General features: G+C 44.5%; 3 protein-coding genes across 3 annotated transcripts in view; 1 reads left to right on the forward strand and 2 right to left on the reverse strand.

Moving 5' to 3' along the window:
- The first annotated feature begins 566 nt into the window (after positions 1-566).
- On the forward strand, positions 567-19,869 carry LOC309382336 (nucleoporin p54-like). Its single transcript, XM_081971839.1, has 12 exons — positions 567-806; positions 2,791-2,865; positions 3,600-3,740; positions 4,776-5,002; positions 5,195-5,382; positions 7,136-7,332; positions 9,353-9,407; positions 10,530-10,623; positions 13,433-13,540; positions 15,277-15,396; positions 16,490-16,600; positions 17,599-19,869. Exons 1-12 carry the CDS (start codon positions 590-592, stop codon positions 17,725-17,727), a joined length of 1,662 nt encoding a protein of 553 aa, XP_081827965.1. The 5' UTR covers positions 567-589; the 3' UTR covers positions 17,728-19,869.
- Positions 19,870-19,998: 129 nt separating this feature from the next.
- Positions 19,999-47,882, reverse strand: LOC309382334 (serine/threonine-protein phosphatase with EF-hands 2-like; the record flags this gene model as incomplete). The annotated part of the gene is given in 17 exon segments (XM_081971838.1): positions 19,999-20,309; positions 22,341-22,428; positions 23,851-24,020; positions 26,387-26,493; positions 27,495-27,517; positions 29,944-30,060; positions 32,704-32,889; positions 35,526-35,771; positions 36,777-36,926; positions 37,023-37,059; positions 37,918-38,084; positions 38,647-38,693; positions 40,498-40,606; positions 40,608-40,615; positions 44,622-44,679; positions 45,902-46,083; positions 47,798-47,882. Coding segments are annotated over 17 exon segments (1,965 nt in total). The 3' UTR covers positions 19,999-20,124.
- Positions 47,883-49,815: 1,933 nt separating this feature from the next.
- The window catches only part of LOC309382333 (N-acylethanolamine-hydrolyzing acid amidase-like), a 21,752-nt gene continuing 696 nt past the window's right edge, over positions 49,816-70,871 (reverse strand). The window contains exons 2-11 of the mRNA XM_081971837.1: positions 67,611-67,775; positions 66,482-66,608; positions 62,660-62,750; positions 59,538-59,614; positions 58,606-58,778; positions 57,007-57,069; positions 56,127-56,193; positions 55,594-55,622; positions 54,672-54,753; positions 49,816-53,262 (exon numbers count right to left, since the gene is read on the reverse strand). Of these exons, the coding sequence (XP_081827963.1) occupies positions 54,678-54,753; positions 55,594-55,622; positions 56,127-56,193; positions 57,007-57,069; positions 58,606-58,778; positions 59,538-59,614; positions 62,660-62,750; positions 66,482-66,608; positions 67,611-67,775 (868 nt within the window). The 3' untranslated portion in view covers positions 49,816-53,262; positions 54,672-54,677. The remainder of the gene's footprint in view (positions 53,263-54,671; positions 54,754-55,593; positions 55,623-56,126; positions 56,194-57,006; positions 57,070-58,605; positions 58,779-59,537; positions 59,615-62,659; positions 62,751-66,481; positions 66,609-67,610; positions 67,776-70,871) is intronic.

Here is a 70,871-nt window from a genome sequence, read left to right on the forward strand (position 1 = left end):
ATAAGATGGGGAGGATCCAGTAACATCTTTCTAATATAAGGGAACCCTATCTGATTTGTGGTAGGTTTTGTATAGCTTTTAATCTACCCAATGGTAAACCCTAATGCAGGGGTGTCCAAACTTGGGAACTTTAAGACTTGTGGACTTCAACTCCCTGCTGGCTGGGGAATTCTGGGAGTTGAAGTCCACAAGTCTTAAAGTTCCCAAGTTTGGACACCCCTGCCCTAATGCATTCAGTTTTGGTCACCATGATTAAAAAAAAGATGTTGAGACTCTTGAAAAAGTGTAGAGCAGAGCAACAAAGATGATTAGGGGACTGGAGGCTAAAGCATATGAAGAAGGGTCGCAGGCATTGGCTATGCCTAGTCTAATGAAAAGAAGGGCTGCAGCTGACATGATAGCAGTGTTCCAATATTTGAGGAGCTGTCATAGAGAGGAGGCGGTTGGGCCTACTTGGTGTCTAATTCTGCTTATTAAAATAAAATTGCCCTAAAAAATTAGGAACAGAAAAATTGCTTGTGTTTTACAATTCCTGCTATTGGTTTTCTTGTATTTCTTCTAGTACTTAAGAAATGGTTTTATTGCTTCAATGTTTGATTTCTCACTGACTTTATCTTGCTTTCTTTATGCTTCCTACTCATCAGGATTTGGTGGGCTTGAAGCAGCAAATTCCACTGCCACTGGGTTTAATTTTGGGGGTTTTGGATTAACTGCTAACCCTGCAGTGAATTTTAATGTTGGGAATTTTGGTGTCTCTACTACTTCGGCGCCACCGTTTAATTTTGGTAACAGCCTGGCCAGCGCAGGTAGAGAATATTCATGTGATGCTCGTAATTATTTTGCTTTTGGAGGGATCCAAGAATTCAGTTTACACTTGCCAGTTTTTTAAAGTTCCATCCATGAACAAGTTGCATTAAAATCTGTAAGAAGTCCTTCAAGCCTAAGTTTTGACAAAACATTTCTCTGCTTTTATTATTCATTTTAAAAATAATTTACATGTGATTTCTACCTGAAATGATTTATTTATAAAAGAAAAGCCAGAGTTTGTGAGATGGGCAGCCTATACATTTTAATAAATAACATTTATAGACCACCCCAATCTATTATGACTCTGGATGCATACAAAATATATTGGAAAAATAGTCTGCCTTGCAGTGAAATGGACATCAAGATTAACACATAATGAATAATAATAATAAAGCACAATTAACAATAGACCAGAATAACAGCAGTCAAAAGCAGAACGTTATTCATGGGTCCATCATCCACCTTAGCATAAAGCCTGATGTTACAGCCAGGATGCATTAAATAGTTCCAGAAATTTGCCAGATTTCTTCATTGTTTTGTCAGGAGTAATAACTAAAAACTCAGCAGTGCTTAGGGATTTAGGAATTATCATGAATAAGTGTTCCCATTTCTAACAGTAGCTGCATGAAAAAAATAGCAGAAATCAGGTTAACTCCATAGCTAAGACATTAAGAACGATCAACTGAGAGCTAAAGTAAAATTCACACAGAGCTGTAAGTTGATTTTTATTGCATTTTTAATGATGAAAGGGACTCACCTACATACACAAACGTGCAAATGTGTTTGTACGTGTAAGATATATAGTATCCTGGCAAATATTTTCAGTTACACTTCCAGTGTATGTCTTTGAGTCTGTGTATATGAACGTGTTTTGAAATCATGTGGATCAAGATTGGGATATGATATTTTTTTTGCCCAAATGAGATGAACCCAATGTTACTTGCAGGGATACAGAGTTGTAATTAGATGGCCAAACAATTTCATATTTTAAAGGTATTTGTTTTCTGTTTCTTGAATTCTTGGACTCTGCTACATTTATATATATATTTCCCATTTCCTATGTCTCTTCATTGGATTTCAATTATCATGAATCCACCATGCTTTTCTCAAGGTTCTGTGGAAAAACAAATCGTATACGATCAGCAGCCCCCCCCCCCAAAATCCCAGCTGACTTTGATTCAAAACATTCAACATCAAAAACTTTTTGTTTTTTTAAAAAAATCTATTTTTGCTGACTTTAATAGTAATTATCTTTACTTACTTTACTTTACTTTATTTCAAACTTTTATACCGCTCCCTCTCCCAAAAGGGACTCTCTACTTACCTCTATTTTTTTTGTATATATCTTTTGTATTAATTGTAGCTGCTCGTATATGAAATTATCTTCATTTCATAGTTCCCATCATTTCTGTGCTACGTATGCAGACATTTCAACATTCAGTGCATTGTGAATTCATATTCACTGTTAAAACAATCACCACCTTAAGTGGTAATCCTAATAACACTCTTTTGTGATTAGTTGGAATTGTTTCTTCAGTATGCATTTCCTGTGGAGCTGGTTTGCAAGGAAAAATGCAGAAAGGATATAGAACTGTGATTTGACCACTACTACAATTCATGGGGAAATGCTGGCTGGGGAATTCTGGGAGTTGAACTCCACACATGTTCAAGCAGCTTGAGAAATGCCGGCCTTCAGTAAATATGTCACCTCCTTATCTGAGTTGTGAGCAAATATATATTATTATTAGATTTTCTCCCCCCCCCCCCCAAAAAAAAAGACTTGCAAGTATATGTACTTTTTCCCAAACAATAAACTAACACTGGCTATTTTCTGCCGTCGCTGGATCTTGTGTGAGTATCAGATCACATCAGCCTCATTCATTTGTCACCATCTCTCTTCTCCAATCAGCATGCTGTCATTGAACAATTGGTTGCCTTGCGAAAAGTGATCCTCCTTTTAATTTACATAATTTGGTTTCCTAGGAGCTTTTGGGGGGTTTGGGACCACCAACACCACCGCGGGGTCCACCTTCAGTTTCTCAACTCCTACAAATACAGGTAAGCAGCTGAAAGTCACTTGTGTAGAGATGGCTTTCTGATTAAAATACATGCATATTATTAAGGGCAATTACCATAATTTTTGGAGTATAAGTCGCACTCCCCCCCCCCCCCCCGAAAGACAGTGAAACTTTAGGTGCATCTTATATACCAAATGTAGCCAAAAACCTGAGGCACGGAGGAGGCAGTCTGGAATAGCTGATTGGGGGTGTTCTGGGAGGTCAATCCCCCCGCCAATCAGCTGCTCAGGCTGCAATAATGTGCTGAAGCTGACCTGGCTGTTCTCCATTTGCTGCAAGGACGTGTCAAGAGTTTGCAGCAGCAATCGCATTTAGAAAGCACACACAAGTAACTGATTCAGCAGGATTCAAGAACTTATCTTTATGTATACCAAAAGCAGGTTTCCCAACGTGGTAGTTCAGCAGAGGAGAGAAGTTTCAGATATCAGCACAGCATGCAGCTTTAGTACAAAACAAGCCACGCCCAGGCTCCTTGCTCTCTCCTTGTTGCTCTCACAGCAAATACTGTTTGTTTCCAAATAGCTCTCAACTCTCTCACACACTGACAGGACGCTAGGCAGATGAATGCCATAGATGCTGGTAGGCAGAGGCAGACTTTTTTCCCCTTATTTTCCTCCCCAAAAACTAAGGTGCGTCTTATCCTCTGGAGTGTCTTATACTCTGAAAAATACGGCAGCTTGCTTCGTGGCTGACTTTCTTTGTCTTTCCCTCCAGGGTTGTTTGGAGCTACCCAGAACAAAGGTTTCGGTTTCGGTACCACCTTTGGAACAGCCCCAACTACAGGAACTGGGCTTGGCACCGGCTTGGGAACCGGTTTGGGCTTTGGTGGTTTCAACACTCAGCAGCAGCAACCAAGTAAGTACAGGTTATCCTTTGACTTACGAACACAATTGAGCCCCAACGTTTTCTGATGCTAAGTGAGACAATTGTTAAGTAAGATTTGCACAGATTTCCCAACCTTCCTTTCCAACCTTAAGGGAATCTCTGCACTTGTTAAGTTAGTAACACAGTTGCTAAATGAATCTGGCTTCCCCATTGACTTTGCTTGTCAGATGGAGGCAAGAGATGATCACGTCACAAGCACACACGCATACCCCGGGACATTGCAACCATGATAAATATGAACCAGTTGCCAAGTGTCCGAATTTTGATCACATGACCCTGGGGATGCTGCAACGGTCGTCAGTGTGAAAAACGGTCATAAGTCACTTTTTTTTCAATGCCGTTGTAACTTTGAATGGTCGCTAAATGAACTGCTATGTCGAGGGCTGCCTGTATTTTACAGCTGGTCCTCATACTTACAACCATTGCAGCATCCCTCTGATCACCTGATGATCACACCTGCAACCAGCACTTATTTATGATGGTTGCAATATCACCAAATCACGCCGTCGCTATTTGAAACCTTCCCAGCTGGCTCCTGACAAGCCAAGTCAATGGGGGAAAGAGGAGAGGAAGTTGGTAATCATGCTCACATGATGTCTTATTTAATGACCATGGCAAAAAAAATATCTTTAAAGTTGATTTGTGGCTTCACTGAAAGACCGCACCATTTAAACCAGGGGAATCTCCAACCTTGGCAACTTTAAGACGTGTGGACTTCAACTCCCAGAATTCCTCAGCCAGCATGGAATTCTGGGAGTTGAAGTCCACAGGTCATAAAAGGGCTATAGTTTTCCACTCCTGCTCTATAACAGGGATCTCCAACCTTGGCAACTTGAAGCTGGCTGGGGAATTCTGGGAGTTGAAGTCCACCTATCTTCAAGTGGCCCAGGTTGAGAAACACTGCTGTAGATTATGAAATACTTTTTTTTAAAGTGTTGGAGGTAATCTGGGAGGGTATTAGATTTGATCTGCCTCTTAATAGCGGATCTTCTAATCCAACTCTAGCACTTGGAGGTCTCTTCAGCCAGACTGTTCAAGCCCCTGCACAGTCCAACCAGCTAATCAATACAGCGAGCGCGCTTTCCGCCCCGAGCCTCTTGGGAGATGAGCGAGATGCCATTTTGGCCAAGTGGAATCAGCTGCAGGCATTTTGGGGCACAGGCAAAGGGTATTTCAACAACAACATTGCCCCCGTGGAATTTACGCAGGAGAACCCATTCTGCAGATTTAAGGTAGGAGGTCTTTCTCCTTGTGTCTGGATCCAAACATTTGGTTGGTTGGGTTAGCTGTTCCATCTGCTGGGACTTTAAAGATAATCTTCTCTGTGTCAGCTCAGTGTTCATTTTTAATGCCGCCTTAGCGCTGTGTTGATACAGAAAAAGAGTGAGCTTCTGCAGCTGAAAAGACAATTGTCTCTTTTACAGGCCGTGGGCTACAGCTGCATGCCCAACAACAAGGACGAAGATGGCTTGGTGGCCCTAGTCTTCAATAAAAAAGAAAACGAGATCCGTGGTCTGCAGCAGCAACTGGTGGAATCGTTGCACAAAATCCTGGGTTCAAACCAGACGCTCACAGTCAACGTAGAAGGTTTAAAGACAATGCCTGATGACCAGTAAGACAATTGGATAGTCTATATCAGGGGTGTCCAAACTTGGGAACTTTAAGACTTGTGGACTTCAACTCCCAGAATTGGCTGGGGAATTCTGGGAGTTGAAGTCCACAAGTCTTAAAGTTCCCAAGTTTGGACACCCCTGGTCTATATAAACCCCACAAGAGTGGCGCAGCACTTAGAGTGCAGTATTTCAGACTAACAATAAAGGGGAATATTTGTAGCTCAGATTGGAATGAGAGTTCCTTGTGTTTTGACCGAGGCTTCCCAAGAGCATGAAGCAAACTCCTTGTCCCGACAAAACCCCCTTTTATTAATTTACTGTGAATTCTGCTCATCCAGCAAAGTCTTTCAAGGGAGGATTTATAGTCACAGACCTTCTCTGGCTTGGAGAGCTGCCAGGCTGATATCCACAAAACTTGCCAAGGAGTGTCAGAGAGTCACGAACCAATTAAGCGAACTGATTGTCTCCTGCAAACTCCACTCCCCTTTCACTCCTCTTTTATTTCCTCTAGGAGGGGCCATTCAGCGTCCACCTGTGGCCTTACTCCCAAGTCGACTCTGTTCTTTAGCTGTTCCCTTCGTCTGGCAGCTCTGTGCATGCGCACACTGGGAACAGGCTCCAGCTAATCAGAGTTGATGATGTTACCTAGCTTGGGTAATGAAACATCTGCAAGAAAACAAGCAAGCGTGGAGAGCATTAAGGACCCCCTCATTTCAGGCTAATTGTGCCCACAGCCTATAGTTTAATTCTGAGCAGCTCAAGGTTGAGTCAGCCTTATATCCTTCTGTAAAATGAGGACCCCAATTGTTGGGGGCCATAGTCTGATTCTGCAAACCGCTTAGAGAGGGCTGTAAAGCACTATGAAGCGGTATGCTATTGTTATATTTTATCCTGCCATCTATAATAGCCTGAAGTTTCCCAGACCAAGGCTAAACTTAAGATCTGTTTTATTTAGATGGCCTCCAATAAAACTGTCTTATTCATTTGTCCCCTGCCCATCTCCTCAGTAGTTCACACAACACACTGGAGTTTAAGAGAGTGTTGTTGTTTTGCTGAATGCATCGGGTAAACTCCATTGTCATTATTTTTAAACAATGGCTTAGATTTGGGTTGCATGAATAGAATCGTACTTTGTTCAGTAAATGCTGGTTAAACTATAACTTAAGTGCAGATGTGCGGAGTGCTACTTCTGACCTATCAGTCTCCCCGGTAGAAAAAAAGAGAAATTCATCCCGAGGTTTTTCATCCTGGGGAAATTCACCTGTACCCTTTTCCCCTTCTTCGTATGGTCCAATAAGACCTAACAGAAAAGGTATTTTCCCCCTTAGGTTTTCATTATCAGTTCTTAGGATCCACTGTGAGATTTTCCTCTGAAAACAACGAGAACAGAAGAGGGAGAGATCTTACTTCCTTAAAATGTTCAGTTGGTTACCTTTGCAGTGTGCCACTTGAGTCCAAATAACTACACAATTCAGAAATCTTTCACGGGTTAATCCTCGACTTGCAACCGTAATTGAGCCTGTAATTTTGGTCATAAGTCATGGTCATTAAGCAGGCTGCCGTGTGACCCCCATTGGATTTCAAAACCCCAAATGCAGCCATGTGACCATGAAGAGGCAGTTGTCAGGACTTCAAATCTGGCTTGTGTGTCCCTTGGAGTCCATCGTAACTTTGAAGAGTTGCTAAGCGACCAGTCGTAAGTCGGGGACTCTGCCCGCCTGTCACACCTGAATCCTTTCCCTGATCTTTTAGAACAGAAATAGTGATCTATGTGGTTGAACGGTCACCCAACGGGACTTCCAGGCGGGTTCCAGCCACCACCCTGTATGCGCACTTCGAACAAGCCAACATCAAACTCCAGTTGCAGCAGCTTGGCGTGACCTTCAGCATGGCCAGGACTGAGCTCTCCCCAGCCCAGGTCAAGCAGTTGCTACAGCATCCTCCTGCAGGTAAGCCGGGCTTGGGGTGGATGATCCAGCATTCCTCTCCTACAAGCAAGAGAACGAACGGGTATTTCTGAGGAAGTGAACGTTTGAGCGACTCTTGGAGCAAATGGCTTACAAAGGGAGAGAGCTAGCTCCGTCAACAAGGCTTGAGACTTTGGAGTCTGCTTTTACCCACAATTTGGAAAGATCGCAAGTGGTCTTCTCACTAAATGTCTGTGAGGTTGTTTGGACAGTGTTGACAGTTTCCAAAGGATGCCACATTGGGACAGGAAGGAAAGCATATTTGTTGAGTCTGTCAGCCCTGAGCATGAAACCAGTGAGAGGCCTCTACTTAAGATAAACCAATTTCCTGTGTTGGTGTTACATTTAAGCAAGGGGAAACTCTTTATCATTCAGTTGTCTTTGACCCATTAAAGAGAAAGTCCTTCCCCTTTCTCTCTCTTTCCCCTTCCTTCCTTCCCTCCCCCCTTTTCTATCTTTACTTCTCATTTCATTCCTTCCATCCATTCATCCACCCTTCTTCTCCCTTTCCTTCCTTCCTTCCTTCCATCCATCCACCCTTCTCCCTTTCCCTTCCTTCCTTCCATCCATCTACCTTTCTTCTCCCTTTTTCTTCCTTCCTTCCCCTTTCTCTCTCTTTCCCCTTCCTTCCTTCCCTCCCCCCTTTTCTATCTTTACCTCTCATTTCATTCCTTCCTTCCTTCCATCCATTCATCCACCCTTCTCCCTTCCTTTCCTTCCTTCCATCCATCTACCCTTCTCCCTTTCCCTTCCTTCCTTCCATCCATCTACCTTTCTTCTCCCTTTTTCTTCCTTCCTTCCCCTTTCTCTCTCTTTCCCCTTCTTTCCTTCCCTCCCACCTTTTCTATCTTTACCTCTCATTTCATTCCTTCCTTCCATTCATTCATCCACCCTTCTCCCTTTCCTTCCTTTCCTTCCTTCCATCCATCCACCCACCCTTCTCCCTTTCCCTTCCTTCCTTCCATCCATCCTCCTCCCTTCCTTCCATCCATCCATCCATCCATCCTTCTTCTCCCTTTCCCTTCCTTCCTTCCATCCATCTACCTTTCTTCTCCCTTTTTCTTCCTTCCTTCCTTCCTTCCTTCCTTCCTTCCTTCCTTCCATCCATCCACCCACCCTTCTCCCTTTCCCTTCCTTCCTTCCATCCATCCTCCTCCCTTTCCCTTCCTTCCATCCATCCATCCATCCATCCATCCTTCTTCTCCCTTTCCCTTCCTTCCTTCCATCCATCTACCTTTCTTCTCCCTTTTTCTTCCTTCCTTCCTTTCCTTCCTTCCATCCATCCACCCACCCTTCTCCCTTTCCCTTCCTTCCTTCCATCCATCCTCCTCCCTTTCCCTTCCTTCCATCCATCCATCCATCCTTCTTCTCCCTTTCCCTTCCTTCCTTCCATCCATCTACCTTTCTTCTCCCTTTTTCTTCCTTCCTTCCTTCCTTCCTTCCTTCCTTCCTTCCTTCCTTCCTTCCTTCCTTCCTTCCTTCCTTCCTTGCATCCATGTTTTATATGGCTTCCCATATCACACAAGTGCCTCTAGGCAGCATACAAAGACTAAAACCACACACACACACACACAACCCCTGGTATTCAAAGATTTAGGGTTTGTTACATGAATGAGTCGCAGAAATGTGATTATGTTATTTATTTCCTTATTAATAAAATTCATATAGCTGCCCATCTCACCCAGAGCAGCTACATACATTTGCTTATACCCTCATCCTTCCTTAGCATTTGAAAAAAGAGCCTTTACATAACCCTGAGGATCTGATTTAAATCGGTTTACATGCTAACTTAAAAGGAAAAGCTCTTAGATCTTAATTGGCATGGTATGTTTATCATTTTATCTAGAACTTTGAGCATTTTAACTAAACTTTAAAGGTCTAATGATTAAGACATAAGGGATATTTCTGTTGAAAAGAAAGGCGAACTTTTTTTAAAAAAAAATCCTTTGTTACGCTAATAAAAGATGGAGAAGGAATCAGTTCTATTCTTCTCCCTTTACAGGTGTTGATCCTATCATTTGGGAACAGGCCAAAGTGGACAACCCCGAGCCTGAAAAGTAAGGGGGCTTGCAAGATGACTCATAAGAAGCAGACTTTTGTAGCAATTTGCGAAAAGAATAACAACATTTTCCAGAGGAGAAATGGAGAAATTGAAATAATTGGCTTAGAAAACAAAACAAAAAAAGATTCTTCCTGCAAAGTGGCTGCTTTGATGATTAGTTGTAGTTTGGAAGAACTTTTTTTTCTCTCCCATATTAAATTACCTCTTCTCATCTCCGCAGTTTTGTTCTCAATTTCCCCCCCTTCTTTCTAAGTCCGTCTCCATTTTTCTTCTTTCTGTTAATGAAAAACATCAATTTTTATAAAGTTAAAAAACAAAGGCTCCTAATTATCTCTGTAAGAAATCTTGCTTTTTGTTTTTTTTACCTCTCTGATGTACAAAAGAATTATTCCTTTACTCTGTAGATTTATAGCACTTATTCTATTTCTCCTGTGGCACCAGCGGTATTTCATTTAAATTAGTGTTTCTCAAACCTCAGTGACTTTTAAGGCGTGGACTCCAACTCCCAGAATTCCCCATGGTTGGCTGGGGAATTCTGGGAGTTTCCTATCAGTTCTACACACTTTGTGCGCGCGCATAGCACTCTAAAGACCGCCCTCAGGGTCAGCGCTGGTGAGCTTAGCTCAGCTGAGACGCAGCAATCCACTTTGCCACGCGAATCAGCTGAGCTTAAAAAACAAGTGAATATGGGGCAGGGAGTGACGGGCAGGAGGGCGGGGCCAACCAGAGGTGGTATTTGCTGGTTCTCCAAACTACTCAAAATTTCCGCTACCGTTTCGCCTGAACCGTCCCGAATCAGCTCAATACCACCTCTGGAATCCACATATCTTAAAAGTCAATGAGGTTTGAGAAACACTGGCTTCAATTATTGTTCAATCTACGGATCTGCAAGGTAATAATTGCCCCGCCTTTTAAATTGTGTTTTTATTTTTTTATTTTTCTCATTTGTATTATCTTACTTTAGAATACATAGTTTTATTAATGACCGCATTCATTTTCAACTGCTCTCCGTATATCACACCAGGGCTCCTTTGGGAAGAAGGGATAAAACTGGAAGTTGGCAACAGTTGGCCCTTCCATCTAATTTTTGCTGTATCCATGCTCTTCACTTCCGCAGGCTGATTCCAGTCCCAATGGTTGGCTTCAAGGAACTCTTGAGGAGGTTGAAAGTTCAAGACCAAATGACAAAGCAGCATCAGAGCCGACTGGACGTAAGTGTCCACTCTTTGACCCTGCCCCTCTATTCCGAAATACTTAAGGCTTGACCACGGATGGTGGAGATGGCAATGGCACCTAGACTTGTATACCTCTTTACAGTCCACCCTAAGATGGATTTCTGGAGGTGGCTGCTAGAGTGACAGCAGACTCCCCCTCCTCCCCCCCTCACTCTCTGCTCCCCACTTCTCCATCTTTTTAACTAGTCATATGGATGTATTTTCTTTGCTTTCTTTTTCTTCGTTTATTTTATTCTATTATTTTACTTTCACTTTGTTTAAACTTCCTTTTTTTATTATTGTAAGCTGCCTAAAGTAGTCCCATGGTGAAATAGGCAGCAAATAAATTTAATTATTATTATGGCAATAGCACTTAGACTTATATACCGCTTCATAGTGCTTTACAGCCCCCTCTAAGCGGTTTACAGAGTCGGCCTACGCCCCCCCCCCCAAAAAAAAAAAACAACAGTCTGGGTTCTCATTTTACCGACCTCGGAAGATTGGAAGGCTAAGTCAACCTTGAGCCGGTGCTAATTGAACTGCTGGCAGCCGACAGTCAGCAGCATTAGCCTGCAGTATTGCATTCTAACCACTGCGCAACCGTGGCCCAACTAAGAAAATGTTAAGCATCTGTTGACGGAATAAATTCCCAAAACAATATCGTAAATATTTGGTCCTTAGTAGTGTCTAGTTTTGATGTTTGCTGCCTGTATAAGGATTGCCTTGTATAAGTTAATATTTGTATTGCCTTGAACATAGGAAAAGCCACCATTTTTGGAACGGGAGATGTTTTCCTGTTGCTACTCTTCTGCCTGACCATTAAATCTCTAATGCTTGTGGCTTTTAAGGCTTGTTTGAGAGCTAATGTACAATTCCAGAATCCAAGAGTCATGAAATCTGTGATGCAGAAACCATCTTAGCCAGCCATCAATGAAGCAAGGGAGTGTATTAGAACACTCCTAATTGCTTCTGGGAGGAAAATGTGGACTGGCTCAAAAGGAAGATGGCTTTGAATTTTACACTACTTTAGTACATGCTCGGAGCTCAGTGCAGAAACGATAGTTGGAGAGAGATCATCCCGCTATCTGCCTAGATCAGTGATGGCGAACCTATGGCACGCGTGCCACAGGTGGCACGCAGAGCCATTTGTCAGGTCACGTGAGGCGCTGCCCTATCAGCTGGCATGCGCGTGCTGGCCAGCTGATTTCACCCTTTTATAAAGCCATTTTTTGCCCTCCCCAGGCTCCAGAGGCTTTATAGGAGCCTGGGGAGGGCGAAAAGAGCCTCCACCCCCACCCCACCCCCGGAGGCCCTCTGGAGGTTTCATGAGCTTCCTTGATGCCTTTGGAGCGCTCAAGACGACCCTCCGAGGAAACCGGAAGTCACTTCCTGTTTGCTCGGAGGGTCGTTTTGAGCGCTCCGAAGGCTTCAGGGACCGTCCGGAGGCTTCCCTGACGCCTCCGGAGGACTTCCGGGGGGGGGAGGCTGTTTTTGCCCTCCCCGGGCTCCTATAAAGCCTCTGGAGCCTGGGGAGGGCGTAAAAAGCATGTAAAAATGGGGGGGAGCGCCTGTAGCACGCGCATGCGCACTGGGGGGGGTCACACATTGCATTATGGGTGCGGTACGCCCGCACATGACCCCCCTGCGCTCCCCCCAGTTATGGCATGCAAGCCAAAGAAGGTTTGCCATCGCTGGCCTAGATATTGATAGACAGATCTTCCTTTTCCCCTTTCTCTTCTTTTCCTCCACAGCGCTAAACTCAGGAAGTATATCTAAAAGCCATATCTTTTTGCCCAACCATACCGTTTTTTTCCCGAAAATAAGACAGAGTCTTATTTTCTTTTGACCCGCAAAATAAGCGCTTGGTCTTATTTTCGGGGAGGTATTGCTATTTTTGAGATGCAGGAGGCAGCGAGCATGGTTACCTCATGGCTGCTGCTGTGTTGCAATATTTTCAGGGAGGGCTTTTTTTAGCGTATGTACTCAAAAGCCCGATTGGGCTTATTATTCAGGGAAACAGGGTAAAAAAAAATAAGGCATTTGTCTTTGGTGCTTTAATCTAGTTCCGACAACAAATGTTACGTATTTGCTTGCTTATACATTAATTTCTATACTGTCCAATGCAGCGGTGGTGGGCGGTGTATAAACCAAATAAAAGAAGCATCCAACGATTGCCTCAATTAAAATCTTAAGACCACAGTAAAAAAAATTAGGACAATAGCTCCCTAACTCAGCTAGAAGCCAGATGCCTTTTTTCTAAAAGGAAAGTTTTTAAATACCAGAATGGGAGGGGACCAAGTGCATCTTTGACAGGGTCCATGTGCCTCTCACCTGCCAGGGTGAAAAATTGAAAAGCTAAACCCACTTTCCAAGTGATCTTTGTTGGAATCATAGAGATGCAGTTGAATTTTGGGCCATTGTATGAATGGAAATACAAGGAAAGGGCGTTTTACTGGGAGAAAAACATAGTCCTGTTTGTTCAAGTAGCAGAATGGAATCAATTTATCCAGCATCTCAGGAGACACAGTTGTGTCAGAGCAAAGTGTGGGGTTTGTCACAGATGATTTTTTTTTGTGTGCGTGTGTGTATCTGTGTGCAGGTGTACCTAGAGATAGTGAGAAAAAGAATTGAGAGTGATCATTTATTTCTAAAATGACAGTGACTCTGAATGGAGTTGCTTCCAGTTCTGTGAGTACCCAAGAGGAAATGGAAAAGGTGAAAAGATTCTAGAAATGGAACCAAATCGATTGTTCAAATTGAATTTCTTTGTCTGTGCATCTGAGCTAATCCCTCTTTTTATCTGTAGATTATATCAGAAGATATAAGTGAGCTTCAGAAAAACCAGACTACAACTATGGCCAAAATCGCTCAGTACAAGAGAAAGCTAATGGATCTTTCCCATCGAACTTTGCAGGTAAGCCTGTGCTGGCAGATTTTTATTTTTATTTTTTTATATTTTTTAGCCTTTCAGTAAAAGAAAATGGAGCATTACGTAAGCTTAAAAATGTAAGAGATCCAAAAAACTTCCGTTCAGTCAGGAAGTCAACCTGAGGAGATGGCCTTAGATTCAGCTGGAGAAGAAAGTATGTTCTAGTCTAATAAACGTACAAAAATGCAATTACACTTTCCAAAGGTTGCAGTGCTGTTTTATCAATTTATTGAAGTTATATTTAGTCCATCTGCTAACCAACAAATAGTGGCTAAGATGCTGAGCTTGTCGATCAGAAAGGTCGGCAGTTTGGTGGTTCAAATCCCTAGCGCCGTGTAACAGAGTGAGCTCCCGTTACTTGTCCCAGCTTCTGCCAACCTGTATCTGCCACTTCTATTTATCTCCGACCCCTGCGTTTTGTCCCCAGAGCTAGGGTGGGACTTCTCTAGCAGCAGTGGCTCTTCCCTCCCAAGGATCAGCCTACAGATTTCCACTGCCCTCCTCTCCTCTGCCTTCTGTGCATCCGTACGTCAGGCACTGGACCCAGCCATTTCTCCTCTTCCTCATCAGCGACCTCCAGACCTGGGGGCTCTTGACTCTCCATCTGAGGGCCAACAGGCTCTGCCTCTGTCTCTCTCTCCTCCAGCTCCATTCCCTCTTCCCCCTCAGAACTCCCAGATTGCCTTGAGCACTGTCCCCTAGAGTTGCGAACGACGTGTGAGGGAAACCTTTACCTTTATCTTAGCCGACAAAAATCTATGCATTGGCAACAGGAATTTTCATAAATATAAGTTAATGAATGTATTAAAAATATGACCTATAACGTATAGTAGAAAATTGCTTGATGAAGAAAGGAATGAACAGAACATTTGTAGAGGATAAGAGAAATATGCATAGAAATACCTCCAAATATTGGCAAGATTCTGCAATCGATGTAAGGATGTAATAATGACCTAAATAGAGACTGAATTACTAAGGTCTGCTACAAAATCGTTTTTCTATCTTCTCTTCCCATCTATCTAGTCTATATATATATAAAACATCTGTGGGTGTTCCAGCATAACTCCTGAACGCCTGGGCTGCTGAAATGAAAAGGACTGAATTATCTCTATGTCAAGTCACAGTACTTTTGACAATGATAGTGTGCATTTTGGATTCAAGTTCTGTTAAGATATAGCCTGTTGTGCCTTAAAATGGCTTCTACTATACAGCACAATGGGGTTGCCATCGTAATGGCTTCACAGTACTCCACAAGGGGGCTCCCTCTAATACAGGATTGGGATAAATACATACCTGGGCTACGCTGGGTTATCAGCTAGTTATATATAAAGAAAAGCAGTGCCGGGTTCTGCAAAAGCTAGCCAGAGGGACCATGCCTTTTCTCTCTTAGTATATGTTACAGGTTTTACATCTCCCTGTGAAACCTCCACATTGCCCTTGTGGCTAAAAGTAGGTAGTAAGCAGCCCTTGTCAGTCACAGCAAACCAGAACACAGTATATAACATGAGAGCAAACCCCACTCCCTACTAGCACTGATGATGTTCCCTAGTTGGGTAATGAAATGTCTGCAAGAAGTCAGGTTGGGCCAGGTTCTCCCTGCTTCCCAAAGGATTAACTTCCTTTACAGAATACTGGCAACACTTTACCAGTTGACATCTTCTGGGAACTTCACAAATACATCTTCTGAGACGAGTAATAGTTTTTAAAAATATGTGTTGCAGGTGTTAATCAAGCAAGAGATCCAGAGGAAAAGCGGGTATGCCATCCAAGCGGACGAGGAGCAGCTCCGGGTGCAGCTGGATACGATTCAGTGCGAACTCAACGCCCCTACCCAGTTCAAGGTGAGCAGCTCAGAAAGTTGCGGTGGGATCCCTAACCTCAGACATAACTAAGAGACTCCCAAGAATGGATCAAATAGGTTTGTGTGTTGTTGATCTCCATATTACAAGAATCTCACCGGATTATCTGCCTTCTCTCAGGAAATGGCAGTATTCTGACCCGGCTCTCAAACACGACAAGCCCTCTGTAGTTAAGGCCAAGCGCTTATTTCAGGGGTCAAAAGAAAATAAGACCCTGTCTTATTTTCGGGGAAACACGGTAGAACAGAATAAAAGAACTTCATTGTCACTTTGAATGTACACTAATCGGCATACATTAAAATAAAATGTCATTAATAACTAACTAACTGGTAAAAACAATTTGGATATAAACTATAATATGGGACCTGGGGAAAAGATTTACTAATTTTATTAATATTTTTTTGTTGTTGTTTAGATTTTGTTATAAAGATGCAATCTCTCCGGGGTACTTATAAATTCTAGCAATAAATTTTTGTCTAGATTTATTATAATATAAATATAAATGAATCTAGACAAAAGCACGTTTAAACAAATATAGTTAAATGAGAATGATGGTATATTGATGGTATAAAGATTTTTGATTTAAAATGTACAATTCAATATGAATGAAATATAAAGAATGATTGTAGTAACGCACATAATTTAATTGTAACCAATCGACATGCTTTCTGGAAGATGTAATGAAGAATGTTTTTGTGTGTGTTTTTTGTTTAATTAAAACAATAAAAAAAAATGTCATTGCATACAGCCCTCAAAGGGGTCACCCCTTCCAATCTACACTACATAACCATGATTGCACCGTTAGTGAGAAGCTAATGAGTTAGGTCATCTTCCACCTTACCCAAATGCTTTAAAATTGTAAGCAGTGAAATCACACTTTTGAATGCTTTTCCGTGCAAAACAACAGCCATGAAGATCCTTTCCATCCAAGGCACTTAATTTTATAGACAGAAAGGGTTTTTTTGTTTTTTGTTTTTGTCGATAGGAAACCGCAACCAAAATAACGCAGCTCGTTCTTCCGTCTCATTTCATGAATGCGTAAACTAGATTTGAATTGCGTAACGGTCTCTTCCAGGGTCGGCTGAATGAGCTGATGTCACAGATCCGAATGCAAAACCACTTTGGAGCTGTCAGAACCGAAGAGAGATACTACATCGACGCAGACCTCTTACGGGAAATCAAACAGGTGTGGAGTGACTGGAATTAGGAGTTTGACAGCCCTGGTCTAGTGGTTAAGGCACCAGGCCAAAAGCTGGGAGACTGTGAGTTCTGATCCCGCCTTAGGCATGAAAGCCAGCTGGTTGGCTTTTAATCACCAGGAGGTGGTGAGTTCTAGTCCCATCTTAGATGTGAAAGCCGCCTGGGTGATTTTGGTCCAATCACTGTAGGACAGTGTTGGGGAACCTTTTCGGCACCAAGTACTGAAAAGTACGTGTGTGCATTCATCAGAGCCGTACTCCAGAAAAGCTGAACTTCCAGGTTCTAGCGTCCATGCGCACCCAACAATCAGCTGGCTGGCATGCATGTGCACACTGGTTTTCGGCACTGCCACATGCACGAAGGACAGCTGATGGTCAAACGTGCACGCTCGCCAGAAACCCAGAAGACAAACAGGCAAGGCCGGGCATGTCAGGAGGCATGGCTTCGTGTGCCCCTTTGGGCACGCGTGCCATAGGTTCGTCCTCACGGCTCTAAGCGGCCATGAATTCTAGTCCCACTTTAGGCATGAAAGCCAGTTGGTTGACTTTTGACCAATCACCAGGAAGTGGTGAGTTCTAGTCCCATCTTAGATGTGAAAGCCTGCTGTGTGAGACTGGGCCAATCACTCTCTCTCTCACTTCAACCCACCTCACAGGATGGTCATTATTGAGAAAATAGGAGGAAGGATAGGTGTGTTCACCCCCTTGAGTTACGTATAAAACGAATAAAGACAGGATAAAAATAACAAATGAATGCTGAAAGAAAGCGATCTCAATCAATTTTTCTTTCTTTCTTTCTTTCTTTCTTTCTTCTTTCTTCCTTCCTTCCTTCCTTCCTTCCTTCCTTCCTTCCTTCCTTCCTTCCTTCCTTCCTTCCTTCTTTCTTTCTTTCTTTCTTTCTTTCTTTCTTTCTTTCTTTCTTTCTTTCTTTCTTTCTTTCTTTCTTTCTTTCTTTCTTTCTTTCTTTCTTTCTTTCTTTCCCCAGCATTTGAAGCAGCAGCAAGAAGGATTGAGTCACCTGATCAGTATTATAAAAGATGACCTTGAAGACGCGAAGCTGATAGAACATGGCTTGAATGAGAACCTTCCAGTTAGAGGGGGCGTCTTCAGTTGATCGGCTGGTCCTTTTCCATTGACTCTATGGGCATAGAAAGCACCTTGTTTCCCTTCACTAAAATCCACCAGGTGTGGACCATAAATCTTAGTGAAGCTTCTGAGAGAATGCTAGGGACTTGGCACTCCACCCCGAAGGTCAAAAGGGATAAAGGCTCTAGGGAAAAAAAAAACCCTGCAGTTGATTTTAAGGTGGAAGGATTACTTTGAACACCGCTCCATGATTTAAGCCTGCGTTTCTATTGCGTTCAGCTATGCCTCATTTTTGTTTTTTCCGAACAACACTCACAGTGTTAAATTATCAGTAGGGAAAATAACACACCACCTCTGTATGAGAAACAACAAAAAACAACTGATTTAAAGGAGAAAACGCACCTGCCAATGTTTGGGAAAGAAAAACAAAGGCAAAGGTGTTTCCCACCCCCACCCCTTTGTGCTTAACGGGCACAAAACCCTATAATTTTATATCATTTCATCAGAATTTACAAAGGTAATGAAATCTGCTTTCTTTCTGTTATTCAGCCATATGCTCTTTGTTAACGGATGACTTGTTTTCAAGATTACTTCAGATGGAAACTGGATCTAGGAGTCTTAATCTTGCCCAATCACTAATTAATCTGTTGACCTAAATATCCTATGCGATTCAGAGCTACCGACATCCCTAGCCACCACCTCCTGTTCTCAAGTAATACAACAGAAACCTGCATTTCAAGCTGGACCTGTTGCTTTAATCCCGGACTCTCCAAATCTACAAACTTTAAGACTTAAGGAACTTCAACTCCCAGAACTCCTTAGGCTGCCATGCCTTTCTGGGAGTTGAAGTCCACCAGTCTTATTTGGAGACCCCTGCTTTAACATCCTGCTCCTACGGCACAGCAGAGGAATTGTGCCCTCCGTGTTGCATTTCCTAAAGTGAAAATAAAATCCGTATAAGAAAAGCTTTTACAAAGGGTATTGCTTTATTATATTAGAAATCTAACTGCTGTTGGTTTTTTTTTTTTATGCCAAGAACTGGGGCTGAGGAAATAGCCACAGTAGCGTGCTAGCCTTCTTTCAGATTTCTTGGCCATGAAAGGCAGCTCTTCTTAATAAGTGTTTTTCCAATTGTTATGTTACTAATTGCACCAGGGATAATAAAGGTAGATTGTCAAACTGGACTGTGCTTGCAAGTGAGTTGGCTGCGCTTGGCATCACTCCAAAGTACAATAATCCATATGTGCGCATGTGGTAAAGGTAGCCCAGGTGTGAAATCAAGCCCGTGGATGGTAGCTACTCTGATGTTTTCCATTTGTAGCTTCTGAAAATGTGACAATTGGTCAGTAGATGCAGTTTTAAGGCAATTACTAGAACCCTGTACTTGGGCAGCTACAGGCAAATAAATCCCCATGTTATGCCCCCCCTCCCGCCCCCCCAAGGTCTTACAAATACTTAGAGCAAAATCAACTCAGCATTGCTGTGGTATTCTCCAAAGTGACCGCATCTGCTTGACAGCACGTTTGTAGAAAATTTTTCTGATCGTTACTCATTTGCCAAAATGATTTTGGTCAACAGCAATAGATAGTATTTTTTTTCCTACGGGAAGAACATGGATGGATGATGAGAGATTAATTGGGTCTCCTTTAATTTAGTAACCTGTTAAAAATGTAAGATCCAAGAGGAGACTAAAGAGAAAGAAGACTTAAGTTAATGAATATTGAAGATTGGAACCTATACTTAAGACTGGAATGAAAACCCCTGTATTTTTGAAATTTAGAGGTTAGAAGGATGGTTAGAACCCATTTCTACTATTCTATGTTAACGCCTGTACACAGTGGTTTTGAAAAATAACTGCACTATAGCGATTTTGGAAAAATCTGGAACTCTTGACAAATCAAAACGTAAATGAAATAGTCTTGAAACAAAAGATTTGATTTTGGATTAGACATGATTGTGTAAGTCTTAAATGTAAACTTTTCTTTTGCTAATGTCTTAATCAGCCAAATTTTGCAGTGATCACATAAATATTTTTTTAAATTAGACCCATGTTGAAACTGTAACAAAAAAAGGAAAACGTCCGGTCATTGGATACAATTGATAAAACTTTATTTGTATTATGCTTTAAAATGGAGTAAAGATATTAAAAGCAATGCAGCTTTGATCAGAAGCGTTTGAATTTTCTCAAGCACTATTAAAAAAAAAAAAAAGCTTCAATGCTTCAAAGTTACTGAGGGAAAAATTTTTCCAGATTTTTTTTTTCCTGAAAAGTAAAAATGGCTCCATTGGTAGCACTAAATAATTCACAATTTGGGGTTCGTTCAGAGGCAGATTTTGGAGTAAAAGATGAGTACAGAATGAGAAACCTTGTTTTGAGGCGACAAAAGTTTTGCCCCACCAGCCCAGCTGACGGCGGCTTCGGTTTTCACCCGGAAGCTGGTTGTTTGACCAAGCGGAAAGCCTCGAGGAATTCGTTGAAGTCGATTTTCCCATCCTTGTTGAAATCAATGCTGCGGGCCAAATCGCTGATGTTTTCATCGGAGATATTAATATTCATGTGGGAACTGAACAGCTTCCACATTTGATGGAACTCGTCGAGACAAATAAACCCTGCAGGACGGGAGCAAAGAATACTAATTTTTTTGGGGGGTGGGGGGTGGGGGGTGGAAATCAGAAATAACAGCAATAGCACTTGTCTCCACTTATGTGATTTTTTAAAAAGGACTGCCGCTTTTTAGATTTACTTGGTTCTCTAAAAAGAGTCTTGATTCTGAGATTGCAGCTGCCCTTTGTGGTCATCCTGTTCCTCTTTTTATGTAAGAAACTATCATTGAAACCATAACTCAAGAAACCCCTGGTTATTTTTGAATACAATTCAATACAATAGCAGAGTTGGAAGGGGCCTTGGAGGCCTCCTAGTCCAATGGCCCCCTGCCTAGGCAGGAAACCCTATACCGTTCCAGACAAATGGCTATCCAACATCTTCTTAAAGACTTCCAGTGTTGGGGCATTCACAACTTCTGGAGGCAACTTCTGTTCCATTGATTAATTGTTCTAACTGTCAGGAAGTTTCTCCTCAGTTCTAAGTTGCTTCTCTCCTTGATTAGTTTCCACCCATTGCTTCTTGTTCTACCCTCAGGTGCCTTGGAGAATAGTTTGACTCCCTCTTCTTTGTGGCAACCCCTGAGATATTGGAAGACTGCTATCATGTCTCCCCTAGTCCTTCTTTCTCTTAAGCTAAACATACCCAGTTCCTGCAACCGTTCTTCATATGTTTTAGCCTCCAGTCCCCTAATCATCTTTGTTGCTCTTCTCTGCACTCTTTCTAGAGTCTCCACATCTTTTCTACATCGTGGCGACCAGAACTGAATGCAGTATTCCAAGTGTGGCCTTACCAAGGCCTTATAAATTGGTATTAACCCTTCACGTGATCTTGATTCTATCCCTCCGTTGATGCAGCCTAGAACTGTGTTGGCTTTTTTGGCAGCTGCTGCACACGGCTGGCTCCTATTTAAGCGATTGTCCACTAGGACTCCAAGATCCCTCTCACAGTTACTGCTCTTGAGCCAGGTACCACCTTATCCCAAAGGTGCTTTTTTCAGGAGGCAACTGGACTCGTTTGTTTTTCGTTTTCTTTTGAAGACATTTTGCTTCTCATCCAAGCAGTGGCGAATGGAAGGATTTATATTCCCTGCACACAGCTGGTAAAAGAACCATCACCTGGATGACTCAGAGTCTCTACAGGCTTTTTAGCTATACAATTTGGAACGGACACCTTTTGGAAGGGGTGGGGATTTCCAGAGGAAAAAATGGCAGGCTATAAGTAAGAACCAGGAGGACTACTCAGCTGACCCCAAGGAGACAGATAAGCCTCAATGACCCTCTAAAACAGGGATGGCTAACCTTTCTGTTGTCGCGTGCCCTCATCCATAATGCAATGAGCGTGCGATGTCCTCCCACGTACCCTGGCCCCTGCGCATGTGTGCAGCACTGCACCTCCCGCCCAGCCCGTTTTCGGACTAGCAGGCCTCCCTGAAGCCTCCTGGGATCAAAAAAGGGTGCGGGGGGCGCACTCCACCCCACCCCCCATGCATGCACATGGACCCTGCGCATGTGCGGGCATTTCCTGCATGTTCCCTACGCATGACCTGTGGCTGGCAGGTGTGCACACATGCATTGTGGAATTGAACTGGGCCGATGGCTTGTGTGCCTGCAACATAGCTTTGCCATCACAGCTCTAAAAGGACGCAAAGGACCAGCTGTCTGCAAGGAATCTCAATCCTTCCATTCCCCACCATCCAGTCAGAGCCGAAGAAGCTTCTTGGATGAGAAGCGAAGCATCTTCAAAGACAAACAAGTCCAGTTGCCTCCTGAAAAAAAGCACCTTTGGATCAACCATGATCTGGATGACTGAGAATCTCTACAGACTCCTGGTTATTTAGTTTTCCTTCTCAAATCAGCCACCTCGTTGTTCTTGCCTCTGCCGGTGTATTGTAAAATATAAAAGTTAAAAGTTAATACTCCTGTACCTTCCCCAGGGCATTTAAAACCAAAACACTAAGCTCTGCCCTTTCTAGACTACAATGATCACTTTGGCTATTAAAAAAAAGGAAATTGGCAAATAATAAAAAAGGCATTTACCTGAACAATCGGTGTCAATCAGGCTGAAGATCGTTTCCAGATTGGATAAGTTTCGATAAATGCTTTCTAGCAAACTCGACTGAAGACGCTGAAAGGAAGAACACACAAAAAAAAACCTGTTTTCAAAACATGGCTTGAAATAGTCCAAAATGCTTAACAGGATGAAGATAGGACCTTGAAACTGTATTTATGCCTTGTGTACGTCTACGGAATGCTAGTTCTTTAGCCTCACTGGTTGCCAAATTCCATAGTTGGCAAGAAATTTCAGGAAGGGAAAGAGAAAAAGAAGGAATAACAGAATAACACAGCAGGAAGGGACCTTAAAGGTCGTCTAGTCGAACCCTCTGCTCAAGCAGGAGACCTTCTGCCAATTCAAATAAATGTCTGTCTTCTTAAAAGCCTCCAATGATAGAGGACCCACAACTTCTGAAGGGCCGTTCCACTAGCTGTTTTCACCGAAATGACATTTCTCCTTGGTTCTAGGTTGCTTCCCTCTTGGTTTAGTTTCCATCTATTGTTTCTTGTCTTGCCTCTGGTGCTTTGGAAAATAGGTTGACCCTCTTTTCTTTCTGGCAGCCCCTCAAATATCGTAACACTGTTAACACGTCGCCCCTAATCTGTCTTTATTCACTAGACTAGATTTACCCAATTCCTGTAACCGTTCTTCATGTTTTAGCCTCCAGACCCCTGATCAGTCTTCTTGCTCTTCTCTGCACTCTTTCTAGAGTCTCAACATCTTTTTTATATGGTGGTGACCAAAGCTGGATGCAGTCTTCCAGGTGTGGCCTTACTAAGTCTTTATAAAGCGGTATTAATACTTCATCCGTGATCCATGATTCTATCTCTCTGTTAATGCAGCCTAGGATTGTATTGGCTTTTGGGGAGCTGTTGCAACACACGGCTGGCTCCTATTTAAATGGTTGTCCACTAGGATTCCAAGATCCCTCTCACACTCACTGCTATTGAGCTACGTTTCACCTAATCGGTACCGGTACCTTTGGTTTTCCTTGCCTATGTGCAGAAGGAGAACATGAGCATTGATGCATGATGCTGGTTTTCTTCATTCCCAAGTACTCTCTAGCCCAAGGATGGCTAACCTTTTTGCCATCGCGTGCCAAAAGCGGGGGGAGTGCGGGGAGTCATGTGTGCACGTGCCCACTCCCATAATTCTATGTGCTCTCCCCCTGCGCATGCGACAGCGAGCTCCACCGTCCTCCCCCTTGCTTTTGCCACGCGATGGCACAGTGGACTCATTTTTCACCCTCCCCAGGCTCCAGACCCTCTCTAGGAGCCTGGGGAGGGCAGAAACGGCCTTCCCCACCCTCCTGGAGTCCTACCAGAGGCCGAAAACAGCCTGTTTCCTGGTAGGCCCAAAAGGCCTGAAAATCAGCTGGCTGGTGCGCGCATGCACGGTGGAGCTGAGCTCGCGTGCCCATGGATATGGCTCCGTGTGCTACCTGTGGCACGCCTGCCATAGGTTTGCCATCACGGCTCGAGGCTAGTGCACTACCTCTTGGGTTGAAGATTTCTCTTCCGTCACGATGTCTCTGAGCCACATCTTATAGTCCACTTTTCCATTGATCAGTTGCAATATCAGATGTGGCCTCAGCACCCGCCATGGCAGTCCCAGCTGGAGAACTGACTCGATGCCCTTTGCCCAGTCGTTTACAGTGATGAGGCCTGGGAGAACACAAAAATACATCGTTTCAGAATGACTCGGCGAAGGACCAACGTTATAGGTACGGTAGTCCTTGAGTTAGGACCATAATGGATCCTGGTTTTGGGGGTTATTCTGTGGGAAATCGGTGGTTTTTAAGTAGCAGGGCTGCTAAGGGAGTGTGGCAGTCGTAAAGTGAATCAGTTTTGCCGAAAACCAAAAGTAACTCTGTTTCCAGCAAAACCATTGTAAAATGCCACATGACTGCAGGATACCTCTAACAGTTGTAAATCTGCCTGGTTACATATTAACAGAGTTGGAAGGGAACTTATAAGTCATCTAGTCCAACCCCCCACCCAAGCAGGAGACCCTACACCAGTGATGGTGAACCTTTTTTGGCTCGCGTGCCATAAAGGGGAGAGCGCAGGGGGGTCATGCAGTGGCGTGCCACACCCATAATGCAACGTGCGAGACACCCCCCCCAGTGCGCATGCGTGCATGAGAAGCGCTCCCCCCATTTTTTGCATGCTTTTTTCGACCTCCCCAGGCTCCAGAGGCTTTATAGAAGCCAGGGGAGGGCAAAAACAGCCTCCCCCCACCCAGAGGCCCTCCGGAGGCTTCAAGGGACCTTCAGAGGACTAAAAACGGATGTACGAGCAAACCGGAAGTCCGTTCCCGAACTTCCGGTTTGCCGATAGGGCCGTTTTTTTTTTAAGGGAAGCTCCTGAAGCCTCTGGTGGTGGTGGGAGGCTCTTTTCGCCCTCCTCAGTCTCCTATAAAACCTCGAGCCTGGGGAGGGCGAAAAATGGCTTTAAAAAAGGGTGAATTCAGCTGGTCAGCTGGCTGAGGAGAGCAGTGGAAATCTATGGGCCGGTCCTTGGGACAGAAGAGCCACCGCTGCTAGTGAGGCCCCACCCAAGCTCGGGGGATAAAAGGCAGGGGGCAGAGATGAATAGATGCAGCAGAGGAGAGGAGAGCAGTGGAAATCTATGGGCCAGTCCTTGGGACAGAAGAGCCACCGCTGCTAGTGAGGCCCCACCCAAGCTCTGGGGATAAAAGGCAGGGGGCAGAGATGAATAGATGCGCCAGAGGAGAGGAGAGCAGTGGAAATCTATGGGCCGGTCCTTGGGACAGAAGAGCCACCACTGCTAGTGAAGCCCCACCCAAGCTCTGGGGATAAAAGGCAGGGGACGGAGATGAATAGATGTGGCAGAGAACTATTCATCTTCCAGACGGACGGACTTGTCATCCTGCGGCGAGAGAGAAACATTTTGCCGGGGCTGCTGGCGCTTCTAATAAAGGAATCATTGATTTAAATACAGAGAGTTTGTCGTGTTTGGGGAGCTGTGTCAGAACCAGGGGTGGGCTGCTGCGGGTTCGCACAAGTTCGGGCGATCCTCTAGCTAGGAATCTGCCCAGTTCAGCAGACCCCCAAACGCCACCCCTGGCTGGCCACACCCACCCCACTCTGCCCCTCCCACTCCACCCCGCCTCTCCCAGGAGACACCATGCGGCCCGTTCATCATGCCAGGTAAGTGCAGGGTCTTCACGGAGGCTTGGGGAGGGGGCAAAACGGGCCTCCCGGAGGTTCTGGAAGTCTAGAAATGAGCCTCTTTCCAGAGCCCGGAAGAAGCAGTTTTTGCCCTCCTGGAGGTTCAAGGAAAGCCTCTGGAGCCTGGGGAGGGCGAAAAATCACAACCACCACCCCTGCCGTGGTGCAGGAGGCCAACTAGGCCATGCCCACCATGACTGCGCCCACCCAGCAAGAGGGCAGCGAACCCATGGCTGCAATTTTTGAAGCCCACCCAATGGGCTGACTCTGTAAACCACTCAGTCCTGTATCAAGCGGTATATACCGTATTTTTCGGAGTATAAGACGCACCTTTTTCCCCCCAAAAAAGAGGGTGAAAATCCAGGTGCGTCTTATACACTGAACGGAGCATTTTTGGCCTCCCGAAACCCCCTTTGCAAAAATGGACGTGCATAGGCTTTGGGAAGCCTGCAAAGTGCTCCTGAGGGTTGGGGAAGGCAAAAAATGGGCCGTCTTTGCGATAAACTGGCTGTTTGTTGCTCATTTTTGCCCCCCCCCCCCAGCCCCCAGGAGCACTTTGCAGGCCTCTCAAACTCTCTGCATGTGGATTTGGGTGGCCTGCAGAGTGCAAAACCTTTTTTAAAAAATGTACCTCTTCAAAATCTTGGTGCATCTTATACTCTGGTGCATCTTATAGTCCAAAAAATGCGGTAAGTTTAAGTGCTAATTATATTGCTATCATGGTGCCATCAAAACTCTCTCCAGTTTTTATGGGCAGAGATCTCCTCTCGACTTTCTCACCATGTTCATTCCCTGGGGATGGGGGGGGGGGGAAAGTGTCTCTTTTGTTAGCCTTACCTGTGTTCTTCTTATCGTAGCCGCGGAACACTGCGATGAGTTCGGACCTGTTAGCAAACAATTGCTCCTTTAAAATTTGATACGCCGACTCCTCCACTCGGCTGATCCTGGGAGAGAAAAAGAACATTTCTGACACATAAAATCGCAGGAGAACAAAAACATTCAGTCTGTGCCCTTTCTGGGATGACTGGCTTTGGCTCGGGGAAAGGGGGCGGTTTATAAATCTAATAAATGAAATGAATGAAATGAAATGAGAGACGGATGACAGAAGAGAATCGTCCTTTGTTCACTGGGATAAATCAGCTGGATTGTGGAATTCCTTTTTTTTTTAAAATAACGTTTCCTTTGCTTAAATCAGGGGTGTCCAAACTTGGGAACTTTAAGACTTGTGGACTTCAACTCCCAGAATTCCCCAGCGGGAATTCTGGGAGTTGAAGTCCACAAGTCTTAAAGTTCCCAAGTTTGGACACCCCTGGCTTAAATTATCATTTAATTTTCTCTACAGATAGTTCTCGACTTACTGCTGGTCACTTAGTCCCAGGGGTGGGCTTCAAAATTGAAGCAGTGGTTTTGCTGCCCCGTTGCTGGGCGTGGCCATGGTGGGTGTGGCCTACTCAGCCTCCTGCACCACGGTGGGGCGGATGGGTGTTTTTAGCCCTCCCCAAGCTCCGGAGGCTTTCCTCAAGCTGCTGGAAGGGCAAAAACTTCTTCTCCCGGGTTCCGGACGCCTGGTTAGTAACAATCGTCCACAACTCCTCCCTTCGCAGGTACATCTCCGTCTTCACACTCCAGGAGAGATAGTTTGTCTCATTTAGCCGAGACACCAGGAAACCTCCACCCATTACACCGACGGAGGACATGCTGCCTGCTAACCACGATTTAAACCCCTTACTCTGGTGTAAGATCACACTGGGTTACTCCCCTCTCTAAGCGCTCTAGTCACTCTAGCACTCTCCCTGGACTGGGCCCATAACCTGTCAGAGTTTTGGCAGCGTGACTGTTATAATAAACCCAGGAGCAAAACACAGCACTCAGAGACTTTAGACCATTAATAGTGGTTTATATACAAATATATACAGACATACATGTGGTAGATAGAATCCCTTACCACTCAGCTCGGACACAAGGAGAGAAATGAGATACACAATGAGAGAGAGAGAGAGAAACGCCCTCTAATGGCCACCTATATATAGAGAGACACCTCTTTGCATCATCCTCACTGCATCAGCTTACAAATTACAGCTTACAACCTTACATCAGCTGGCAGCTGATGTACCTGACATTGTTTCCAGACTTCCGGGACCTCCACTAGGCCCATTAACACACACCCCTCCCCGAGCCTCCGCGTGAGCCCTGCACTTATCTGGCATGACGAACGGCCGCGTGGAGACTCCTGGGAGGGGAGTTGCGGGGAGGGGTGGGCAGGGCCAGTCAGGAGTGGGATTTGGGGGTTCCTCGAACTGTGCAGAATCTTGGCCAGAGGATCGCCCGAACCTGTGCAAATCCCCAGCAGCCCCACCCGTGCACTTAGTCCTAAAAGGGATTCTTGGTGCTCTCTGAGCTTGGTGGTTTTCTTGCAGACATTTCATCACGCAAACTAGGTAACATCATCAGTGGAAATCCAGTAGGCCATGGATTTGCTCTCCCCTACTAGCACTCATGATGTTATCTAGCTGGGTAATGAAATGTCTGCAAGGAAACACACCAAGCTTACAGAATACCAAGGACCCTAATTTCAACCCTGAGCTACAAATATCCTCATTTATTTAAATATCAAAAAGCATTTAAAACCTGGATTCGGGACAGACCCTTGCCCCAACATCATGTGATCGCATTTTGGGTGCTTAGCCACAGGACTGCATTTACGATTGTTTGCAATGTCCTGCAATCCTGCGACTTACATTTTTTCTTGCTGGAAACCAGTGTTTACTTCCAGTTTCCAGCCCCCCCCCCAAAAAAAAGCCCATTGCAAACAATAGCCTTATTTAATGGCCGCAATGTTTACTTTACGACGGTCGTGTTCGCTTAGCAACTGCCACCAAAAACGGGTGTAAAATCGGGCACGATTACTTGATGACATCCATAACAACCAGCTATGGCTATAATTCTAGCCTAAGGTATGGTCATAAGTCCAGGACAACCTATATTTCTGCTTTACTGGATTGGGCTTCCTAACCCATGATCCTCAGCCAGCGGTGGGTTTCACATGTCGTTACCACCGGTTTGCCACGTGTGCACCCACTTGCTTCGCGGGTGCACACGTCCCTTTCATGCATGCATCCTGCATTCTGGGCACGTGATTTGCTCATGCGTGTGCCTTCCATGCATGCGCCAGGCCTCAAAAATGTGCCTAAACAGGACAGCATAGAGCCGGGGCCACAATTTCCGTTATCGGTTTGGGTGAACCGGTCTAAGCCAGCTGAATATCACCTCTGATTCCTCAGCCAATGTAATAACATCTGAAGAACATTGGACAAGAGAAAGTTCATAATATATATGGCCTAAATCCGTGATGGCGAACCTATGGCACGCGTGCCACAGGTGGCCCGTGGAACTATTTGTCAGGGCACACAAGGCTTGCCCTGTCAGCTGATTTCGACCTTCTTTTGAGGCCATTTTTCACCTTCTGGAGACTTCAGGAGCTTCCCTGAAGCCTACGGAGCGCAAAAAAACGGCCCTATGGGCAAACCGGAAGTTCAGGAACGGTGACTTCCGGTTTGCTCGTAGTGTCATTTTTTGCCCTCCGGAGCCTTCAGGGAAGCCTCCTGAAGGCTCCGGAGGGCATAAAACGGCCATATGAGCAAACTGGAAGTCCGTTGCCGAATTTTCAGTTTGCCCATAGGGCCATTTTTTCCCGCTCCGGAGGCTTCAGGGATGGTCCTGAAGCCTCCGGAGGGCCTCGGGGGGGGGGGGGTGTTGAGGGTGGCTGTTTTCGCCCTCCTCAGGCTCCTATAAAACCTCTGGAGCCTGGGGAGGGCTAAAAAAGCACGCCAAAAATGGGGAGGAGCACTGGTCGTGTGTGCATGCGCACTGGGGTTGCGCGCAAAGCGTTATGGGTGTGGCACGCCCGCGCACGACTGGTTTCAGTGTTGCCACTCTGGATCTGAAGGGATTAGAGATAGCTGGGGTTTTGTAGCCAAAATAAAATACTTGGGAACCAAGGGCATTCTCCCTCCTGGCCCGAGGAGAGAGGAGCGATGTCGCCAGGCAACCAGGCAGCGTCACGATTGGACCATGTGAGCGATTGTTTGGGGTTGAAGGGAAACGTTTACTTTTAATAGGTGAAAACCGCAGGAAACTTCAGAGTCGTTTTCACCTGATCTGTGCCAATATGATATATCTAATAAAGGTATTCTTTGAGGAATTCATCTGCCTCAGAGTTTTGGTTGCCATGGGTCTACTACTTGGAACTCTGACCTTAACTGTATTACATTTCAAGGCCAACTTATGGCTTGCTGGTTTGTAACCCTCTTCTCAATCCTTTCAACAGCGGTTGGGCTACAACAACTCTCCGCAATGCTGGCTGACCTTTGAGTGACATTCATTTGGCGGATTACTCCTTTGGTGGCTTGAAACTGGACAAAATGAGGGATGAGGTCAGGTCCCATTTTGATGTAGGCACCCCGGTTACTCCCCTCTGAATAATAGTTGGAAGCCGAAAATATGGTGATGACCTTGTCAAGACAAAACAGAGTACAACAGATTTAGAGCAGTGTTCAGGTCTCCCACGTCAAAGTCTGCAAAAACCACAGGTTCACCTTTGCTTTGCTTTAATCCACATTTGTCGGGGCGCGAAGCTCAGCGGTTAAAGATGCTGAGTTTGTCATCTGGGAAGCTGACAGCGCCGGTTCGAGACCCCAGCGCCGCACGGCAGAGTGAGCTCGCGTTCCTTGCTCCTGCCCATCTAGCAGTTCAGAAGCATGCAAATGCGAGAGAGAAATAGGTACCACTTCGCTGGGGAAATTGTTCCGTGTGCCTCGGCATATAGTTATGCTGGCCATGAAGTGTCATCGGACAAAACCTCCTTGAACAAGAAACAGAGGTGAGCACTGCCTACTAGAATCAGACACACAACTGGCCGGAGGAAACCTTTACCTTAATCCACGTTTGTGCATTGTTTGCACAGATTTTCACAAATCTCGAAGGCAAAAATTGCATGTAATCAGCACAGAAAGGAAGTGTCACCACAGTGTCCTGCAATTTATAACTTTTGGCATTTGGTTCCATTTCCTGGCAAAAAAACGCCCATTGACTACAATGGTTGGACCACATGGTGTTTAAATCTGCTGGTGAGTTGCTACCAGAAGAAATGGGTCAGCCTGCAGAGTTTTACTGAGTTGGGGTCCACATTGATTATACAACCCATGTTTTTATTTATATAGGTAAAAGTAAAGGTTCCCATCGCACAGATGTGATAGTTGCTACAAACTCTAGGGGGCGGTGCTCCTCTCCATTTCAAAGCCGAAGAGCCAGCTGCTGTCTGAAGACATCTCCATGGTCATGTGGCTGGCATGACTAAACACCGAAGGCGTAAGGAACGGTTACCTTCCCACCAAAGATGGCCCCTTTTTTTCTACTTGCATTTTTACATGCTTTCGAACTGCTAGGTTGGCAGAAGCTGGGACAAGTAGCAGGAGCTCACTCCATTAGGCGGCGCTAGGGATTCAAACCCCCAAACTGCCAACCTTTCTGATTGACAAGCTCAGCGTCTTAGCCACTGAGCCACTGTGCCCCTTTTTTTATTTCTACAGGTACTTGTTAACTTACAACAGGTTGCTTAGTGAGTTGATATGTACAGAACATATGCTGAGGTCCTAGAAAGAAATGTGTCAACTGTCCCAGCTTGGCCAGTTAGAAAAGAAAGACTTTTAGGCCCATGATTAGCTAAAAGGTATACTTTTTAACAATTTTTAATTGTTATTATGTATGATGTTTTTGATATGGACTGTACACCGCCCCGAGTCCCTTTTGGGAGAGGGGGCGGTCTAGAAGTGCTAATTAAATTAAAAAATTAAATTAAATTTAACTAAAGCCAAGGGCTTAGAGAAGCAGCAAAGCTGGATCTGAAGTTTTCCCACCCAAAGTATATGGTTTGCCCTGTCTGGGGAAACGGTCCCAGTCTGCAGCTTGTATTCCTTCACCTGTCCTTGACACGGCTTCTCATGGACCATCTGACTTCATTTTCTGATGGTATCCCTTGACAGATGCAGCGTAGCATAATGGCAGCCCTGACAGAGGGCAGAGAAGAGCATCAAGCATGACAAGGGTCTGGAAGCAAAAATCTTATGACGAATGGCTAAGGATCTAGTTATGTTTAACCCAACCAAAGTAATGCTTAGGAGAGACATGATAACTGTCTTCCAATATTTAAAGGGGAGGGAGCTTCAATTTACTCTCCATGGCACCCAAGGGCAGGACAAGTAGCAGTGGATGGAAGCTTAGAGTGTTGGACTAGAAGACTTTCCAAGGTGACTTTCATCCCTATGATTTTATGATTGATTCTATGAGTTTATGATTCCATGATGACTCTATGAAGACTCTATGATTTTGTGATTTTGTGATTCTTTGATTCTGTGACTATGATTCTGTAATTCAATGATTCTGTTATTCTATGATTCTGTGACACTGTGATCCTGTGATTTTTTGATTCTGTGACTATGATTCTGTGATTCTATGATTCTGTGATTACATATTTCCATGATTCTATGATTCCGTGATTTTGTGATTCCATATTTCCATGATTCTATGAGTCCGTGATTTTGTGATTTTTATCATTCTGTGATTCTATGAGTCCGTGATTCTATGATTCTTTGATTTTGTGATTCTGTGGATCTATGATTTTATTCCCCATGCACTTTTGCACTCCAGAAGCTTTTGCTGACAGCCTGCACCCCTGCATCAACACCTTAGAAACTGATCCTCCCCTGAACCTACCGTATTTTTCAGAGTATAAGACGCACCTTTTTCCCTCAAAAAAGAAGGTGGAAATCTGGATGCGTCTTATACACTGAATACGGCATTTTTTGGCTCCTGAAACCCCGCCCCTTCACCAAAATGGCCGTGCAGAACCTTTAGGAGGCTTCCAGAGTGCTCCCTGGCGCTGGGGAGGGCAGAAATGAGCGAAAAACAGGCCCTTTTTTGCTTGTTTTTGGCCAGGTCAAAGGAGCACTCTATAAGCTTCCTAAAGGCTATGCATGCCCTTTTTTTTGACAAAAAACGGGCCCGTATTTGGGAGCTCTGCAGAGTGCAAAAACTCTTTTTTTTAAATTTGCCTCTTCAAAATCTTGATGCATCTTATACTCTGAAAAACACGGTACCTTCCGATCGTGGTCGACTTCATAACCGTCTGGCTTGCATTCATGAGAGCGTATGATGAACTGCAGGCCGTGTTTTCGCAAAAACGTATCCGTCACGTCAGGTCCGAAGTAACAGCCTCCGCCCCTTTCCAAATTCTCTGTGCATCCAGGTTTGTAATCAGGGTCACTCCATAAAATATCTATCACCTGCAAGCAAAGTCACAGGAGGTTTTCCAGCTGCTTTATTTTCATTCCGTGCAGGAGTCAGGGATGTAAGTCCACTTACAGAACAAACGCCGGCAAAGAATAGCGTCAACGTTTGAAATTCTGAGAGTTTCGAATTTTTATTAGTTTATCAAAATATAAGACGCAACAAGGCAAAAAGAAAAAAAAATGAAAATAAAGGAAAAATAAGGGAAGGGAAAAAAGAAAAAAATCTAGGATTAAAGGGAGAAAGAAAGAAAAAAACATCGACTTCCAACTCCTTTTGGCTCAGTAGAACAAGGTCATAACATACAACCTCACTTTTCTTTTACTTTTATATAATAATGCAGGAGTGTCCAAACTTGGGAACTTTAAGACTTGTGGACTTCAACTCCCAGAATTCCCCAGCCAGGCTGTGAATTGAGTTGAAGTCCACAAGTCTTAAAGTTCCCAAGTTTGGACACCCCTGCAATAATGCATCCTAACAACCAACGTATTTAATCAGCAAAACCCAAAATCAAAGCTTCATTTTTTCCCACCTCAAGCACAACATCCAAAAGTGATTCCAAGCAGAGACAAATTTAATTGCATTCTTTCGTTTAAACAAAGCTACCCATGTCGCCATCTCTGCTAACTCTTATCAAGTTTTGCAGCCATTCCTCCATTGTGGGAATCAACATACACTTTCATTTCTGTGCACAGAATATCCTTGCTGCGGTCACCATATAGAACATCAAAGTTCTATTTATTTGTTTTTTCAAATTCTTTAGCCAGATATTTGAAACCCTGGAGAAGTTCCCTTGTTCAGAATTCAATTCACCTGGAGACAGGAGCATGGGAGACCATGGGGAACTAATTTGGGACTCTAGCATCAGAATGGAAAAACTTACTCCAGTTGTCTCTGTTCTGACCAAGGCTTCCTAAGAGCCTGAAGCTAACTCCTGGTCCTGACAAAACCCCCATTTATTAATTTATTGTGAATTCTGCTCATTCACATCAAGCAAAGTCTTTCAAGGGAGGATTTACAGTCACAGACCTTATCTGGCTTGGAGAGCTGCCAGGCCGATCTCTGCAAAACTTGGCAAGGAGTCTCGGGAGAGTCACGGACCAATGAAGCGAACTAATTGTCTCCTGTAAACTCCACTCACCTTTCGCTCCTCTTTTATTTCCTCTGGGAGGGGCCATTCATCGTCCACCTCTGGCCTTACTCCCAAGTCAACCCATTCTTTAGCTGTTTCCTTCATCTGGCAGCTCTGCGCATGCGCACACTGGGAACAGGCTCCAGCTGTTCTTCTGTCTCACTGATGTCTGACTCTGAAGGCAGCTGATAACTGGCACATGGCTCTGGCCACATCTCTGCCTCTGACACAGAGCCCTCACCAGAGCCTTCCCCAGACTCCAGGACTGGCTCATGTTCCTCCCCAACCTCCTCACTGTCCGAATCTGCTGCCAGATCTACTGGCCGCTGGCGGGCCACAACAGTCTCACCTTGGCTGACTTTCCCCAGCTGCATCCAAGTTGCCGCTGGACAATTCAACAGGATAATTCCAGAAAGGGACAAGTAGAATTGCAGCTTTGAGGGCTTCTAACTTGAGAAAGTTCAAACCTAAAGCAAGACCAGGCCCGTTGCAATTCACTTGTCCCTCTCTGGAGTTATCCCAACTTGAATTTCCCCTTGGTGAGTTTTCCCGAACAGATTGGCTGGGGCGAGTTAGTCATGTCAAGACTAACCTGCTGCTACAGGTTCGGCTGGGTTCGGGAGAACCCGTAGCTATGGCTGGTTTGGAGAACCTCCACATCCCATCTCAGGCTGGCCCCGCCCACCCTGCCCCTCCCAGGAGTCTCCATGCAGCCCATTTTGGTTGTGAGGTAAGTGCAGGGCCCGTGCGGAGGCTCAGGGAGGGGAAAAATGGCCCTCCTGGAAGTTACACCCTCCGGAGGGCCTGCGGAGCCTGGGGGAGGCAGTTTTCTTCCTTCCTTCCTTCCTTCCCCTCCCTCCCTCTCTCTCTCCCTCCCTCTCTCTCTCTCTCTCTCTCTCTTTCTTTCTTTCCTCCATTATGAAGAGGTTGTTCCAACTTCTTAGAAAGATAACTTTTTTTATTACCTACTCTTTGACTCCCTTAGTTGTGGTTGTATTGGGCATGAAAAATCAGGACCATTTGCTAAGTTAATCTATTGCTCCTGCCTCTATAAAATTGGTTGCAGATAAAAAGTAACACAGTGGACTTGGATAGCTGGTGGGAGCATAATGATTTTAAGCTTATGACTCTCTTGACTCCACCCACAGGCTCTGCCCCTTTTTCTCCTACAGATGGGCTGGCTATTGCTACCTTAAGCTGGGTTCATTTCAGAGGTGGGTATTCAGCTGGTTCTGACCAGATCTGGAGAACCGGGTAGTGGAAATTTTGAGTAGTTCAGAGAACCAATAAATACCACCTCTGGCTGGCCCCGCCCCCATCTATTCTCTGCCTCCTGAGTCCCAGCGGATCCGGAGGAAATGGGGATTTTGCAGTAACCTTCCCCTGCCATGCCCACCAAGCCACGCCCACAGAAGCGGTAGTAAAACAAATTGAATCCCACCACTGGTTCATTTCTACTTTTCCGCTTGCTGGAATTGTGGCAGTTCTCCAAATGCCTACCTGTTCAATGTCGTCGTCATCATCATCGTCATCATCATAACTTGAGCTCTCTGAGTCCAGAGATGGACTGGGTCCTGGGATTTTCTGGTTTCCAAGTGACTTGCCAGCGGATTTTGAATCTTCCTGGACTGACTGTTGTCTCCCTTGGGGGAAGTTGACTGCGGAGCCACTCCTGATCTCTTTGTCGGCTTCCGATGCAGTATAGTCCACCGTTTTTCTTCTCTTTGGTGCTAGCACAGAGGGAATCTAAGTTGAGAGGGAGACACCAAAGGATATACGTGACTTAGAATCAGATCTTTTCTAGAACCGAATTCTCAATCCAGTCATGGAATTGGAAAGAACAAAGAGTAATCTTGGAGGGGGGGGGGGTCAAGCTATTTCCCAAAGCACCCGAAGGCCAGACAAGGAATCATGGATGGAAACTGAACAAGGAGAGATTCAACCTGGAAATAAGGAGGAATTTTCTGACAGTGAGAGCAATCAACCAATGGAACAGAAGTTGCCTTCGGAAGTTGTGGGAGCTTCATCCCTGGAGGCTTTCAAGAAGAGATTGGACTGCCATTTGTCAGGAATGAAGTAGGGCTGTAAGGTGAACCTATGGCACGCGTGCCATAGGTGGCGCATGGAGCCATTTCTGAGAGCACATGGGGCGTTGCCCTGTCAGCTCCAGAGCGCATGCGCATGCCGGCCAGCTGACTTTTGGGCTTGATTTTCAGCTGTTTTTGCCCTCCGAAACAACACCCAACGTGCAAAACGGAAGTTTGGGAACCTAGCGGACCCACCGGAAGTTGGAAAAATGGGCCTTTGGGGGACTCCTGGGGGGCAGGGAAGCCATTTTGGCCCTCCCCAGGCTCCTAGAAAGCCTCTGGAGTATGGGGAGGGCAGAAAACGGACCTACTGGGCCCACCGGAATTTGGGAAATGGGCTGTTTCCAGCCTCCGGAGTGCTTCCGGGGGGCGGGGGAGGTCATTTTAGCCCTCCCCAGGCTCCCGGAAAGCCGCCCGCACAAGCACAGGGCAGTTGGGGGGGAGGATCACACGCGCATGCACAGGGGCTATAGTGGGGGGCATTAAATTATGGGGGTGGGCATGCTCACGATAGCACCCGCGGTGAAAAAGGTTCACCATTACCAGTATAGGGTGTCATGGCTGAGCCGCAGGTTGGACTAGAAGACCTCCGTGGTCCCTTCCGACTCTGTTATCCTGCTCTGTTCTGCCACAAACAAAAGCAGGTTCTCTTCTAATGCCATACCTTACATCTCTCAACTTTGGCTAGCCGTTCCAAATCGGTCTTATCGGATATACCTCCATGTACGATCAGGACCTTCCTGTCAACCACAGTTGCCAAAGGCATGCTGCTAAAAACGTTCTTAATCACTGCCAGGATTTTGTTGGCATAATCCTAGAGGGAAGAGGATCAAAGTGCAAAAACTAAGACGCACAGTTCGGGGGTCACGCGACAACACAAAAGACGCAATAGGTAGGCAAACCGAAGTACCTTATATTTCCGTGTGACTTCCTTGGTGAATCCATAGCTAGAGGCAGAAGAGAAGGGAAGGTTTTAAATAGATGTCTCGAAAGGAAAGAAAAACAACAATAATAATATTAAAAATGGCACAGATAGCCCTCCACTTACAACAGTTCATTTAGTGACGTGGGTCAAATTTACCGCAACACTGAAAAATGTGACCCTTTTCCCGTACTTACGAACTTTGCAGCATCCCCATGATTACATGATCAAAATTCAGGCGCTTGGCAGCTGACTCATATTTATGACCTTTGCTCTGTCGCCGGGTGATGTGATCCCCTTTTGGGACCTTCTGACAGAGCAAAGTCAGTGGAGAAGCCAGATTCACTTAACAACCGGGGTTACTAACTAATCAACTGCGGCAGGAAAAGTTATAAAGCACCACGTAGAGCAAATAAAGAGTACAGTCACCATGTGCTTTACTGCTTAACTGTATTATTGTAACAGGAAACAGGAAACTCTCCTCAGAAAATAAAGAAACCATAGACTATAACTACAGATGCACATGAAACACTGCCATCTACTGGCTGAATAATTCTTGCAATACAAAATACATTTTACCATATAGTCCAACACTTTCTCAAGTTACTTTCTCAGCCAGGGTTCAAGAGCCATTTATCTTGCTAACAGTTCATCAGGTTATTCCCTATAGTGTTTACAGGTAGCCCTCAACTTATAACAGTTTGTTTAGTGACTAGAGTTTATGAAACTTTTGAAGGGTCCTGGGCCAAGGGCAGATCTTTGGGACACCCCACTGCACGCTTCCCTCCATGTAGATGTACTCGCTCTCAGTACCTCTGTGGTTTACAAAGATAAATAAAATAAAAATAGATTGCCGTTTCTGCAAATATTTTGGATTCAGTACCGCAAATTGATCATAAAGTCCTCATGGTTCCCTCTATTCAGGTGGACCTCTTTGGGGTAAATCAAGAGGAAAACAAAGATAATGATCAGGATCTCAATGGAATGCTGGCCTCGGTCAACGAAGTCGCCATTGAAGACATACAACCTCTGGGGAGAAGGAAGTCCGTTCTGTAAGGAAGAAAAAGATCCCTAAAATTAAACTTCAGTAGGACGGCAAGATTAGGAGACAAGACTCCAAGTGAGACTCAGTTGGTGGAGCCCTTGGTGATCTCTGAGTCTGATATTTTCTTGTAGACATTTCATGACTCAACTAGCTACCATCATCAATGGGAGAGAGGTTTGCTCCTTGTTTATGTACTAGTGGCTTCTCCTCTCAGTGTTGGCAGGAGTGTTCTTCAACCAAACTTGGACTCAAAGCCCAGTCTACAGAGTTGCCCCTGCATGGCCCCCTGGGAGTCTGACAACCAGTCAGAATACAAGCTCAAGATCAAAGCCCAGAGAAGGCATAAAACCAGGGACTTCCAGCGTCTCTGCCTCTTTTCTTCTTCACCCAACATCTGGAAGCCTGGGATCCCCCTTTTCTGTTCAGGAACTCAAGCCACGTGGTCCTGTCCACCATTAAAACCATCTTGGAACTGAACCCAGAAGGACGTTTCTTCCAACAGGTATTTATATAAATGTTGGTTTATTTTGATTGCTTTTGACACATCGCCAGGCAGCTTCTGGTTACCTTGTAAAATATGTGAAACAAGTCGAATATTTGCCCATGTAAGTCTCCTAGCAAAAGAAAGGGAGAAAGTGTTATCTCGGTGCGGAATCTATCTGCGACCTTCTCACAAGCAAAGTCCATGGGGAAGCCAGATTCATTTAACAACTGGGTTACTAACTTAACAGCTGCAGTGATTCACTTAACAATTGTGGCAAGGAAGGTCATAAAATGGGACAAAACTTGTTTCATTTGCTATCTCTATATCTATCTATCTATCTATCTATCTATTTTATTTATTTTCTCTCCTATCTATCATCTATCTATCTATCAATCATCTATCTATCTATCTATCTATCTATCTATCATCTATCTATCATCTATCTATCTATCTTATTTATTTTCTCTCCTATCTATCTATCATCTATCTCTATCATCTATCTATCTATCTATCTATCTATCTATCTATCTATCTATCTATCTATCTATCTATCTATCTCTATCTATTATTTATTTTCTCTTCTATCTATCATCTATCTATCTATCTATCTATCTATCTATCTATCTATCTATCTATATCTATCTATCTCTATCTATCTATCTATCTATCTATCTATCTATCTATCATCTATCATCTATCATCTATCATCTATCATCTATCTATCTATCCATCTATATTTATTTTATTTATTTTCTCATCTATCTATCTATCTATCTATCTATCTATCTATCTATCTATCTATTTTCTCTCCTATCTATCATCTATCTATCTATCTATCTATCTATCTATCTATCTGTCTATCATCTATCTATCTATCTATCTATCTATCTATCTATCAATCATTACTTATCATTAACTATTATCTATCTTATTTTATTTATTTTCTCTCATCTATATATCATGTATCATCTATCTATATCTCTATATTTATTTATCTGTCTATCTCTATATTTATTTTTATTTTCTCTCATATCTATCATCTATCTATCTATCATCTATCTATCTATCTATCTATCTATCTATCTATCTATCTATCTATCATTATCTATCATTCATCATCTCTATCATCATCTATCTGTCTTTATTTTATTTATTTTCTCTCATCTATATCTATCATGTATCATCTATCCATATCTCTATCATCTATCTATCTATCTATCTATCTATCTATCTATCTATCTATCTATCTATCTATCATCTATCTCTCTATATTTATTTTATTTTCTCTCATCTATGTCTATCATGTATCATCTATATCTCTATATTTATCTATCTTTCTATCTATCTATCTCTATATTTATTTTATTTATTTTCTCTTATCTATATCTATCATGTATCATCTATCTATATCTCTATATTTGTCTGTCTATCTATCATCTATCTATCTATCTATCTATCTATCTATCTCTATATTTATTTATTTTCTCTCATCTATATCTATCATCTATCTATCATCTATCTATCTATCTATCTATCTATCTATCTATCTATCTATCTATCTATCTATCTATCTCTATCTATTTATCTCTCTATATTTATTTTATTTATTTTCTCTCATCCATATCTATCTATCTATCTATCTATCTATCTATCTATCTATCTATCTATCTATCTATCTATCTATCTATCTATCTATCATCTATTTATCTATCTATCATTATCTATCATCTCTATCATCAATCTATCATCTACATATCTATCATCAATCTATCATCTATCTATCTGTATTTATCGTCTCTATCATCAATCTCATCTATCTATCCTATCTATCATCAATCTATCGTCTATCATCTATATTGTTATCTCTCTCTTCCTATTCTCTTCATTGCAACTTTGCCAAGGCCTCTACATGTATTTACAAAAGGTGGACCTACCACACACAGTGATCTCCTCACTGTAGCAGGTAGAGATTTTGTTGATATTTGGCAGCTGGCTGAGATGCTGTTCCACCTCTTTGAAGAGTTTTAGCACATAGTAAGGATGAAGCTTCTACTGGGAGTAAAGGAAAAAAAGCATTAGAAAAGGCAATTGGGGAGAGGTTGAGCCTTGCTCTTCATTACAGGGAGTCCTCGAATTACGACCACAGTTGAGCCCAACATTTCTGTGGCTAAGCGAGACATTTGTTAAGTGAGCTTTGCCCCATCTAAGTGAATCTGGCTTCCCCGTTGACTTCTCTTGTCAGAACTGCCATTTGTCAAAATGGTGTAGGGTCACCTGCATGAGCGGAGGAGGGTTGGGCTAGATGACCTACAAGGTCCCTTCCAACTCTGTTAATCTGTACAGAACCCTGGGACACTGCAACCATCATGAATAGTCCGTTCCCAAGTTTCCAGATCTCAGGGGTAGGCTTCTACGGCTTCGCCCGGGTTCAGGAGAACCCGTAACTAACGTTATGGCCGGTTCGAGAACCTCCAAATCCCAGCCCTGGCTGGCCCCGCCCACCCCACCCTTCCCAGGAATCTCCACACGGCCCGTTTTGGATGTGAGGTAAGTGCAGGGCCCGTGTGGGGGCTTGAGGAGAGGGAAAAATGGGCCTCCTAGAAGTTCCAGAAGGCTTCCGGAGTCTGGGGAGGATGAAAAATCCCCCCACCCCGCCATGGTACAGAAGGCCGACTAGGCCATGCCCAGCATGGCCACGCCCACCCAGCAACCAGGCAGAGAACCCGTTGCTGAAATTTTTTACGCCCACCCCTGCCCGAACTGAAATTTGGTCAGGTGACCATGAGGATGCTGCAATGGTTATAAATGAGAAAAATGGTCATAAGTCGCTTTTTTTCAGTGCCGCTGTAACTTCGAACGATGACTAAATGAAAGCGTCAAGCGTCACTAATATTCCGCTCTGCTCACAGCTTGACAAAGAAAAGGGAAGGCATGGTGGATTGGAATGCAAGGTGGCAGGGGAGCGGGGGAGCATGGCATCCAAGCATCATCGGTTCCCATGAAACACTGCTCCCCCCTCAAGGATACCCTGAACAGATGTCCCCAGTGTGGCTGGCTTGTTCCCATAACAAAATAAACAGAAGTGATTGGTGGACTGTAATGGACTGTGGATGGCCTGTAAGGAAAGGAAGAGTGAATTATGCTTGTTTTTGCTAGGGAAACCCAGAGCTGGTTTTGCTTCTTCTGTGCCAATGTGGTTTCGTCAGTAAAAGTTTTATACTCTTGGTAAAATAATGTCCCAGGAGTTTCTTTTTCTGAATCTGCCAGTTGGACAGTTGACAGAAGGGTTGTAACTAGAGGATTACTTATAATAGTTGGAGAGCAGCGGTGGCGCAGTGGTTAGAGTGCAGTACTGCAAGCTACTTCTGCTGCCTGCCGACTGCCTGCAATTTGGCAGTTCAAATCTCACCAGGCTCAAGGTTGACTCAGCCTTCCATCCTTCCGAGGTGAGTAAAATGAAGACCCGGATTGTTGGAGGGCAAGAGGCCGACTCTGTAAACCGCTTAGAGAGGGCTGTAAAGTACCGTGAAGTGGTATATACCGTGTTTCCCCGAAAACAAGACAGGGTCATATTTTCTTTTGACCCCCAAAATAAGCGCTTGGCCTTATTTTCAGAGAGATCTTATTGTTTTTGAGGTTCAGGAGGCGGCGAGCATGGTCACCTCATGGCTGCTGCGGTGTTGCGCATCGCTGGGCCTGCCGCTCTTTTTGGAGTGGCCATTAGCATGAGAGAAGGGGTGCAGTGGCTAGGGTTGCAGGAGCAGCTGTTAGGTAGGGATGTGTGGGGTGCATGGGGCATGTTCTCCCTCCCTTCTCCCCCTCTCCGGCTGTGCATGCGTTTCAATATTTTCGGCAGAGGCCTTATTTTAGCACATGCGCATCAAAAGCCCAATTGGGCTTAATATCCGGGGAGGTCTTATTTTGGGGGGAAACAGGGTAAGTCTAAGTGCTATTGAGAAGCTTGTTCTCCAGTTACTTACTTGATTATTTCTTTCTTTTTTTTAACAAAGTTTTTTATTTTTCCATTTTTATAACATACAACCACACGCATACTACTATATAGCCAACATCGTATTGTATTATTAAATGTTTACATCAATTCGTCTTACCATCAACTCCCAAAATCAATTATTGGCTCTTCTGCTCTCCATACACAATATTGGTACCTTATCCATCACTTTCTTCTTCCTCTCTCCCTCCTTTCTTCCCTCTATCATCCTTCTCTTTTCTACTTCCCCTTCCTCTCTCCTTCTCCTCTCCCCTTTCCACTCCTCCTTTCTCTCCTCCTCTTCCCCCTCTTCCCTTCTCTCCTATCCCTCCCTACCTCCTTTCTTTCCTCTGTCATCCTCCCCTTCTCTACTTCCCCTTCCTCTCTCCTTCTCCTCTCTCCCCTTTCCACTCCTCCTTTCTCTCCTCCTCTTCCCCCCTTTGCCCTCTCTCCTGTCCCTCTCTTCTTCCCTTTACCTCTCCCCTCTCTTCCACACTCTTCATCTCATTTACTCAGTGTATTGCAGCTTCTGAGCAAGCTCCATTTTTATGTTGATAGTAGTTATGATTCCTTTTCAAGATACATATTTAATGTTAACATATATCTCCTTCCTTCTTCTTCTTTTTTTTTAAAGAGAAAAAACAAAGTAGACGTATATAGTCATTATTCTTACTTGATTATTTCTGAAGGCTTCCAGGACATTGACCGCGTCGTCTGGCTTCAGGGGGAAACCCAGGCGAGGCCCTTTGTAACTGGCTGGTACCACCATAGACTCCATTGATTTGTCCAGCTTGGTCTGCTTTGTAGCATCCACGTCCGACAGGATGCGTGTAATGAATGCCCCTTGGTAGGAGCAGAGCAAAAATTTAAAGATATTTCAGATATTATGCACATTTCTCTTAGGAATCAGGAAAGGTTAAGACGGTGGCCACTACTATACAGGTAGTCCTCGACTTACAACGGTTCATTTAGTGACCGCTCAAAGTGACGGCACTGAAAAAAAGGGACTTTTCCCCACACTTACGACTTTTGCAGCATTTCTATGATCAACGTGATCAAAATTCAGGCACTTGGCAACGGGTTCATAGCAGTGGTGGGTTCGGGATCCCGTCGCAACCGGTATGCTGCGACGGGGCCGGGCGTCCACCACGTGCACACGGACTGTGCATGCATGTCCACCCACCACCCTGCGATGCTCCAGCTGCTTGGGGGAGTGTCATGCAGGCGCCATAAGCTGCGTGCACATGTGCAAATGGCCTGGTTGGGTCAAATACAGGTGAGGAATACGGGCAGGCGGGTGGGCCCTCCGTAGCACAGTTCCGGTACGGTGCCTGCTGCTCCCAGCAGGCACTGGTACAATCATACCGGGGCGTACCGACCGGAATCCACTACTGGTTCATAGTTACGACGGTTGCTGTGTCGTGCAAAGACTTTTGGCAACTTTCTGACAACTAAAGTCAATGGGGAAGCCAGAGTCACTTAACAACCTGGTTACTCACTTATCCATGGCAGTGATTCATTTAACAACGGTGGCAAGAAAGGTTGTAAAATGGGGCAAATGTCACTTAACGCCTGTCTCACTTAACAACAGAAATGTTGGGCTCAATTGTTGCCTGTAGTCTTAAAGTAAGTTAAAAGTAAGAGTTCTTTACAAGTAGTCCTCGACTTACGTTTTGCTTAGGGACCATTCAAAGTTACGACGGTAAAGGAAAAAATGCCCTATGGCGGCTTTTCACACTTATGACTGTTGCCATATGCCCGTGGTCACATGATCAAAATTCAGATGCTTGGAAACTGGCATGTACTTATGACAGTTGCATTGTTCTGGGGTCATAGGATCCTTTCCCAACTGGCTTCTGACAACCGAAAATAATGGGAGGCGGGAGACGATTCATTTAATGACCAAAGCATTCACTTAACAACAGCAGTGATTCATTTAACAACGGTGGCAAGAAAGATTGTAAAAAGGCGGAAAACTCAACAACCGTATCCCGTAGCAATGGGAATTTTGGGGCTCCATTGTTGTAAATTGAGGACTACCTGTGTATATAAACCCATACACACACTTACTGTCTTCCTTGTTTTTTGGAGTGATGTGCGTCATGAGATAGTCGAAGAAATGGCTGAGCTGCAGAAGATCAAAAGAATATTGTGAAAACCTAGAGGAAACATACGGTACATTTCTTTTCTTGTTCTTATTTTTGTCCTCCTGGGCTATCCTCCTTCACCACAACTATGTGTAGTATATCCAGCTTATCTATGTTTAGTTTGATGGAAAGAAGGACTAGGGGAGACATGATGGCAGTGTTCCAATATTTGAAGGGCTGCCCCAAAGAAGAGGGAGTCAAGCTGTTCTCCAAAGCACCAGAAGGTGGAACAAGAACTAGACTAGAAGACCTCCAAGGTCCCTTCCAACTCTGCTATTCTATTCTATTCTATTCTATTCTATTCTATTCTAGTCTAGTCTAGTCTAGTCTAGTCTAGTCTAGTCCAGTCCATTCTATTCTAGTCCATTCTATTCTATTCTATTCTATTCTATTCCATTCCATTCCATTCCATTCTATTCTAATTTAATTTAATTTAATCTAGTCCAGTCTATTATTATATTATATTATATTATATTATATTATTATTATATTATTATATTATATTATATTATATTATATTATATTATATTATATTATTATATTATATTATATTATATTATATTATATTATATTATATTATATTATATTATATTATATTATATTATATTATATTATATTATTATTTATTATATTTATTATATTATATTATATTATATTATATTATATTATATTAATTATATTATATTATATTATATTATATTATATTATATTATAATATTATATTATATTATTATTATATTATATTATATTATATTATATTATATTATATTATATTATTATTTATTATATTTATTATATTATATTATATTATTATAGTCTAGTCTAGTCTACTCCAGTCTTCTTTATTCCAGTCTGATCAGTTCTGTTCTGTTCTGTTCTATTCTATTGTCTAGTCTACTCTATTCTACTCCACTCTATTATTATTTTCTACGAAGCAACAGATGGAAACTAATCAAGAAGAGAAGCAACCTAGAACTAAGGAGAAATTTCCTCACAGGTAGAACAATTAATCAGTGGAACGACTTGCCCCCAGAAGTTATGGGTCGTCCCTCACTGGAGGTTTACAAGAAGAGATCGGAAAACCATCTGGAACAGTGTAGGGGTTTCTGCCTGAGTAGGGGCTTGGACTAGAAGACCTTAAAGGTCCCTTCCAACTCTGCTATTCTCCAAACCGGTGCTTCCACATCCCGGTTCCTGCCATACCTTCATATGATCATGTTCTCCCGCATATTCTATGGATTGGAAGATGCGCCAGGTGCATCTCCGACGTATTTCGAGCCGGGCCACATAGCGTCGATACCACCGCTGGATCAGAACAGCTGCTCTAATGACTGAGGTACAAAAAGAGAGCAAAGTTGAAAGCACTGGTATCATGGAAGCAATCACTATATTTAAAAGGCACAGTTTCATTGGAGTACATAATGAAAACATGATTAAAATGCTGCCTTTCCTCTCCAAAAGACATCACTGTTGAAATTCTTCCGATCTTGTTTTGTTGTGTTCCTCTGGCAAGGCTTTTAAAAACGGGCACCATTTTGGCTTACAAGGAGCCCTTAATACAATACAATAGCAGAGTTGGAAGGGGCCTTGGAGGTCTTCTAGTCCAACCCCCTGCCTAGGCAGGAAACCCTATACCATTTCAGACAAATAGCTATCCAACTTCTTCTTAAAGACTTCCAGTGTTGGGGCATTCACAACTTCTGGAGGCAACTTCTGTTCCACTGATTAATTGTTCTCACTGTCAGGAAATTTCTCCTCAGTTCTAAGTTGCTTCTCTCCTTGATTAGTTTCTACCCATTGCTTCTTGTTCTACCCTCAGGTGCCTTGGAGAATAATTTGACTCCATCTTCTTTGTGGCAACCCCTGAGATATTGGAACACTGCTATCATGTCTCCCCTAGTCCTTCTTTCTCTTAAGCTAGACATACCCAGTTCCTGTAACCGTTCTTCATATGTTTTAGCCTCCAGTCCCCTAATCCTCTCTGTTGCTCTTCTCTGCACTCTTTCTAGAGTCTCCACATCTTTTCTACATCGTGGCGACCAAAACTGAATGCCGTATTCCAAGTGTGGCCTTACCAAGGCCTTATAAAGTGGTATTAACCCTTCGCGTGATCTTGATTCTATCCCTCTGTTTATGCAGCCTAGAACTGTGTTGGCTTTTTTGGCAGCTGCTGCACACGGCTGCACCTTGACTGACTTCAACTCCCAGAATTCCCTAACCCCAACCAGTTACAGATAGTGTTGTGGCCCACCAGTGGCCAACGGAGCTGGCAGCAGATTTGGACAGTGAGGAGGTTGGGGAGGAACCTGGGCCAGTCCTGGAGTCTGGGGAAGGCTCTGATGAGGGCGCTGTGTCAGACGCAGAGAGGGGGCCAGGGCCGTATGCCAGTTATCAGCTGCCTTCAGAGTCAGACATCAGTGAGGCGGAAGAACAGCTGGAGCCTGTTCCCAGTGTGCGCATGCGCAGAGCTGCCAGACGAAGGGAACAGCTAAAGAACAAAGGTCAACTTGGGAGTAAGGCCACAGGTGGACGATGAATGTCCCCTCCCAGAGGAAATGAAAGGAGCGAAAGAGGAGTGGAGTTTGCAGGAGACAATAAGTTCGCTACATTGGTTCGTGACTCTCTAAGACTCCTGGCCAAGTTTTGCAGATATCAGCCTGGCAGCTCTCCAAGCCAGATAAGGTCTGTGACCGTAAATCCTGCCTTGAAAGACTTTGCTGGATGTGAATGAGCAGAATTCACAAAAAAATTTGGCCGCCGAACTGGTAGTAATGGCAGCAGGAACCCACCCCTGCCTCAGTTGCTTGGCGGGGGGAGGGGGGGTTGAGATCTTCTGATAAGAAAAGTCAATGGGGAAGCCAGAATTCACTTAACAGCCTAACTTAACAACCGCAGCGGTTTGCTTAACAAGATTATAAAAATGGGGCAAAACTCACGTAACAAATTTCTCATTTTTAGCAGTTTAAATTTTGGGCTCAGTTGTGGTCGTAAGTTGTTGACTCAGTGTACACTTCATGACTTGATCACAAATAAAACCAGAATGCGTGGGTTTGAATCGCTAAGGCCATTTTGGCACTTCCAACATGCCTCTGTACTTACAGTTCTCGACCGCTATTTTCTCCGGACCAATGGCTTTGTTACTTTTAGCTGAATCGCCATCCTTCTTCTGTTGCTTCTTTTCCATGCTTTATAACCGCATCGTGTTAACCGGTACCCAAGGACATTCTAGGGCTCCTAAAACAAACCAAGCCGCCTGATTTGCAGTTAGCTTCTCCATTGTCTTAAATCGCCCAATGGGGGAAAAACTGATGGGGAAAGAAGGTACATTCTTGGCTTCCATTGGCCGGAACCTTAGATAGGACAAGGGGTCCATTCTGAAGGTTGGCTTGAGAACTTAAGAGAATAACAGAGTCAGAGGGACCTTGGAGGTCTTCTAGTCCAACACCTTGCTCAACAGGGGATTCTACACCTGTGATTGCGAACCTATGGCACGCGTGCCACAGGTAGCACACGGGGCCATATTTGCTGGCACAGCAGCTCTCAGCTCCGGCACATATGCGCACGCTGGCCAGCTGATTTTCAGCCTTCTGGCGGGTTGGCACAAGCCATTTTTGCCCTCGCAGGGCTTCAGGAAAACCTCCAGCGCTTAGGGAGAGTGAAAACTCCCTCTAGTCCTTGCTTAGTGTCAACATACTAACAAAATTCCATTTTTTTTCTCCAGTTCTTTTTCCATTAAACCCGAGAGGAAAAGTTGTGATTTCATTTTTATCTCCGTTTTCAGGATTTTCTGTATTTTCTGCATTAAGATATGAGTCATAATCCAATTTTGTTTTTTTGCACATGTCCACCCTAGATGGTAAAAAGTCCCTTCTTTATTTTTACACGTCCAACATACATTGGATATTTGATGTTGGCACTTGGCTACTTGGGGAATTCTGGGAATTGAAGTCCAGATAAAGTGGCTGAGGATGAGAAAGAAGTTGGCAGGATCCTGATATTGTCAGTTGCCAAAGGATGCCATGGCACAGGTTGCCATTTTGACATTATCCTAGCTTGTTACAGAATCCTATAAATGGGAAGACAAAAATGAGCCACAAGTTTGACCCCAAAATATATGTCTAGTGCAGGGGTGTCCAAACTTGGGAACTTTAAGACTTGTGGACTTCAACTCCCAGAATTCCCCAGCCAGCATGTCTTAAAGTTCCCAAGTTTGGACACCCCTGGTCTAGTGGAACAAGTTTCCCACCTTTGGGACAACTATGACCTGGATGCAGTGGTGGGATTCAAATATTTTTTACGACCGGTTCTGTGGGCATGGCTTGGATTTGCAGGGGAAGGATATTGTAAAATCCCCATTCCCTTCCCACTCCTGGGTGAAGGTTACTGCAAAATCCCATTTCCTCCCCAACCTGCTTTCCAGTCCTGTTCTCGTGTTCAACAAAAGAAGATCAGCTGGGAGGCAGCAAGGGCGAGGCCAGCCTATTTGCCGGTTCTCCGAACTACTCAAAATTTCCGCTACTGGTTCTCCAGAACCAGTCAGAATTGGCTGAATACCACCTCTGCCTGGAAGACTGAGAATCTCCATAGACTTTTAGCTATACAATTTGGGATGAACACCTTTTGAATGGTGTGGGAGTAGGAATGGATTTCCAGAGGAAAAATTGCAGACTACCGCAAACCTCCAAGTGGCCTCAACGACCCTCTAAATGGATGCAAATGACCAGCTGTCTGCAAGGAATATAAATCCTTTCATTCCCCACCATCCAGTCAGAGCTGAGGAAGCTTCTTGGTTGAGAAGCAAAACGTCTTCGAAGAAAAATAAGAAAGTCCAGTTGCCTCCTAAAAAAGCCCCTTGGGAGCCCCACTTGCTAAGCAAGAGAGTTATTAAATTAGTTTTGCCCCATTTTTACGACCTTTCCTGACGCGGTTGTTAAGCGGATCGCTGCACTTGTCAAGTTAGGAACATGGTTGTTAAATGAATATGGCTTCGCCACTGACTTTTTTCAGTGCTGTTGTGACCGCGAGCGGTCACTTAAGTGAGCAGTTGTAAGACGAGGTCTACCTCTAAGCCACTTTCAATGCAACTCTCCTCAGTCAAATTAAGTTTTATTTCTTTGGGGAAAAAAACCAGATCTCTTCAGATGTATTTTTTGGTTAGATTTATTACATAATTTCCAATGATCTGCTTACATCGCTTATTCTGTCATAACCAATTAGTTATGAGAGGAAGGAGATGACTAAGAACGTATCACATATGAGTTTAATCAGAGGATCCTCATTAGTGATTATATTAGGTGGAGGTTGTATCAGCAAATTTGGACAAGTGCGAAATCTCGACCTTAGGAAGCAGCGCCACGAAAACAGGATGAAGTTAGCATTTATAATTCCACAAAATACCTCCGGTGGAATAGTGTCAAGTCTAAAAGAATATGCGGTTGTTATAATTGGCTTTGTTAAATACCTACTGTACTTCTTTCACCCTCTAATGGGACTTGTATCTTATCCGTATGCATTACCTCTTGAGGTAAAAGATGACACATAATGTAGGGGAATTTGCTAAAGTAGGCCATCCACCAGCTATAGTGAGCAGTTCTGTCCTAAGTAACAACCAGGTTTCTGGAAGACACATAATTGTAGGGATTGTCTTTGTGTGTGTGTGTGTATCTTTATCCTCTGCCTGCCTGCCTGTCCGTCCATCCATCCATCCATCCATCCATCCATCCATCCATCCATCCAGTGGTGGGATTCAAATAATTTAACAACCAGTTCTCTGCCCTAATGACCAGCTAGGTAGGCGTGGCTTGGTAGTCACGTGACTGGGTGGGTGTGGTCAACTCAACATCACTCAGGTCGATGGGCGCTTCGCCTTAGCTGTTAGAATGTAATAAGGGTTAACCGGAGAGGCAGTTTCTGTAAGCAGGGCAATAAAGATGAGGCTAGAAACTACACCAGAATGTTTCCTTCCTGCCTTCCGTACAGGATTAGCCCTGTAAAGTGGAAAAAAACCAAAAGGAGATTTCTTCCAACAACCGGTTCTCCAAACTGCTTAGAAAGTTAAGAAGAGGCTCTCCTGAATAGGTGCGAACTGGCTGAATCCCACCACCGTATCTACCGTATTTTTCGGAGTATAAGACGCACCAAGGTTTTGAAGAGGCAAATTTTTTAAAAAAGTTTTTGCACTCTGCAAACCACCCAAAAATGGTCCGCTTTTGCGAAAACGGGCCCATTTTTTTAAAAAAATTGCTTGCATAGCCTTTAGGAGGCTTATAGAGAGCTCCTGGGGGCGGAGGGGGCAAATTTGAGCAACAAATGGCCCATTTGTCACTTATTTCTGCCCTCCCCAGTCCCCAGGAGCACTCTGAAAGCCTCCTAAAGGCTATGCACAGCCATTTTGGTGAAGGGGTGGGGTTTCGGGAGGCCAAAAATGCTGTATTCAGTGTGTAAGACGCACCCAGATTTTCAACCTGTTTTTTGAGGGGAAAAGGTGTGGCTTATACTCCGAAAAATACGGTATCTATCATCTATCTATCTATCTATCTATCTATCTATCTATCTATCATCTATCTATCTATCTATCTATCATCTATCTATCATCTATCTATCTATCTATCTATCTCTGTATCTCCCACCTTTATTTTACAAATAACTCAAGGCAGCAAAAATATCTAATGCATCTTCCTCCTTCTATTTTCCCCATAACAACTACCCTGTGAGGTTGGTTGGGCTGCGAGAGAGTGATTGGCTCAAAGTCATTTAGCTGGCTTTCATGCTTAAGGTGGGACTAGAAGTCACCATCTCCTCTTGATTGGCCCAAAGTCACCCAGTTGGCTTTCATGTCCAAGGCAGGACTAGAACTCATGGTCTCCTGGTTTCTACCTGGAGCCTTAACCACTAGACCAAACTGGTTCTCTTTAAAGTGTATGAGCTGTGAGATTTAAACGTCCCATGTGGTCTCCAACCTTCAACTTTCCTGGATTCCTACACTTCTGTCCAATCAGAAGGAATGTGTGCAGGACTATTTTGAGGTCAATCAAGAAGATACAAAGTCAGGCAGAGATGTATAATAACAAGACTCAAACAATAAAAACCTTTCTGACTCCAACTTCCACATTTAGGGAAAGAGTCAATTCTCCAGGGTTGTTTGAAAGCTACTGGGGTCGGGGCCAACCTAATCTTGGGCTCCCAAGGGTGGGTACAGTGATAGAAAGGCATACTTCCTGGGTTTCAGAAGAGGACACTTTTAACGGACAGGACACATGTCAAGGTGATAATTTAAGAGCCGACCAGCTGATGCAAAGAGGGGAATGGGTCAGCAGGGTCTTTGGCTGTTATCCCTTTAAGAGCCTGTGTAGTAAGAGGAGGCCCTGTTAGAGTGTTCATTGGTTCTTTGCATTTCTTCCCTGCTGTAATTGCTATTTGTTTAGATGCTGCTTGTACTATGTGTATGTATAGTATTCCTACATTCCTAGTGTAGATAAAAACCACTATTTGATACAAACCACTGTTGGCGGTACTTGCTCCTAGGTAGATACATGGGATAGATCTGTGCACACGCTGACAACACAGAGCCTACCAAATAGAGACAATCAGAGAAGCAGAGAAATATCCTAGCCTCGTCGTGCATGATGGGCTGTATCGGTGGCAATCAGCACCTTCAATTGCACCCAGAAGCCAGCAAAAAACTCATAAAGCAAAGGCATGACATGGGTGTACCAAGTTACACCCATAAACACTTGTTACATTCTGCACCAACTGTAGCTTCTGGGAGTTCTCCATACTGTTATTTACCTTCCTCGCCTAGCATACAGCCCTGGAAAATGCTGTTGGCCTCCACCCAATAATTAAACCCATCTGACTCTGTTGTCCCAAAGTTGCTTTTCAAAAGAGAGCATCAAGGACCCACATTTCAAGATCTCTTCTGCAAAGCTGGGAATGCAGGGAGCTCTTTGTCCATCTTGGAAATTAAGAGATTGTCCAAACTCATTTTTGCAGTTTTCCATACAGATGGGAGAGTCGAATCACCCATAAATATCCACAGGTATATCTTGCCGTTGGCGAAATACACATAGATCCAAGGTTGTCCATCCAAGTCCTGATGTGATCCACACATATTTTATGGTTTCAATACATTTTCTTTAGGAACTTCAAATAAAGGTATATCTAATTGTGGCATGGCAATGTCATATAGCCACAGGGCAATCTGATTTTTGCAATAGTGGCTAAAATAGTCCATAGGACATGATGTTTAATCAATAAAAGCTGGGATTAGAAATATTGTCTCCTAAGACTCAGAAGAGTTAAGACTCTTTCAGATTGACAAGCTCAGTGTCTTAGCCACTGAGTCACTGAGTCCCTTAGTTGGCTCTTATCCCATGTCTATTATTTCAATATCCATTGCCCACTCTCTAAGCCGTAAGTGCTGGGAGGCAGTAAATTCCTTTTTCTTCTGTTAAAAAATGATAGTTTTGCAGAAAATACTATACATCAATTAGTTGTTGTGCATATGCAGTTCATAAACACAGCTGCTGACTTTGCATTTCCAAAGTTTTTCATTCCTTCATTTTCTGGTTCAAGGGAGAGAGAGAGAAAAGATAAAAAAGGGAGATAAAATGAATATTTAATAAATATTTTAATTGAAAAAAAAATCAGCCATGTCACTTACTGGCAGTATGCTTCTCCTATCTCTAATTATTATTCATTTATCTGATAGCATGCTACCCACCGTAAAAATTTTTAAAAGTCTTTGAGTGGCTTACATAAAGTTTATTAAAGTTTGTTGAATTCAAAATGTAGTTTTGAAGTACATTAAACGAAAGCCTTCTATTGTCAAATCTGGAAAAACCCATTGGAGTATCTCACAACGGATAAAGGTCGCCGGAATTCAAGAGTGGTTGCACTTAGACCCAGAGGTGGGTATTTAGCAGGTTCTGCCCAGTTCTGGAGAACCGGTAGCGGAAATTTTGAGTAGTTCGGAGAACCAGTAAATGCAACCTCTGGCTGGCCCCGCCCCCATCTATTCTCTGCCTCCCGACTCCCATCTGATCGGGAGGGAATGGAGATTTTGCAGTATTCTTCCCCTGCCACGCGCACCAAGCCACGCCCACAGAATCGGTAGTAAAAAAAATTGAATCCCACCACTGGTTTATACCATTTGTGGCAACATAAAGTTTCTATTCCGATGACTCACTTAATTCCACCCCTAGTACTGCTGCTCTTCTCCTACAGCAGGGGTGTCAAACTCGATTTCATTGAGGGCCGCATCAGGGCTGTGTTTGGCCTGTGTGTGTGTGTGTGTGTGTGTGTGTGTGTGTAGTGGGCGTGGTCAGGGTGGGCATGGCCAGCTTGATCTCACTAGTGTTGGGGGCACCTGTGGTGGCCCGAGGGCTTTGCCAGAAAAAAGAGGCGCCCGAGCTCTGTTTTCAGTTGAAGTGGCCTCCTGCAACCCTCTGCCAGCGAAAATGGAGCTCAGGAGGGCCGCAAACTCGATCTCATTAAGGGCCACATCAGAGTTGTGTTTGGTCTCAGTGTGTGTGTGTGTGTGTGTGTGTGTGTGTGTGTGTAATGGGCATGGCCGGGGTGGGCATGGCGAGCTCGATGTCACTAGTGTTCGGGGCACCTGTGGCGGCCCGAGGGCTCTGCCAGAGAAAAGAGGCGCTCGAGCTCCATTTTAGGCTGCAATGGCCTCCTGCAACACTCTGCCAGTGAAAATGGAGCTCCATTTTCACAGGCAGAGGCACTGTGGACCAGTCCACTGTTTCCAGGGCGGCCCCATGGGCCAGATCTAAGCATCCTGTATGCCGGATCTGGCTCCTGGGCCTTGAGTTTGACACCCCTGTCCTCCGCCGTCTGCCAGTGGGTCTCTCTTCTTTCGCTATTTCTTTGGGGAAACAAAGAAGTGAGGATGGAGGCCTTCATTAATATTTTTTGAAGAGTAGACTTGGAATGAAGCAGCATCACAACGCTCAGGACTTACACATGTTCATTCTTGGGTCCTGATAAAAGTCTGATACTTGTCTGGATCTGCGTTACTCATCAAAGTGGTATAAATGGTGAGCCTGATAAAAAGAAAACCACACAGAAACCAACAATGAAGTCCAGGGGAGCAGTTCAAATTTTCAATCCAGCCCAAATGGAAGAGAATAAAAATCAGATTTATCCGCAGTCTCTGTGTTTGCCAATTTCAGCCTTTGCATGATGTGTGAGCTCAGCCTGGTGCTCAACCTGTCCTTGGTGCCCAAAAGGCTGGGGGCCACTGCCTTAAAAGATTGTGTGAAATCTGTTGTGGCCCTCCAATGGCCAGCGGAGTTGGCAGCAGATTCAGACAGTGAGGAGGTTGGGGAGGAACCTGGGCCAGTCCTGCAATCTGGGGAAGGCTTGGACAAGGGCTCTGTGTTGGAGGCAGAGAAGGGGCCAGGGCCGTATGCCAGTTATCAGCTGCCTTCAGAGTCAGACATCAGTAAGGCAGAAGAACAGCTGGAGCCTGTTCTCAGTGTGCGCATGCGCAGAGCTGCCAGACGAAGGGAACCGCTAAAGAATAGGGATCGACTTGGGAGTAAGGCCACAGGTGGATGATGAATGGTCCCTCCCAGAGGGAATAAAAGAGGAGCGAAAGGGGAGTGGAGTTTGCAGGAGACAATTAGTTCATTCCTGCATTCTTGCCAAGTATTGCAGCGTCTGAACGATATCGGCCCGGCCACTCACCAAGCCTGATAAAGGTCGGTAATTGTGAACTATCTTGAAAGACTATGGGCCGGGACTTTGCTGGAGAGGAATTCACTGTAAATTAAATAAAAGGGGTTTATCGGGACAAGTACTCGGTTCTGTGCTGCTGGGGAAGTGTAGGTCAGAACAAAATCCAAAATGAATGCATTTTACTTAAAAAAACAACCACTTACTTGTTTAATACTGGTTTTGTCGATAATACCTGGAAAAAAAAAATACAAGATGGTCATGCATTTAGATTTTTGAACAGTGAATACCAATAAAGTCCAAATATACTAAGCTAAGTTTAACCAATGCAGCTACACAGGTAGTCCTCAACTTACAACAGTTCATTTAGTGGCCATTGGAAGTACAACAGCACTGATAAAAGTGACTTATGACTGTTTTTCCACACTTGCAAACCAGATTCACTTAACAGCCATGTTACTAACTTAAGAACTGCAGTGATTAATTTAACAACTCGGGCAATGAATGAATGAAATTGAGTTTGACACCCCTGTCCAACTGATGTCTTTTTATAGGTAAAAAGCTTGATATGTAAATTTGCATGTGGGGTTGGGTTTATAATTCTAAAATAAAAATGAAAATTATTTTGTTTCACAATTATTAAGCAAATCACTGATGTTGTTAGGTGAATCGCACGGCCATTAAGCGAATCCATCTTACTCCACTGACAACAGAAAAAAGGAGCATGATTTAAACTTGCCTGAAAGAGGGAATTAAGATTGATATGTTCCTGTCCTGTCCTGTTTAGTGCTTTAATAGCTGGGGTTCTGCAGAATAAAAATAAAACGTTAGTGGATCAATATAACTGATTTCACAAGTCAAGAATGTGCAAACCTGAATTTTAAAAAGTTTGCTTTGTACACCCAGATTTTACTCGTGACATTAAAGGCAGCTATGTCCTCTTCTCCAAATCCTGTTTGGGATCCCTTTTGATCCCAAACCTTTTTTGAGATTTTGGCCATTATATTTACCCCAGCACAGGAGATCTCAGGCCTTATTGTTGTTAGTTGCAAAGTTGTGTCCGACCCATCGCCATCCCAATGACAACATTCCTCCAGGACTTCCTGTCCTCTACCATCACCCGGAGATCATTTAAGCTCACACCAACTGCTTCGGTGACTCCATCCAGCCACCTCCTTCTCTGTCGTCCCCTTCTTCTTTTGCCCTCCATCGTTCCCAGCATGAGGCTCTTCTCCAGGGATTCCTTCCTTCTCATTAGGTGGCCAAAGTATTTGAGTTTCCTCTTCAGGATCCGGCCTTCTAAAGAGCAGCCAGGGTTGATCTCCTCTAGGACTGACCGGTTGGATCACAGGGACTCGCAGGAGTCTTCTCCAGCACCAGAGTTCAAAGGCCTCAATTCTTTGGCGCTCAAGACTTCCTTATGGTCCAACCTTCACAGCCATCCATTGCAACTGGGAAAACCATAGCCTTGACTATATGCACTTTTGTTGGCAGGGTGAAGTCTCTGCTTTTTAGGATGCAGTCTAGATTTTAGGCTTAAGCAGGTAATATTGTAATGCTGATTTTATTTGGGCAAAAAACCTGCAACCTGATATGGGTACCTTTCCAGAAAAACATACCTTCGATCATCATAAGGTGGTGGGTTGGTCCAGTGGTCATAGTTGGTCTCCACTCGGTACCACCTTCGGAACAGAAAATATACTCAAAAGCTTCCATGTTAGAACATGTATTTGTTTGTATTCCTCCTTTATTGTTTTTACAAATAACTCAAGTTAGAGATCATATCTAACAGAGCTCCCTTTGGTTTTCCCCAGAACAACAGCCTTGTGAGGTGGGTTGGGCTGAGAGAAAGTGACTGGTGTCTTGTGGCAAAGGCGGGACTAGACCTCATGGTATCATGGTGATTGGCCCAAAGTCACCCAGCGGCTTTCACATCTAAGGCGGGACTAGAACTCACAGTCTCCTGGTGATTGGCCCAAAGTCACCCAGCTGTCTTGCACGTCTAAGGTGAGACTAGACCTCATGGTATCATGGTGATTGGCCCAAAGTCACCCAGCTGTCTTTCATGCCTACGGTGGGACTAGAACTCACCGTCTCCTGGTGATTGGCCCAAAGTCACCCAGCTGTCTTGCACGTCTAAGGTGAGACTAGAACTCACTGTCTCCTGGTGATTGTCCCAAAGTCACCCAGCTGTCTTTCACCCCTAGGGTGGGACTAGAACTCACCGTCTCCTGGTGATTGTCCCAAAGTCACCCAGCTGTCTTTCACCCCTAGGGTGGGACTAGAACTCACCGTCTCCTGGTGATTGTCCCAAAGTCACCCAGCTGTCTTTCACCCCTAGGGTGGGACTAGAACTCACCGTCTCCTGGTGATTGTCCCAAAGTCACCCAGCTATCTTTCACCCCTAGGGTGGGACTAGAACTCACCGTCTCCTGGTGATTGGCCCAAAGTCACCCAGCTGTCTTTCACCCCTAGGGTCGGACTAGAATTTACTGTCTCCTGGTGATTGGCCCAAAGTCACCCAGCCGTCTTTCATGCCTAAGTGGGACTAGAACTCACAGTCTCCTGGCGATTGACCTAAAATCACCCCAGGGACTTTTACGCCTAAGGAGAGACCAGAGCTCACCATCTCCCAATTTCTCGCTATTCAGTTTTTGATTTGTGTCATTAAGTAACACACAAGACTAGTCTGTTTTATTTTGCTAAAAACCTCAGTTCAAAGCCATAAAGAAGCATTTAAAGGTAAGCTTAAAGGTTTCATATCTCTGTTTCTTAGCCAAGAGCGCAATAATTGTCCAAAGACATCTCTGTGGTCATGGCGCCAGAATGACTATATTCCAAGGCGCAGTGAACTCTAGTACCTTCCCACCAAAGTGGTACCTATTTATCTGCTCGCATTTGCATGCTTTCAGACTGCTAGGTTGGAAGGCGCTGATGCAAGTAACGGGAGCTCACCCCATCACGTGGCGCTTGGGTTTCAAACCCCGACTGTCCGCTTTCCAGCTGACAAACTCAGCATCTTTAACCACTCAGCCCTCATTAAACAACCCCCCAACCCCATAAAGGAGCACTTACATATTTGTTAAATTTATTTGCTGCTTATCTTACCATGGGATAACTTAGGCAGCTTGCATCAAAAATTTATGCTCCCATCAACCTTACCAATTGGTAAATTGCTTGCCCTTTGACTTATAAAATTCAGATTCTATGCAACTTACGCCCCATTTGAAGGATCCAAAGGCCAAATATCGACCGGGCCTCTTCTTTTCCTTGTAATTACCGCCCCTTGTTTGGGTGTTGACCCACCAATGATATAATAAACATCTGCTATAATAGGTATCTTGGCGAGCATATAGAAAGCCGTTTCAAAGTCATCTGCTTCACTTAGAACCTACAAGAAAAGATTTCATGAATTATTCCTAAGTTTGGATAAAATTCTGTTAGCCAGACTGTAGAGCAGGGGTGTCAAACTCTGTTGTGGCCCGCCAGCGGCCAACGGAGCCGGCAGCAGATTCGGACAGTGAGGAGGTTGGGGAGGAGCATGGGTCAGTCCGGGAGGCTGGGGAAGGCTCTGATGAGGGCTCTGTGTCAGAGGCAGAGATAGGGCCAAGGTCGTCTGACAGTGATCAGGTGCCTATGGAGGTAGACAGCAGGGAGGCAGAGCCTGTTCCCAGTGCGCACAAGCGCAGAGCTGCCAGAAGAAAAGAACAACATCGGGGTAGACTTGGGAGTAAAGTCATAGGTGGAAGGTGATTGGCCCCTCCCATAGGAAATAAAAGGGGAGCGAAAGGGGAGTGGGCTTTTGCAGGAAACGATTTGTTCGTTCGGTTGTTAGATTCGCTTCAGGAGTGTAAAGATCTGTCCGTGAATCTCAAAGACTCTGTGCAATAATTATAATGGAAGCAATAATTGTCATGGAACAATGATCCCCTTTTGATGACCTTCTGATAAGCAAAGTCAGTGGGGAAGCCTGATTCGCTTAACAACCATTTCGCTAATCTGACAAGTGCAGCAATTTCCCTTCATCGACCTTAACCAACAGACGAAAGAAAGGCTTCACAAATGTCTCGCTTAGCCACAGAAATTTTGGGCTCCGTTGTGGTTGTAAATCGAGGACTACCTGCATATTTAAAAAAAAAAAATTACGTACAGTTCTGATAAGCCAGCTGGCTGGACTGTATCGAGCCAAAAAGGCTGCGATGGCATTCTCCCACCAGGCGCCAACATCTGCAAAACAGAATTTAAACATACCGCATTTTTCGGAGTATAAGACGCACTGGAGTATAAGATGCATCAAGATTTTGAAGAGGGAATTTTTTTAAAAAAGTAGGTAGGTAGATAGAGGGATAGAGAGAGAGAGAAAGAGAGAGATTTACAGTAGGGAGGGAGGGAGAGTAGTTAGGTAGGTAGGCAAAGGGATATATATAGAGAGAAATAGAGAGAGAGAGAAACACAGTAGGTAGGTAGGGAGAGAGAGAGAGAGAAATAGAGAGAGAAATACAGTAGGTAGGAAGAGAGACAGAGTAGGTAGGTTGGTAGGTAGAGGGATAGAGAGAAAGAGAGAGGGGGGGAGAGAAATACAGTAGATAGGTAGGTAGAGAGAGAGAGAGAGTAGGTAGGTAGGTACGTAGGTAGATAGAGGGAGGGAGAGAGAGAGAGAGAGAGAGAGAGAGAGAGAGAGAGAGAGAGAGAGAGAGAGAGAGAGAGAAATACAGTAGGGAGGGAGGGAGGGAGAGAGAGAGAGTAGGGAGGGAGGTAGATGTTTCCAGGTGTATTTATCCATGTGCTGGAGAAGGAAATCGCTGACAATCTGCAACACCTAAGATTTTGTTTCTGCTGGCACAGCACTTGATCAATCTAATTCTCATCAATCACTCTAACTAAAGAGCTTTCCGAAAGGAGAAAAAAAAAGTTTTTGCACTCTGCAAACCTCCCAAAAATGGCCTGTTTTTCGCGAAAATGGACCCTTATTTTTTTAACAAAAGGCATGAATAGCCTTTGGGGGGCTTGCAGAATGCTCCCGGGGTGGGGCAAAAACCAGCAAAAAACAGCCCATTTTTCGCGAAAACGGCCCCATTGTTTGCCAAGAAAATTGCATGCATAGCCTTTAGGAGGCTTATAGAGTGCTCCTGGGGGCCGAGAAGGGCAAAATTGAGCAAATTGTTTTGCTCCTTTCTGCCCTCCCCAGCCCCCAGGAGCTCTCTGAAAGCCTCCTACAAGAAATGCATGGCCATTTTGGTGAAGGGGGCGGGGCTTCGGGAGGCAAAAAAATGCTGTATTCAGTATATAAGACACACCCAGATTTTCTGCCTCTTGTTTGAGGGGAAAAGGTGCGTCTTATACTCCGAAAAATACAGTAATTTATATAAACTGTAAACAGACTGCAGGAACTATTTGCACCACTGAGGTGACCCTGAGGATAAAGATAAACCTCCAAGTAGCCTCAACCACCCTCTAAAACAGGGGTGTCCAAACTTGGGAACTTTAAGACTTGTGGACTTCAACTCCCAGAATTCCCCAGCCAGAATGGCTGGCTGGGGAATTCTGGAAGTTGAAGTCCACAAGTCTTAAAGTTCCCAAGTTTGGACACCCCTGCTCTAAAAGGAGGCAAATGACCAGCTGTATCAATCCTTCCAACATCCAGTCAGAGCTGAAGAAGCGAAATGAGAAGTGAAACATCTTCAACGGGAAAAATAAGATAGTAGAGTTGCCTCCTCAAAAAGCACCTTTGGGACAACCATGACCTGTATGACTAAGAATCTCTACAGACTTTTAAAATATAGAATAACAGCGTTGGAAGGGACCTTGGAGGTCTTCTAGTCCAACCTCCTGCTTAGTCAGGAAACCCTACACCCGTGATGGCAAACCTATGACATCCGTGCCAAAAGTGGCAAGCAGAGCAATCTCTCTGGCCATGCGGAGCCATTGCCCGTTGCTCTTCCAGGTTCTAGAGCACCAGGAGCACCAGACCATGCTTACTGGCCACATGGTCTTCTAGTTTCTGGCGCGCATGGGCATGTGAAAAACAGCTCGCGTGCCCAAAGACATGGAGACGGGATCCCGGCGGTTGCTTCCTAGGGGAGCAGAGCTGTCAGTCAGAACCGGCGGGTCGGGGCTTCCCTCCCTCTCTGCCCGAGTGGGCTTCTTGCACAGCCCAATGATGGGTTGCAGGCGGTACGCCCCGGTACAGGCATACCGGAGCCTGCCCGGATCACCAGATACCATTCCGGTACGGTGCTCCGGAGGGCCCACCCGCCTGTCCAAGCTCCTTACCGGTCTTTTAAGTCTTCGGCACTTCCGTGCACGGCGCGTACAGCACCTGTGCAATGCTCCACTGAGCAGCTTGAGCGTTATGGAGGCTCGCCGAAGCGGTAAGACGCATGCGCGCACTTCAGTCTATGGCGACGCGCATCCACAGTCTGGAGCACCTTACCTGGCTGGCTCGGGCGCCCCAGAAGAGCAGCAGCAGCAGCTTGTTCTCAATGGCGGGTGAGGGTGGGAGGCACCTCTCCTCCAGAATCCCAGCCGCAAACAGCAGGGTGAGAACCGCTGTGCATCTTCTACGCAGCTCCGCAGCCCCAGGAGATTAGCAGGGGCAACGCTGTTGTTCTTGGTGGCTGCTCCCCAGGGTGAAATGCTACTGGTTCGGGCTGGTTTGCCTGAACTGGTAGTAAAAAAACACTAAACAAAGTTTAGCTGAGCTTCGGAAGTTGTTTTTTTTTTCTTTTGCTTTTTAAGCATTTTTTTTAACTACAGGAAATGTGGGGGGGTGGGGAAGTGTCCAATTTTGCTCCCAGCAGGCTTCCCTGAGGCCGGCTAGGCCAAAAATGAGGCGGTGAGGGGTGCTAACAAAGAAAGAAAGAAAGAGTGAAAGAAAGAAAGAAAGAAAGAAAGAAGGAAGGAAGGAAGGAAGGAAGGAAGGAAGGAAGGAAGGAAAAAGAAAGGGAGGGAGGGAGGGAGGGAAAAAGGAGAGGAAATAAGGACTACAAACCTGACACTAGATGCAACTTCAGAGGACAATCCAGGGCTGGAAGGGACCCAGAGGTCATCTAGTCTAACCCTGCTCCAGCAGGACATTGTGAGTTTCTGTCTTTTCATCCCCCAGTTACGTTACTGCACAACCAAGCCCACCAAGACTCCCCACCAAGCCACACCCAACATGCCACACCCACAGAACCGGTAGTAAAACATTTTAGATTTCGCCACTGCCGCCCCCTCCGCCCACCACCGAGAACAAGCAGCTTATCTGGGTAAAAATAAAATTTGCCTGACCTCGTTCATTCCCAGAGATGGAAAACTTGTGTGGACTCTGCCCCGTCCATAAACCGACGTAGCCGAAGAACGTGGTGCCTTTGAATTTTACCTGGAAATAATTAAAGGACAGGAGAAGCTGCACTTATTCCTCATTGGTTTTGACCTTAAGTTCTCTCCAAAACACTAAACAGGCCAGGGAAGGTGTGAGTCATTTCATAAGACTCCCCCAAGTCTTGACTTAAACCTAGAGTAAGAGTGAAAATGCTTTAGGGATGCAGGGAAAAGGTCATTTGCAAATTGCTCACTACAGCAAAAAAGAAAGAGGAACAAAATTGAGGAAGCAAAATTTCTACAGCTGCTGAGTTCTTCCTCAAACCAATTCAGTGCAAAGTTGGTCTCTGGTTATTATTTTTATTATTTATATCCCTCGGTCTTTTTCCTCTCTTGTTTTCCAGCAGGTGCTGCTTGCCGCATTATCGAGAAGTGGAACCAAAGTTCACCAGATGTATTATTTTAAAAGCTTGCCTCCCAAACCGAGAAGGGAAATGGACAGAATCACAGAGTTGGAAGGGGCCTTGGAGGTCTTCTAGTCCAACCCCCTCTTAAGCAGGAGACCCTATATACCATTCCAGACAAATGGCTGTCCGGTGATGGAGCACCCAGAATTAAATACGAATAGGTTTAGGTTTAGGTACACCTAAACAATACAATAGCAGAGTTGGAAGGGGCCTTGGAGGTCTTCTAGTCCAACCCTCTGCTTAGGCAGGAAACCCTACACCACTTCAGACAAATGGATATCCAGCATTTTCTTAAAAACTTCCAGTGTTGGAGCATTCACAATCTCTGGAGGCAAGTTGTTCCACTGATTAATTGTTTTAACTGTCAGGAAATTTCTCTTTAGTTCTAAGTTGCTTCTCTCCTTGATTAATTTTCACCCATTGTTTCCTGTCTTGCCTTCTTTGGAGCTTTGGAGAATACTTTGACTCCCTCTTCTTTGTGGCAACCCCTGAGATATTGGAAGACTGCTATCATGTCTCCCCTAGTCCTTCTTTTCATTAAACTAGACGTACCCAATACCTGCAACCGTTCTTCATATGTTTTAACCTCCAGCCCCCTAATCATCTTCGTTGCTCTTCTCTGCACTCTTTCCAGAGTCTCCACATCTTTTTTAAAAAAAATAATATGGTGATTTAAACTGGATGCAGTATTCTTAAGTGTGATCTTACTAAGGCTTTATGAAGCCGCAGTAACATGTCATGTGATCTTGGTTCTATCCTTCTGTTAAATTAGCTTGTTTAAATTTCACCGCAAAAGGTGTCAGCTGCAGAGTTGACAGAAAACAAAAATGCAAGTTGGAAACTTCAAGGTTCATCTGATTTGTGGCATAGTATAAGAATAGAAAATCACATGATTACAGGGCCTCGCTCTAATCCTTACAGAGGTCTCTTGGTTTCTACAATGTGATTATATAATAAGTTAAATATAAGAATTGTGAAAGTGTGCCACCTTGCTAAATGACTTGGGGTTAGAGCAAATATAGTTTCACAACAGTTTCAACCCCTTCGCAAAACAATCTTCGCATTTGTTCTAACCCAAAGTCAAATAGTTAGTGTATTTATCATTTAACGTACAATATGTCTACCCAACCATATATAAAAAAATATTTTTGACGACTTACATACAATAAAAATGACACACCAATATAAAAGGGAGAGGTCTGTTCCAGTGAAATAATTTGCATTTTCTACTAACTTTATCTTATACTACTCAGCAATCTTTTCCACACGATATCTGTATTTTGTAATTTAATGCATTTGTTTTTCTCTCATTTTTCCTTTAAAAGAAATACATTAATTAAAAAAAAACTTTGGAACATGGTGTTTATTTTTAATCATCAAATTATGGATGTTTATGTCAGTGGTGGGATTCAGCCAGTTTGCACCTATTTGGGAGAGCCTCTTCTTAACTTTATAATCAGTTCGGAGCACCGGTTGTTGGAAGAAAACTCAATTTATTTATTTTTTCACTTTACAAGGCTAATCTTGTAAGGAAGGCAGGAAGGAAACATTCTGGTGTAGTTTCTAGCCTAATCTTTATTGCCCTGCTTACAGAAACTGCCTCTCCGGTTAACCCTTATTACATTGTAACAGCTAAGGCGAAGCGCCCATCGACCTGAATGATGTTGAGTTGGCCACGCCCACCCAGTCACATGACTACCGAGCCCCCCCCCACCCAGCTGGTTATTAGAGCAGAGAACCGGTTGTTAAATTATTTACAATATACAATAGCAGAGTTGGAAGGGATCTTGGAGGTCTTCTAGTCCAACCCCCTGCCTAGGCAGGAAACCCTATACCGTTTCAGACAAATGGCTATCCAACATCTTCTTAAAGACTTCCAGTGTTGGGGCATTCACAACTTCCGTAGGCAACTTGTGTTCCACTGATTAATTGTTCTAACTGTCAGGAAATTTCTCCTCAGTTCTAAGATGCTTCTCTCCTTGATTAGTTTCCACCCATTGCTTCTTGTCCTGCCCTCAGGTGCCTTGGAGAATAGTTTGACTCCCTCTTCTTTGTGGCAACCCCTGAGATATTGGAAGACTGTTATCATGTCTCCCCTAGTCCTTCTTTCTATTAAACTAGACATACTCACTTCCTGCAACCGTTCTTCCTATGTTTTAGTCTCCAGTCCCCTAATCATCTTTGTTGCTCTTCTCTGCACTCTTTCTAGAGTCTCCACATCTTTTTTACATCGTGGCGACCAAAACTGAATGCAGTATTCCAAGTGTGGCCTTACCAAGGCATTATAAAGTGGTGTCAACACTTCACGTGATCTTGATTCTATCCCTCTGTTGATGCAGCCTAGAACTGTGTTGGCTTTTTTGGCAGCTGCTGCAATCGGTTGGCTCACATTTAAGTGGTTCTCCACCAGGACTCCAAGACCCCTTTCATAGTTACTACTATTGAGTGAGGTACCACTTATACTGTACCTGTGCATTTTGTTTTTCTTGCCTAAATGTAGAACCTTACTTTTTTCACCACTGAATTTCATTTTATTAGATAGTGCCCAATGTTCAAGTTTGTCAAGATCCTTCTGTATCTTAAGCCTATCTTCTGGAGTGTTGGCTATTCCTGCCAGCTTGGTGTCATCTGCAAATTTGATGAGTTCCCCATTTATTCCCTCATCCAAATCATTGATGAAGATGTTGAAGAGTACTGGGCCCAAAACAGAGCCTTGGGGTACTCCACTGCATACTTCCCTCCACATTTGAATCCCACCACTGGTTATATTTATAAAAGTTGGGTAGAGAGATCCTGGAAAGCAAATGTTTGCAATACGCTTGATTTACCGACGATACATAGTTTGGCTACTAAAGGCATGTATAGTTACCATTCACTTAGCTACCACTTGAAATTACCATTCACTTAGCTACCACTTGAAATTACAACGGGGCTGAAAAAATGGCTTTCAACCAGTTCTCGCACTTATGAGCATCGCATGTGATCAAAATTTGGCCGCTTGACATGTATTTATGACAGTTGCGCTATGACCGTGTCACGTGATCGCCACTTGCGACCATCCCAGCCGGCTTCCGACAAGCGTAGTCAATGGGGGAAGCTGGATTCGCTTAAGGACCTCATGATCCATTTAACAACTGCAGTGATTCTCTTAACAACTGTGGCAAGAACGTTGTAAAATTGGGTGCAACCCCTCTTAACAGCTGCTTTGCTTAACAACATAAATTATGGCCATAAGTCGAGGATTATTTGTACCTTAAAACGTTTCCTACGTTGCTGCCGAGAAAATTTTTAATTTTTAATGCCTGCCAGGCTCTTTTTGTACCTGCCCATCCTTGACGAAATCCACATCAATGGTGATCTTGCTTAAATAACTTCCAAAGTCATAGTCCATATTCCGACCGTGATATATATTTCCTTGTTTGTCTTGAGCAACAATACTGGTGCAGAAACTGTGAGAGAAATAAGAGCAGCAGCTCCGTTAGAAGAGCCTAAACTTCAGAAAGGAACTACGGATTAACAATGGCAACTTCTTAGAAAGAACATTTATATGAAATGTTTTATAGATGGCATTTACCACCTGCTAGGTTAGCTAAAATGTTTCAAAAACATGTCTAGCAAATGCTGGAAATGTAATCAAAAGACGGGCACATTTTATCACATGTGGTGGACTTTTGCTAAAACAAAAAAAATTGGGAACATTTTCTCACATGTGGTGGACTTGTGCTAAAAAAGAAATTGGGAACATTTTCTCACATGTGGTGGACTTGTGCTAAAAAAGAAATTGGGCACATTTTCTCATATATGGTAGACTTGTGCTAAAACAAAAAAAATGGGCACATTTTATCATATGTGGTAGACTTGTGCTAAAACAAAAAAATTGGGCAGAGAGGGGGCCAGAGCCGTATGCCAGTTATCAGCTACCTTCAGAGGCAGACATCAGTGGGGCAGACGAACAGCTGGAGCCTGTTCCCAGTGTGCGCATGCGCAGAGTTGCCAGACGAAGGGAACAGCTAAAGAACAGGGGGTCGACTTGGGAGTAAGGCCACAGGTGGACGATGAATGGCCCCTCCCAGAAGAAATAAAAGAGGAGCGAAAGGGGAGTGGGCTTTCACAGGAAACAATTCAGTCATTAGATTCGTTTCAGGAGTGTGAAGATCTGTCCCTGAATATCAGAGACTCTGTGCCCAGCCTTTCCTTGCACAGCACCTCATTTGGGCAATATTTACATGGCAGCTTTCCAAGATCGATAAGGTCTGTGGTCATAAATTCACCTTTGAAAGACTGCTTGCCAGGACTTGGCTGAATGCGAATGGGAGGAATTCACAGGTGTTTAATAAAAGGGGGTTGGTCGGGACCAGGATTCTGCCTCGTGCTTTTTGGGGAAGCCTAGCTCAGAACACCACACACCTGCCTCCATTCCTGAGGTTCACAAAAAGCATCGCAACACTCACGCCGTGAATTCGTAGGCCAGGTTCAGCAGGACCCCATCACCAACGTTAACCCCGAAGATTTTGGAAAGTCCCCGGATCTCTCCTTCATAAGGCTGGGGGATGTAGTTTTCTATTTCTTCTGCGATAGGTCGAATAATGGCATGCACCCATTTGGGGATGACAGAGCTGGAAGAAAAGGCAGCCATTGGGTCATACGTAGCATCATTAACCTGTTTTATTCTACGTACCTTTCGTACCCAGGGGAACGGCTGGCCCCCGGAAGTTGTGAGTGCCCCAACACTGGGGGTTTTTAAGAAGAGACTGGATATCCATTCATCCGGAATGGTGTAAGTCAGGGATAGCTAACCTTTTTGTTGTCGTGGGCTGAAAGTGCATGCGCGCCCGTACGACAGTGCCTGTGTGCGCCCGCACCCATAATGCAATGCACGCGAGATCCCCCGTGTGCCCCACCTCCTGATTTATACCATACAATACAATAGCAGAGTTGGAAGGGGCCTTGGAGATCTTCTAGTCCAACCCCCTGCCTAGGCAGGAAACCCTATACCATTTCAGACAAATGGCTATCCAACATCTTCTTAAAGAATTCCAATGTTGGAGCATTCACAACTTCTGGAGGCAAGCTGTTCCACTGATTAATTGTTCTAACTGTCAGGAAATTTCTCCTCAGTTCTAAGTTGCTTCTCTCCTTGATTAGTTTCCACCCATTGCTTCTTGTTCTACCCTCAGGTGCTTTGGAGAATAGTTTGACTCCCTCTTCTTTGTGGCAACCCCTGAGATATTGGAACACTGCTATCATGTCTCCCCTAGTCCTTCTTTCTCTTAAGCTAAACATACCCAGTTCCTGCAACCGTTCTTCATATGTTTTAGTCTCCAGTCCCCTAATCCTCCTTGTTGATTGTACATGTAAGCATGACCCCCCCTCCCCTCACATACGTGCAGACCGCTCCCCCCCGCGTATACACATGCGACCTCCCCAGCCCCTGTTTTGGGTCTAGTAGGTCTCCCTGCAGCCTCCTGGGATCAAAAACGGGCTGCAGGGGGACCTCCAGCCCACGCATGCATGCACTCTTCCCTGTGCATGCGCGCACCTCTCCCGCATGTGCCCCACCCTTCGCGCATGGGTGGTAGAGACCCGAAAAACAGCTGGGTGGCAGGAGGCATGCGTGCCTGTGCAGTGGGGCTGAGCTGGGGCGACGGCTCGTGTGCCCGCAAAGAGGGCTCTGTGTGCCCCCTGTGGCACCCGTGCCATAGGTTCGCCATCATGGGTATAGGATTTCCTGCTTGAGCAGGGGGTTGGACTAGAAGACCTCTGAGGTCCCTTGTCCCAAAGGTGCAACCTATGATCATCCCAGGAAGCCTCGATAAGAAAGAAGCCAGGTTCTCTTTCACAACGGAGTAATTCACTTAACAATCACCTCACTTTGTATCGGAAATTCTGATCCCACGCGTGGCCATATGTCCAGGACTACCTGAAATTGCTAGCGAAAGCAGGAAACCGAGCCACAAAAACAACCCAGGTAAAGCTAAAAGTTCCCCTCGCGCATATGTGCTAGTCGTTCCCGACTCTAGGGGGCGGTGCTCATCTCCATTTCAAAGCAGAAGAGCCAGCGCTGTCTAAAGATGTCTCTGTGGTCATGTGACCGGCATGACTAAACACTGAAGGCGCACGGAACGCTGTTCCCTTCCCACCAAAGGTGGTTCCTATTTTTCTACTTGCATTTTTTACGTGCTTTCGAACTGCTAGGTTGGCAGAAGCTGGGACGAGTCACGGGAGCTCACTCTGTTATGTGGCGCTAGGGATTTGAACCGCCGACCTTTCTGATTGACAAGCTCAGCCTCTTAGCCGCTGAGCCACCCTTTAAGCAACCCAACATTCGTCCCATTTAATCCCTTACAATATTTCTGCCAGGAAATGGAAGGTTACTCTAATCTCTTTCTCCTCCTCCTCCTCCTCCTTCTCCTCCTCTCCCCCCACCCCACCCCCGGTTAGAGAAGGTCTCTAAAGTTCACTGAGCCAGGAGAAATGTGTACTTTGCCCCAGCTCAGGTGAACTTGGTTCCAGTTTGAGGAAAAACAAACAAAGAGAGACGGAGGGAGGAGGTAAGTAAGTTTCTGGTTCACAGTTTTGCTTATTTGGGAAGGATCTAACATAGCATTTAACAGAATTGCAAGGGGCCTTGGAGGTCATCCGGTCCAACCCCCTGCTGGAGCAAGCGCCCTATACTATTCAAGGCACACGGCCCTCCGTCCAGTCTCTTCTTGAAAGTCTCCAGTATTAGGGCACCCCCAACTTTATCCAGAATAGAGCTGGAAGGGACCTCGGAGGTCTTCTAGTCCAACCCGCTGCTGAAGCAGGAGACCCTTTAGTCCCATTTCAGACAAGTGGCCGTCCAGTGTCTTTTGAAAAGCATCCTTTGTTGGAGCACCTTAACTTATGGAGACAAGCTGTCCAATTGATTAGAATAGAATAACAGAGTTGGAAGGGACCTTGGAGGCCTTCTAGCCCAACCCCCTGCTTAGGCAAGAAACCCTATGCAATTTTTCTCCCTGTTAGGAAGTTTCCCCTGCATTCCAAGTTGCTTCTCTCCTCCTCCTTCTTCTGAAGACAAGAAGGGAACCCCTCCCTTAGCAAACCAGCGACCAAGCCAGGATACAAACACTCTGAAGCAAAGACAAGGGAGGGAAAGAGAGACACAGAGAGATACATACACAGAGAGAGAGAGAGACAGACCGACAGAGACAAAGAAAGAGAGACAGATAGACAGAGAGATAGTGACACAAAGAGACACAGGGAAAGAGAGATAGAGACAGACAGAGAGAGACAGACAGACAGAGAGAAAGGGGAGAGAGAGAGAGAGAGACAGACAGACAGAGAAAGAGAGACACATACACACAGAGAAAGAGACAGAAAGAGAAAAAAAGACAGAGACAGAAAGAGACAAACACAAAGAGAGAGAGACACGCACACAGAGAAAGAGTCAGACAGAGAAAGAAAGACAGAGAGAGATAAAAAGAGAGACAGACAAAGAGAGACACACAGAGAGAGACAGAGAAAGAAAGAGAGACACAGAGAGAGACACAGAGAGAAAGAGAGGCAGACACAGAAAGAGACATGGAGAGAGACACAGAAAGAGAGACAAAAAGAGAGACAGAGAGAGGGAGAGAGAGACAGAGAGAGAGAGAGAGAGAGAGAAGGATAGAGAGGGACAGAGAGAGAGAGACAGAGAAAGAGAGAGACAGAAAGAGACATGGAGAGAGACA

Source organism: Natrix helvetica (assembly GCF_964273705.1).
Source record: "Natrix helvetica genome assembly, contig: HAP1_SCAFFOLD_216, whole genome shotgun sequence".
In the NCBI taxonomy this organism is placed as follows: Eukaryota; Metazoa; Chordata; class Lepidosauria; order Squamata; family Natricidae; genus Natrix; species Natrix helvetica.

Bases quoted from the DNA above. Each gene is read 5' to 3' on its own strand.
- LOC309382336 (XM_081971839.1), top strand. From the start codon at position 590: ATGTTTGATTTCTCACTGACTTTATCTTGCTTTCTTTATGCTTCCTAC. The intron at 9,408-10,529 runs GTAAGGGGGCTT...TCACTTCCGCAG, and splicing joins GACAACCCCGAGCCTGAAAA to GCTGATTCCAGTCCCAATGG. The intron at 13,541-15,276 runs GTAAGCCTGTGC...TATGTGTTGCAG, and splicing joins TTTCCCATCGAACTTTGCAG to GTGTTAATCAAGCAAGAGAT.